The sequence below is a fragment of the Hyalella azteca genome, unplaced genomic scaffold (genome assembly GCF_000764305.2).
Source record: "Hyalella azteca isolate HAZT.00-mixed unplaced genomic scaffold, Hazt_2.0.2 contig104, whole genome shotgun sequence".
NCBI classification, from domain to species: Eukaryota; Metazoa; Arthropoda; class Malacostraca; order Amphipoda; family Hyalellidae; genus Hyalella; species Hyalella azteca.
In genome coordinates, this window is record NW_025930465.1 from 213782 (window position 1) to 266705 (window position 52924).

The 52924-nt window shown below is 38.7% G+C and overlaps 1 protein-coding gene across 5 annotated transcripts; it reads right to left on the bottom strand.

Annotated features, from left to right (window-relative positions):
- Window positions 1-7319: 7319 nt before the first annotated feature.
- Window positions 7320-49469, bottom strand: LOC108676526 (sodium-dependent phosphate transporter 1-B). 5 transcript variants are annotated; one of them, XM_018164611.2, is made up of 14 exons: window positions 49350-49469; window positions 36737-36820; window positions 28630-29535; window positions 27123-27221; window positions 22219-22362; window positions 15697-15879; window positions 15137-15256; window positions 14274-14324; window positions 12898-12933; window positions 10751-10957; window positions 10061-10135; window positions 9312-9523; window positions 8611-8849; window positions 7320-8263 (listed from the first exon to the last, which is right to left on the bottom strand). In XM_018164611.2, the coding sequence occupies exons 3-14, from the start codon at window positions 28820-28822 to the stop codon at window positions 8173-8175; spliced, it is 1650 nt and encodes a 549-aa protein (XP_018020100.1). In that variant the 5' UTR covers window positions 28823-29535; window positions 36737-36820; window positions 49350-49469; the 3' UTR covers window positions 7320-8172. The 5 variants fall into 5 exon arrangements, with proteins under 5 accessions (XP_018020100.1, XP_018020099.1, XP_047737770.1 ...); XM_018164610.2 differs by lacking the exon at window positions 49350-49469 and adding an exon at window positions 39965-40079; XM_047881814.1 differs by lacking the exon at window positions 49350-49469 and adding an exon at window positions 37045-37129.
- Between the last annotated feature and the right edge of the window lie 3455 nt (window positions 49470-52924).

The following is a 52924-nucleotide window of genomic DNA, read 5'->3' on the forward strand; positions in this document are numbered from 1 at the left end:
TGGCCTGTTGCCGATTCTTGAACTTTTCGTGACTTGATTCACAAGGGATCCGGCCTCTGGAACCCGATCTTTCTATAGCTGACGATTGATTGAGATAGCTGCTGGACTTATTGCCTGATCCGTAATTTGCTAGGCATTTTAAGACTGAACATATGCTCCTGCATAGCTTCGTCTAGTCTGTTTAGGTATCCCTTAACCACCTAAAAGTGATGTTTGAATCCTGAAAATTTTTCGACCGCGCCCCCGTTCGTTAGTTATGATGCTATACCGAAAAACGACCAACATTTCTGTGACCGATCCTCGAATTTGCAGTAAACCCAAAAAACCTCCTCAAAACTTATGACCACCACAGAACTCATTTATTTCCTCAGAACTTGCACCTCCTCAGAACTTACGACCTCCTCATAACCTACGCCTTCCTCATAGCCAAGTTACTCCAAAGAATTTACAACCTCCTCATAACTTACATCCTCCTCAGAACTTACGACCTTCTCAGAATTTACGACCTCCTCACAGTTTACTTCCTACACAGAACCTAAGTCCTCCTCAGAACTTATGACTTCCTCTTAATTTACGTCCTCCTCAGAACTCATGACCTCCTCATAACTTAAATCCCCCTCGGTACTTACGTCCTCCTCAGAACTTACGACTCCCACAGAACTTATGCCCTCCCATGAGTTTACGGCATTGACAGAACTTACGACCCCCACACAACTTATGAACTCCCCAAAACTTACGGCATTAACAGAACTTACGACTCTCACAGAATTTATGACCTTCCCAGAACTTAAGGCGTTCACAGAACTTACGACCCAACTTACACAACTTATGAACTCCCTAGAACTCACGGCTCCCACAGAACTTATGACCTACCCAGAATTTACAGCATTAACAGAACTTACGACTCCCACAGAATTTATGACCTTTTCAAAACTTACAGCGTTCACAAAACTTATGACCAGCACACAAATCAAAAACTTCCCGGAACTTGCGGCTTCCAAGGAACTTACGGCCTCCATAGAACTTATGAACTCCCAAGAACTTGCGGCTTCATAGGAACTCAGGCGACCCTGCTCCTACATAGATTCGTCTGGTCGCAGGAGCATATGTTCAGTCTTAAAATTCCTAGCACCTTACAGACCAGGCAAAAACTCCGGCAGCTATCTCAATCAATCGCCAGTCATGGAAAAATCGGGTTCCAAAGGCCGGATCCTTTGTCAATCAAGTCATGAAAAGTTCAAGAATCGGCAACAGGCCATGGGCCTATTTCTTCAGTGCCGACACTTCTATTCTATTTTAAAACTTATGACGCCCCAAGAGATCGCGACCTCCATGAGACAACGTTCAAGTCTGCTCTTACGAATTAGACTCACCACTCACCAGCAACGTATGTTTCAACAGTCAGAGTAGATCGGTAACGGAAAGCTTGTTGACTTTCTACGATGCCAAAGAGGACAGCGAGCGCCATGCGCTGGAACGGTACATCAGTGTGTGAGCTTATATGTATTTCTCAGCATTCAGTCGAGATCCAAGATCTTCCGTCTACACGAATGTCTGCTCAACATTTGTATAAATCTGATCTTCTGTGATGTTGGTCATTGAACATATGGTCTAAATATTATCATATTAGTAAATATTTCAGTCTCTTTTAATTTTATATTGAGAAACATAATTATACGTTTGGCTATTTAATTGTTGTCTTAAAATCTACATATATTAAAATACTGCCTTGTAATATTTATTATCATGATCATATGAAATTCCCATGTTCATATATTTTCTGAATGTAACGAGATTTGCTTTAACACATTTCTTTGGATTATTTGGTTTGTATTGTGAAATATTTTCACTATTCCCTTTAGCACGTTTTTCTGACCACCCGCAGAATCCTTGGCATATTAAAAGCGAGCGACGGCCCAAAGATTTGAGAGGAGTTTGTCGATGCTCTGCAAGTGTAACTGAAGTGTTTTTAAATGTTGTAAGTAAAATGCAAATGTACTGTAGTGTTTTTTAAATATTGCATAGGTCTGTTTTCCGTGTTGCAAATACGTGTTGTATCAATTGAGTGCTGATTTTATCGGTGAAGTGCGGTGTGGTCGGGCTCTTGGCGGCCGGAAATTTAACCCTTGTCAACACTCGTCACTCTCACGTCTTGCGGGCTGATCAACACGCGTCTCCGTGAACTGTGAAAACGGAAGAACTTCTGTCATGACTAGCAGCGAAATCCTCGGGCAACGGTGCTTAGCGGCCCTATTACATTTTGTTTGGCAGTCTAAGTAACTGGAGTTTAGTGAGCATTTTGGTCTTCTCTCAGAGTCTGTTACTAAAGAGTTGCCACAGCGGGATTTTGTTAGTCTAAGTTGCCTCTACTATGGCTCACACTATGCGCCATACAAAAATGATCTGAGGAGGTTTGAAAGCCATGCGGCTTTCCAACCTCCGCTGCCAGCCTGCCACCCACTCACAGGAAAGTCTTCAGGAGTAAACCTCAAGGAAAAATTTTCAGTCTCAGTCCCAAAGGCAGCTGGCTGTTAAATGAGAAGTGCTCAAAAATTGACGGATTGTATTACTAGTGGTTTTTTAAGTAGGAAGCTAAATAAAAATAAATCCTCCCGGCAACTCCTCAGGGTTGCAAAAAACCCAGGGTTTTTTAATTGCCCAACCCACCTGGGTTTTATTGAAAAAAATATAATTCAGTCAGTACTCACTGCAGTGAGTGACAGAGAGCGCATTTTCTCGTCGACGAAAACTTGAGGTCACGGACGGACGGACAGACGGACGGACAGACGGACATGGCGAGCACAATAGTGCATTTTTTCTGTAAATGAGAAAATGCGCTATAAACAGGATTTTATTGAAAAAACCGGGCAAGTTGACTAAAATGGGTTTTATAACTTTTTTCACTTCTAGCATTCATACTTATCTACAAATTCTTTATAATTTATGTTCAGCATTGGAAATTTCATTCTATATAGTATCAATTTCTATTATTACATTTTCCATAACTTTTAATCCAATAATTCTTAATTTTTTAAACAGTGATTCAATTTATGATGCTTAATTAAAACGATTTATCACTATAAGTAAAACATGACAAATCTCTGTCAGAGAGGGGAAAATTATATATACAAATCAATGTGAAAAATATATATTGAAACAATTAACCAAATTCTTTGATGTGTTCTAGTTTCTCAAAACTCAAATAGTGCAAGCTTCTAAAAAAACATTTCAGTTTCTTCCTCATAATTATTGAATAATTAGACTAATCACTTTGGAATTTGTACCAAACCTTTAGGCTTTTACTATTTTAAGTGCTACTCAACTTAATTAACAATTCGACTTTTAAATTGATACTTCAAGAAGAATTTATCGCTAAATAATATCAAAATTGCGTCAGCGTTATCTGATCATAACGGTCCTTGAAGCACACCTAATTGCCAATGACCTATAGGTCATCGGCTAATTTCTTAATGTCTTATTTCTTAAAGGCCTAATTTAAATTGCTAATTTCTTAAAGTGAATAGAGAATCCGTATTCATTCAAAGTCCGTCAGGGAACAGATTTGAAAAAATTGAAAATGATGAAAATCATAAGATATCCCAGTTACTTTTTTCTGTGCACTAATTCTACTCATTGTGCTAGTGTTAGAATTCACACAAGGCGTTTACCTAACATGAATAGCTTACGTAATAGCATTTTTAATTGGAGAAAATGCAGTGCAGACCCGGTTTTCAGAAGTCGACTAAATCGCCGTTCGACCAAGTAGCCCGAGAAAATTTTGCAGTGATATTTGATCATTTTTTTAGTGGTCGAATATCCATTATTTCTGCGAGGGCGTTCCTTAACGCCTGTATAAATCAAGATACGATGCACGCTCTACCGACTTCCCGATTTTGTACACCTAATTAAGTGCCGTTAATCACAAAAGTTCAAAATATACAGCAAATATTAACGAAAAATCTTATGAGCTTGACGTTACTGCTAATATGCGCACGGTGACAGCCAGTTTCAAATGAGGCAAGGACGGCAAGTTAATTTTGTCATCGTGTTTACCAGAGCTTTCTGTGACCGTGTGCGACCGTAGATTTGAATAATGCCTAGGTAATTCTGACTATTTTATACTATAATATTGAAAATAGCTTGTGTTGTGAAGTGCAGAAGGGACTGAGCTTGACAAGCATTTATAATTATGTGGGAGCGAGTTTGTGTTTAGTTTGGCATGACCGAGGGTATCGAAAGGGCTGACCCTTGCGCAACTCGAAACTGTCGCGGCGTCCCGTGGCAGGCTTAATTATGTGTGCGCGACGTCGGCCTATATAAGGACCCTAAAATTAGCGCCAAAAAGTTTTTCTACTGGGGCGACTGTCACGCCAGTACGGCTGGCAGCATATCTCTGCAGTCGTAGGTGACGGCCACGACTGTCGGCCAGCGGGGTCAGGAATAACGGCCGCGCGGAACTTCGAGACGTTCATATACCGCTAGTGCGCTACGACTTCGATATAATAACGTCAGAAATCTACGAGCAACGCCGTAATTTCGCTCGTTTGTAAGAACAGCGTTCATTGTTTCGGTTGTGCCTTAGCCGTGAGACTGCGCAAGAGACCAAAAGATTTACAACGATTATAACGCCGGTAATCATGAAGATTCACGTTTTGAGCACTGCGCAAGAATTATATTATCGGTACGGTCATCAGCACAGCACGGCACGGCCACAGTCCTCGTCAGTAGCGGTACGGTCCACGAACACCAACAGCAGAAGAATGAGCTCGGAGTAACATCATCGACTATGAAGACGAACACCACTATTCAGAAGCACGGTCGTTATTAAACAACGGCCACACTGACCGTGAGACATCTGTAACAGCGAGAAACGAAGGTTATGGAGGAACAACGACCGCGGGCAGCGGGGCAATTAATGGCTGCGGTATGGCCGCTGGAAATACGGCCGCAAACGTGTGCCTACATTACTGTCGTTTACGACAGTAGTACTGCTCAACGAAGTTGCAATGGATCAACGTTTTCTGGTAATTTGGAAGTTTGAGTGATGGCAACTGATAGGTTCTAAACTTTGACTGTGTTCGGACTTTCTTTTACGTTTCTATTTTCCGACCAACACGAAATTTATACGTTTTTCAGTCCGATGTTCATAAAATGACCAGCGCAAGGATAACAAAATGCCGATAACATTACTTTAGATTATATTATAAAGTTATCTCAGATTACGTTTTAAAAAATTCCGAGTTTTTCCGGGAAGCAAACGGACACTCTCAAGCAGCAGCTTGAAGACTTGTTTATCGCTTATCCAGTTCATTCATACACTAAATGCTACACTTATAATAAATAAAACTAACAATTTAAAAATATAATTATATGCTCTCATACAGGATTGACGTGTGAAAATTAAATAGGTTATGCGAGTTCAGCAACCTTGGGAGCTGGCAATTATTCGTAAAAAATCTCGAATGATTGAATTGCAACGAGGGAAAAATAGCGTTGTTTTAAACAATCTAGATACACAGCTAACTGAAGTTGAATATAAATACAGAGTCTAATAATAGCAGCCTGGCCAATGCTCAGCAAAAAATACAGGCAATCCGCTACCGTAGACAATTGTAACGCAGTAGCGAGGTAGTGAACTACCACGCTACTGCGAGGTAGTAGTTAGTTCACTACCCCGCAGTAGCGAGGTAGTGAACTATCCGCAGTAGCGAGGTAGTAAACTATCCGCAGTAGCGAGGTAGTGAACTACTCCGCAGTAGCGAGGTAGTGAACTATCTGCAGTAGCGAGGTAGTGAACTACTCCGCAGTAGCGAGGTAGTGAACTACTCCGCAGTAGCGAGGTAGTGAACTATCCAATTCAGGAGACATTCAATCGTGGCTCAATTTTGCCATTAAAGTTCTTCACTACATAAAAAAATTTTTGGAGCTCCATGAGAAATTCAGTTTCTCAGCGCCTGATGAATGTACTGTAGTCATACATGAGAGAAGTGTATACATTTTTAAATTTACTGGTTTTTGTGCAGGCATAACAGGAATAACATAAACTGGTTTTCCGGTCACATTTGCGACTGTATGTTGAAATTCAACCTTCATAAACGAAAGGTATTCGTCTCTATCGAGTGCTAAACCACTCATTCCTCTGGTCAAGAGAATTGGAGAACATTAACAAATAAGACCGCTGACACAACATGACTGAGTTCATACCAAGACATGACGACAAACATGATATCATCAAACCTCATTCATATTATTCTCTCGGTATTGATGCAAATGAAATCAAATCTTGGCAGCTAGAGATAAATAAATTAACCCAATAAATTTATTGACCGTATGAATATCCAATTATAGAATATTTCTAAATTAAAGCAATAACTTAGAGAGCACGGGTCCACAACAGAGAAAATCGCCAAGTCTGATTGATCAGAACTCCAAGCCGATTAGATTAAAGAAGCTTATTTAATTAAGAATGAGTGTCATGAAATCCTTCCTACAGAACCTGAAACTAGTTTCAGACACAAGGTTTCAAGATTAAGCAATTCGAGCTGAACTGACACGGGGTGTATCGGGATTTGGGATTAATTTAGCAGGCAACTATATAGTTCAACTGATATAATTTTACGCCTTATTTCAGCAGACAGTCTCGAGAAATGAAGCTCTTTCCATCCGTCTTCTCATGTACATTCACTGTACAAGAAAATGCAGCAATAACAACCATAAAATACAAACGTCAGAAAAGGAAGTTTCTCAAAACATAAAACTAAATTTTCACAATTGGCAGGTGAAATTAGCCTTGAGCTGATGTCCATTGAAGAGGAAAATATCTACAGGACTGAAATAACAGCGGTAGTGATGATATATAAATTAACAGGCATTTCATTTGCCCAAATGTTCATTGCGATCGCGACGAAGTGAAGCAACAGCTATCGAACTAAACATTGCCTAAAAATAATGACCATTTCGGTCTACCTTCTGATGCATCAACAGCTTTAGTGACTTTCTGACAGAGTCTCTCCAGAGTCCAAATATTACAGGGTTTAATAATACTAGGAAAATTGATAATTTCAGAATACCGGAGACGGTGGACTCATGCGGGTTTGGTCAACCAACTCGTTATTCACGTTGAATCTTAATAGAAGAATTATGATTTAATATGTTGAAGCAATAAATTTACAACTAAAATGCATTTGCCTGACACGTGTCAGATTAAGAAACTCGACTAACCGAACAGAGAACAACAGGACTTGTCTTATTCGGCCGATTATTGGATCAAGATCGCTGGTAGGTTTGGTTTTTTGGGGGGTCGGAAGTTGAGAATTTGATTCTTAATTTGTGAATATATTATAATAATTAACAGAAAATCGTCTAAGTGTGCCTTCCAAATGAGAAATAAGTCTTCTGGTAGTACTTGCAGAACCTCGCAGTCAAATGCCACGTTAAGAGGAACAACGACTTATTTATACAACGCGAATGGGAATAAGCTGCCGATTGAACATCAGATATAAATAAAATTTATAATTTTGAATCATTTATGAACTTAGCATGGAACCGAGTAGAGACATGACGCATTGTGAGGTAAATTTTTACCGTAACAATATTACTTGGAACTTTAGGACAATTTCGCAAGGAAACATCTAATGAAATATTCACAGTAAAAGGTCTTGGAGATAAATCCTCACATTTATAGAAAGGCATCGCCTTTGCTCGAATGTGCAAGAAACTAAACCTTCAGTTTCACAAAAATTACAGCACTCGCTTTACAAGATCACATGAAAAATATTGTTTTGACGTTATTGAAAATACTATTGACGAGTCACGTCGAGGGAAGCAAGCAGTGAAATGTGCACCAGCGAAAGAAGCCTGAGAGACGCCGTAAGCCCAGGTCAGTAGTCCATCCATATACATAATATTTTAGGAAAGGTCCATGAGAGAGAGGTGGCTCTCCATGGGAGAGCTGGGTTCTAAGGGGGAAATTTTCAATGCAAATGTCGGTGATCGTTGAGAAAACAATGGCGGTAGTTCGCAATGAGTGAGCAGTTCGAGCGAAGTTGAAATTCGCTCAAACAAGTTTGCGCTGGATGAGATGAGAAGTTTGAGTATAAAATATGTGAAATTTATAAATGTGTGAGATGAATGATGTAGGTTGCAGGGTCTTGATTGAAGCCATACGATGATCTATAAGAATATCGTCTGTAGCATGAGCATTAGGAGCGCCGATATGGCAGCCGTCAGGGGTACGGTCACGATCCAGGCGATCACGATGTTCCTGCGCGTACAAGACGATCATGTAATGACTGCAGCTAAAGGCTCCTGACATAAAACCATTGCTACATTCGTAAATTATCTTGTATTATCCCTTAATTTATGTCATACCTTAAATAACTTGCTGAGTACATGAAAGTTAAATGGAAACGTCAATGTTTTCAAACGAATTCGACTAATAAATAGTCTTTTCTATCCGTTGCTGTTTTATTCAATTTGTTATTTCACAGCAAATGAAGAAGTCAATTATATTTCGTCGAGCTACAATAATAAAATTAAAAAGTGCTTTTACTTTAGCTGAACTCAAGGAATGAACTTTCAACCAAAAAATTTATCGGGAAATCAAATCACCTGAAGAGCCCCCAGTCGACGCCTCTTTTGGTGGACTTGGTCCAGCCGACGAAGACGACAGAGCCGACCTTGCAGTGCGTAGTCGAGATCGGCAGGCCGATCTTCGAGGCGAGGAGGACAGTGAAGGCCGAGCCCACCTCGATCGAGAAACCTGACGACGGCGTCACTTTGGTCAGGTCTTCGCCGATCGTCTTGATCACGCGTCGGCCCCACACCCAGAGGCCCACCGAGATGCCCAACTGTCAACAAAAAGCAACCGTTACTCACTCGCTCCCGCAACATACCTAAGGAAAATAAGGTGCTTAACCAACGTCGGACTGAAAAAAAATGTACGACCTTAGTATAGTACCAACTGTATGTACAGTTGTACCTAGATGACGACCACTAATAATAATTTAAAAATAATTTAAAGTTTAATCAATTTAATCAATAATTTAAAAATATGAGACAACTTGGTTGGATTCGCAATGAAGCCATGATGAATTAAGAGAACGATACTTTAATTAACGTTGACCAAGATAAATATAGAATAACCTCAGTTACGCTTGGACAGTTTTTATGAGGGATAACAATGCCGTTTTTTTACAGGTTTTTGACTTGTAAATGCACTCGGGAAAGCTTCTAAAAATTCTACATATACTAAAAAAAATTAGATAAAACTATTAAAACACGTTATTAGATGACAAAGATTGGCAACATACGCCGCCGTAGAGCAAGATGTATATGGGAGGCTCGCTCTTCTGTGCGACGGAGCCCTCAGTGTAGATGGCCCAGAGCGCGATGAGCGGACCGATCGCGTTGCTCACGTCGTTGCCGCCGTGGGCGAACGATCCAAACGTCGCCGTCATGATCTGTAGGAACGAGAACAGCTTGCCCACCTCGGGGGACTCGCTCTCCTGGTCCTCCTTCGGGGCTGTGTGAATAGAGTAGGTAATTGTTACACGACTGAAGACAATATACAAAGCTTTGTTCGAAGCTGAACGTGGTTTAGAGATGTTGAGAAATTAAAGGCAGAATATGGCCCTGACTACAGGAACTAGAATGACAAATTAGAAGGAAGGAATAGCTAGGCAAGCTGAGTAAATACTGTATTCGGTATAAAATTGACTTGTGAACGTACTGAAGAAAGTTAAGACCAATTGCGGCTTACAACTATACATTTGTACGGTATAGTGCATCATAAGGTTTGGCGAGTTTATCAGGGAAGGCGCCAAGAATCTGCTAAGTCGAAGTGAGTGCCGACAAAGCAGTTACCATCAGGCGGCAGAGTTCCTACTGATGACGGTCTTGATAATGGTGATGGTGATTTTAATCGTCAATTGAAAAGTTGAGAAAACCTTGACTTCATTGTCCCAAGGAAACACGAGTTATAACACACGATAAGCAATTGGAGGTTTCTTTTTAGGTAGCCAAATTGTTTGTAAGTAAAAATTCACCCATTACTACTCACGTTGATCCAACTCCGACTCTTTGCTGCCGTTAGATCCTTCGACAAGAGGAAGCTGACTAGCGTTCGAAGCCAGCACTGGAAAATAAATGAGCATCAGTTTCAAATAATGATACGAATTTATTATTTATAGCCAAAAATACATAGATGACACCAGATTTGCATTTAGCAAAGAATACGCAGAAGAACACTATAAGCGAGTCAAATATTTACATTTGCAGTGCAACGCGGAGAGAATTAGCAACAGTTCTCATTTTTACAATTAAAATAACCAGATGTTATTCCGTTAAAATATGTATTTTTGAACCTCAGCAAACTGAAAATAATGCCAAACAAGATGTAAACAAAATATTCATTCCGACGGCAAAAATTATTTTTCTGCTCTCAGAAGCGACAGAATATTGGATCCGGTCCAGCAGGTGCGCTACGCTTTGAAGGCAGTGAATTTGATTAGCTGGAGATCAGCGAATGTATATATATTTCCAGCGAATGTTCGAAAACAAGCGCCGTCAAAGACAAAACAGTACGTCAGATCTCAACTAAAGCAAGTTTTATTCAACAACTTGATCAGTGCACGCACTTTGACAATATAGACCTCTCGATAGAATGGAATAGAAGTGTCGGCACTGAAGAAATAGGCCCATGGCCTGTTGCCGATATGAAACCTAAAAGAATCTAAAGTTAATTACTCACGCGCGGCAACAGATTGGTCGTTCTTGGAGGCCATGGGCTTGTCGGACAGCAACCCAGAACCTTCTTCGGACTGTTCCGAGTGCTCTGAAGGCGTGGCCAGCGATTCCTTGCTCTTCTTCTGCGAGTCGAAGGGGAAGCTGGTGGGTGTGATGATGCCGTTCTCAACGATCGCTAGCTCCTGAGGTGGAGTTCCTGACCGAGAATTGTCTGTGTGCGTACGCAAATAAAAAATCGTGAAAATGTTATTCTGTCGTAGCCGGAGGGTAAAAATGTGAAATTCAATCATAATAATACAGTCCTCAGAATTATTAGAAGCTTTCACGAGCAGAGATTAGCTTCATGAATACTTCATCTCCAAAGAACGTGCACAAAATTTTTGATTTACGTATTGGTTCATCTCAGTGTGCGCACGTTGAAAAGTAGCAGTTAAACTTTATCATCAATAACAAGTATACTCAATTAAAAAGTATGTATTATTCACAGAGCTGACTAACTATATTCTATCAGAGATTCAAAAGAAAGGTGTAGAAGCAAAACCGTTTCTCTAGTTTTTCTAATGAACGAAAAAAAAAAAAATCGGTAGAATGATGGAAGGAGGTGAACACGCAAAGAAAAATATCAACGGTAGCGGTAAAAATTTCTCGACGCGAGTAATAAATGGAAAGTTTTGATTGTCTGCCAATAGTACTTGGATCGCATAACAACAATGATGAGTAAACGCATTTGTGCAAATTGAATTGATTCATCTTCTTTATAAGGATATATCACCGATGTTAATGCCATTTGTATCTCAAGACCTCCATGGCAACGCGGGTTGTCCTCGGTAGACCAAGAGTGAGAGGATCGATACGGACAAGTTGAATAATTGGCCATGCGCCATCTATCTCATTTTCAAAAAGATAAGAGGAACTCCTCGGTGCGGTGATTCTTCGAGAATCGTTGATTGATTTCTAACGACACTATTGTCGAAACTAGTAACCATACAAAATTAAAACAATCAAATCGCTGCAAGGTCGGCCATCTCAACTAAGCACTATCTAATCGAGAAATACGAGTGATGTTCAATGATTGATGATGAGAAGTGCTTCGGAAAACGTCATGCTTTGGTATATAGTAAGTACCAAAATTTGTCAGAAATTAAGAAACGCCGCAATTTCACACAGTTAGTCTTGACAAACGAAAGAAATTATAACGTAAAATAGATATTTTTATTGGATGTAAATGGGCAAACAATCTTCCACAGCACCGATAGAAGCTTTTTTCAGGCAACATTTTCGAGAAAAATGCCAAAGCACAAAGGGATACTTTCATCCCAGAGCCGAATAGCCTGAAAAGCTTGCAGAAATCAGCAAAAAGAGCATTGACAAATTTCAAACTAACAGTATAAATAATAATAATTGCAGTTAAGGACATCTTTGAACGAAAAAACAAGTTGGACTGGAAAGTCGAAAATTTGCAAGAATTCTCATCCAAATAGATTATATTTCAATTGAGGAAAAGTCGTGTCAATGTTCGTCAGCAAACTGGTTTACACTGAGACAATTTCATTAATAAGAGAGGCTACAACGTAATTTACCGGCTTTAAAGTAGCTTCAGAAAAAATTTCGTGCTAGAAGATAAAAGTATCGTTTCAAAGGGTCCACAAAGATTGAACGTTGAAAGTATGACTTGCATTACAGTGGTAGTCACATATCATCTTCATCGAACGCCTCGAAGTTTTGTACAAATAATTCTAACAAATAAGATACCACGAAAGTATTCAGTACTCAAAGCAGCATGAAAGATATTACAATAGCGTCATGGCAAATGTTATTGGTACAAATATCTTTTTATAAAGCGACGTTGAAAGAGATTAAATTGAAGGAGGTGCGTTTGATAACCGTTTGTTACAAGCGTACAAGTGATATAATATAAATTAGCGCTATTCGGGAACGAAAAGCATAGTTCGAAATAATCATGAGAATGTTTAACAATCACGAGATAAGTAATGAGTTTGTGCATAAGGTACATTAAACATTGACGTGTTGATTCAACAATCGCATTTTATTAAATCAATAAAGCCATCAATCAAAAATTTAAAATTTTTATGTTTTTTTGTTATATTGTTAGTAGTGAGAGGAAAAACAAGAAAGAAAAAATAGATTCACCTTTTTGCTCTAGGAGCCCCATCATTTCTATGCTTTCTGAAACCAACAGGAAAGAATACACGAGTCAACCGCCACAAGTTGTCAGTAAAAACACACAGCAATGCTCAAGATTTAGAAAACCGTTCACACTAATATGATTTTGCTTTTCCTAATCCATGTAAGACGCGCCGATGCGAAGAAATTCACATTTTGAAATTAAGGTAAAAATCATCCTTTTTGACCTGCACTCGACACCACGAAATTATTTGGATACATTTCTTCAATTCTTATTTCTAACATTTCCATTTCCTATTTGGCATCCGGAAAGTCAAAACGTATGCATTTGTAGGACGATTTCTAAATTGATCATTTCCTAACTCTGGATATCCCAATAATACAACTAAAACTTTGATATGAGAATCTTTTTGTTGTAAGTAGCCAGAACGTTGGCAAAAGGCGCTGCAATACATAGAACACATGTCAGTTTAAGCAGAAAATTAAGGCAGGAACTATGGGCTTCACGATGTTAAAAGTTATACAAATAAATGCTGAAATTAATCACGAGAAACTCAAGAAATAAAAATAAAAAAAATTATATAAAAAATAATAATAAACATGAAACGAGTGACGAATTTACGAGTAATAATTCCTACCGCTACTATATATAAGATCGGCTCATACGAAGTAAAGCTTTCGCTGTGGGGCAGAAAAAAGGAGTTCGCACAACATCGTCTGCAGTCAAATTGCTTGAATGGAATGTTTTTAGAGACAATATGAGCCCCACCAATTATTGAGCTTCTGTGCGATTCCTCCCACAAGGCTCTGAGGGACCATACTTTCAAAACTTGCTAAGTGAACGTAAGTACTTACGCTCTATTTTCTTGTCTATGATTGGTGGATTTGGCTTGAAAGGCCGTCAATGATTGACTGATGAACTTACGATCTCTTAACTTTTTTTTGAAAGTATACGCCCTGGTCACTAGATCATTTGGACTTCTTTCGCTAAGCACACTTAAGTTCTTTCTTCTTCAACGCTCGAAGTTAACTGCAGTTTTGTAACCTTTATTCTAGACAATTAAACATATCTCGAATCAGTAGCGAAGAGGTTTTATTTCCGCTTTAGTAGCTAAGAAATGTTTGCGTATAGGCATCAATTATTAATACCAAAATAGATAACTTATACATTGTATTCACGTGACCAAAATTAATCTTGCCCATCACAGTCGTTAAAATCAAATCGTCATCACTGAAATTCATCTTCTCAACTTTATACTCCGTACTGTCAGGCAAAGCTCACGTATAGAAATAAAATTTGCAATGTACAATACTTTCATGTCTTCATGGCAACCAATGGAAGTAATAAAATAAAACATACAGATCAACTTTCATTTACTCACCCGTGGAATCAAACGTGAAGGAAGGCTTTCTGTTTCGCGCATCGATTATTTCTGCACAGAAGAATTGAACGATAAATCAAAATTTGCATGAATGGGTGAATAAAAAAGTAAATTACAGGTTCGTTCTCGATTTCGTGTAAACGATGGGATAGTGAGAGGTTTTTAAGACATCTTCTATCATAGATTTATAGGATACTTTCAAACAAGTCTTCTACAGCCTAATTAGTGGATTATATTTACTCTAAAAGGTAACCAAGTGAAAAATGTGCATAATTACGTTTGATTAGAACTTACAATACTTCCAGAAATACAATTGCTGAAATTAGGACACGACGTAACGTATTGACATCGGACCAAAATCTCCGAACCAATCAACTGTCGGTTAGTTGACTACCACCATACGTTATGCACTTATGCTATAATCTCACCGCACTACGAATTTATTTTTTATCGCTTTCACAAGCGTATTATTGGCATTATATGCAAGTTACTGAATTACTCGCACCGAAAATAACTTATATAATTTGGTAGGTGTAAAGCCTACCTCTACCTTCTCAGTGCCTCATGAGTACATGAGTGCTTCTGAGTCCTTCATGAGTACATGAGTGCCTCTGAGTCCTTCATGGGTACACGAGTGCCTCTGAGTCCTTCATGAGTAAATGAGTGCCTCTGAGTGCAACGAGTACATGAGTGCCTCTGAGTGCTTCACGAGTACATAAGTGCCTCTGAGTGCTTCATGAGTGCTTCTGAGTGCTTCACGAGTTCATGAGTGCCTCTGAGTGCTTCATGAGTGCCTCTGAGTGCTTCATTACAAGAGTGCCTGTGAGTGCCTCATGACCACTGACGACACAGCGTCTACCCACCTTGAATGGAGGCGCGTTGCCGCGGTACGACCAAGAACTGCACCAACAGTCCCACGATGGCACCCACGCTCAGCGAAACTATCAGAGCGCCCCACCACGGGATGCGGTCGAAAAGCAGCACTGCAACAGCGACGGGGACCATAGTTATGGCATCGAAACTTTTGATGAATATTAATATATCATCCCTTGGCCTACCGATTCTGTCATCGCCAATCCTATTGTTATCTAAAGTTATCTTCCTAGAGTTACATTAACTTGACAAAAAGTTATGGCTAGTGATTCAGGGCCCCTAAGGTACGCGGATATGGATGGTCAAACAAAGATATTTTTCTTGAATCTAGGAAACTCTAGAACGATTTGAGTGGCATGTATCGCATAATAAAAATAATCGGCCAGTGAAAGATAATGTGAACAATCGTATTCGGACATTATCCATGAATCCATCGAATTGACATAATCTCAAAGCGCATTTCTATTAACAATGCTAAGATCGAAGTAGAAACGCTGATCTTCATTATTGAGAAGGAGGTAGCAGTTAATGCAGCGTATTGGCTACGTACTCTGAGGACCATCGTGCACGACGGAGAAGACGTTAACCAGCACCGTGAAGCCGTAGAAGAAAGGCAAGGACTTGAGGCCCGGGGTGATGGGGTCTGCTTTGTTCAGGATGAACGTGCGCACGATCAGGAAAATGATGGCGGAGATGAAGCCTGACATGATCGGCGACACGAACCACGATGCAACTGTTGGAAAACAAATCTCAGAGTAACGTCATAAAAATATTATCATTAACGAGAAAAATCAAGCGAGTTATATGAATATGCCATAGACATATTACCTTTGCGTTGTCTAGTACTAGATAACGCTTTTGTCAAGAATCTAGGGGCTTCTGAAGAACCGTCTTGTGCACAGTGGGCGCTCGCCTAAACCTAGCCACGAGTTCGCGCCAAGAATACAACGAGCTCAGTGTGTCACGAGGACAAACGCGCATGCCGACGCCATCGGGCAGAATAGCATGAATTAGAACGCGCGCGTGGAACGTTGATGCAGTACAGCCTCTCACTCTGTCCCCCATCGATAAAAATGTAGAGCTGCCACCCAGCGTACTGATTAGTCTGAGCATATAAATCTTTAGTGGAGCGAAGCGGCAAAGCTTAGAAAATATAGATATTCTTCTCATGCTAGTTATGGCTTTAAAACAACATTAATACGACAAGAAGCCCCTTTTCATAGAAACCGGTTCCAAATTTTACTTACTACGTTCATTAGTGTAATTATGTTATATTGCACTAGTAATATTTGTAGCTAGGTGCCTATATAGTGCAAGGAAAGAATTAAAACTCATTCAATTTATGAAATTAAGTACAAAATAAAAGAAACTGGCGCTTTAAAACGCACGCATTTATGCATAAATGACTACTGCCGGGCTGCAATAAAGAACATCCATGTTGAGCATTCCTGGAAATGATTTTGTTGCGTTCGATAAAACGCCTTAAATTTATGGCAATATTAGTGGTAGCAAATTTACGAATAAACTTTCATCAATTGATTTTGTCTTTTCCAGGTAAATAATTGTTAATTATCAAGAAATAAATAGAAACATCGAAGTATAACTTGACTTCAAATAGGCACATTAAAGAAAATTGAATCAACACGGAATAATTGCAATTTTACCACAGTAAACATTCGCGGACGCAAGTCAATAACCGGTATCGGAAACAATGGATTAAAAAATACCCAAAACAAAAACATATGAAGAGAAAACGGAGTACGTATTTGTATGCAGAAGCTGCGTCTAGCTATGCAAGTTGAGCACGACATCAGTGCCGGCGCAGCAGCCAATAATAAAGGAGGATGACAGGTCACGTGCTGGTCAGTAGCCAATGAGACGCAAGCAACAGCGGGTCACGTGGGTATCACAGAAAGCGAGCGTGCGACCGACAGCGCCGGTAAAATATGCATTGCATTTAGCTGCAAGTCGCGGTGCTCGGCTAGACTCTTACTTTAAGTGACTTCAACATTAATTTTCATAATAAAATTTAAATTTGCTCTTGAGGGCAGGTATGAAAGGAGATTAAACAGCACGTGCTTCCAACTGTGTCGGAAAATCATCCCGCAGTTCAGCAACAACTGAAGGAGACAAGTTATGTTTGGCCTTGGAATTCACGGAGTGTAGTCTAAACTTTCCCTGCAGAGTGCAGCAGCGATGACACAACACGTGGAGCCGCGTCACGAAGAGACTAACAGCGATGCTTCACTCCAAAAACAATTCATGTAAATGCTACATTGCGCGTGTAAGCACGAATATAGTTTGAGAAAAAATTCATATTCATTGAACATCTACATGTAAATAAACTACATAATAATCAATGTGAGAAAAGTGTCTAATGCTATTTATGGTGCGACATAATAAAAAAAAAGTTCACACTTAAATGACGAGAAATTCTCAGATTTAATATTTCCGATGAATTAAAATTGTTTACAATATTTGTTTGACATTTCGAAACTTATGCACGATAATTAAGCGGTACGTGGAACCTGCTCGTCATGCCGGTTCCACGACGAGGTGATCAGGCTATCACGTGATCACCAACATGCTTGAACGTGCACAACTCCACATGGGCGGGGCCACCACACCCACGCAGGCAGCCTATCACGTAAGCGCTTTGCTTCGCGGTATACCAATCGAATGTGACGTATGGTTGCGTTTTGGTCGTAGTTTGTAACAGCGAGTCCAAAAAATCTCCAGTCAATTAGGGTTATACTGATTTTTTTTCACGATTCACTTAGGGCTTTACTTCGAAAAAACTACGACTTACAGGCTGTTAAGAAAGCATTGTTTTTTAGGACGAAAAAGCCATCCATTATGTTGGAAGTTGTTGTGCAGTGATGACCATGTTGCACAATGTAGTAAAAAGAAAACAAAATCGAATTCATGATATCCAATAAATTGTAACAAAAGCACGCTGAGAAATAGAACGAGGTTATCAAATTTTTACAACCGCACAAGTACACGTCGAATATAAAATGATGGTTAATTTTAATCAAGAAATGCGATCGTAGTTGGGCCAAGAGATTAGATTATTGATAATAAATGAAGCAATTACTACGTCATCTTGTCGCTAGTTAACAATTTCATAGAAAATGAAAACGAAGAGTCAAGCGTGAAATATCCTCTGCTGAACCGAGTCACTCCAAGGATTAACACGTGCCAGTAAAAACCTCTGAAGCACTAATGAGGTTAGGAGAGACCGCCGTACGCGCCACACCTGCTGCAGTTCTGGCGAGGCTCGTTCCTAACCTGCAGCTTTGCTTATCTCGAACTTGTCTCCACTGCATCGTTCCTAACCTGCATCTTTGCTTATCTCGAACTTGTCTCCACTGCATCGTTCCTAACCTGCAGCTTTGCTAATCTTGATCTTGTCTCCACTGCATCGTTCCTAACCTGCAGCTTTGCTAATCTCGAGCATGTCTCCACTGCATCGTTCCTAACCTGCAGCTTTGCTAATCTCGAGCATGTCTCCACTGCATGTTACCTTAATTCCGACCATTCAAACTTAGGAACATCTTCGGTCTCACAGCGATTTTGATCAAAGATAAAACAACACTTGCTCCCATTATGATGCAACTCTTCTCGGGAGGCGTGATATGATCCGAAAAGACATTTTACTGGTCCTAACGAGAATAATCATGGATGCAGGTGCGCTAGCTGGCATCACAAAATGGGAGGATACAAAAACCTTTTTAAAGCGCACGACAATGCATCGGTCCCGGTGCTACGGAAATCAAGTCTGCATACCATAAACATTTCATGACAGTTCCCAATGAATTATATCTATGACCGAACTATTTCCAATATCTATCGAAATATTCCAAGAATAATCAAAATCGACTGTCTATTTTGTAGATTTGCAGACTTTAATTATAATCTAACAATAAACGGATACTGGCATAGTAGCATGAAGTGCAGTCGCTTAAATTAGGCTCTCGTGAAATTAAAGTGGGTCAAAGAACACATAAAGAATCTCCTAAGACAAATATTTATACACAAGCACCAACGAAGCTCATGGAAATGCTTGAATGATTGCTCTAGATTTTAAGCACTGCTGAAAAATTGGTAGCTGTCACTATAGATTTGAACGAAGATCGTTCATACTCCATTGGAACATACTTATCGCTCTCATTTTGTGATGACGTAGTCTTAATAATAAAATACTGCAGTTTCCAACGATAAAACTTTTACCGGGAAATTTTCCGATTGAAAGCTTAGGCATTGTTAGCACGTACGTATACCAAACTCAAATGATGAACCAAATCCTGTCTTGTTTGTTCGATTGAGAGTTTGAGACTGAATCATTAGCTGAATGATATTTGAGAACAGATTCAAACGTTGTATGATGAAGCTAAAGACAAAACCCCAATCCATTTTTGTTCCTGACATGGCTACAAATCAAGAAAACGGAATCGCGAGTTGAATAATGATGCTGAATAGTTGAACAACACCCAGTGCACCTGATCTGGGCAAGAGCTGGTGTCCCATTGGTATTAATACTGATGACTTGATTCATATTGTGTAATTTTACTAATTTAGTTGTATGGCCTCAAGTGGAATGCGCACACAAGATCTCGCTTATATTATTGATAGCTGGGCAAAATTATCGAGGTCAGACATGATTAAGAGATATGCAAAATAAAATGTACTAAAATAAATAAATGAAAACAAGATCGAGCGTTAATTGACCAAAATGTAGTGTTGCTAAAAGTTTATCAGCGATGCATTAGAAATAAGCTTCTTGAACGTTTTTATTCGTCGGTTGTAACGCACTTTCTCCTTATAGCCAACTTATTTCACAGTATGAAACCCTGTGCTTACCTATCGCCCCCAGAGACTAATGTCGCTATCAGGAATTAATATGCAAATAACATTGACAACGGTTATTGTTACCGTAGCCTCGCTTTGAATCGGGGTTAACTAATCGTATAAATAAATCATACATAAATATTTGTAAGCAAAATAAGAGAATATGATGTCAATACTTGAACAACCGATCGCCAGGTATGGTTTATAGGTTAATGCTAAAAACATAAGCAGATCGTGGAAAAACAGAAGAATTTGCTTCAGCCAACAGTATTGTTCTGTTTTCTCTCATTTTCTTTATTCTTGGGCCAAGCTTGGCTCGATACCTTGGTTTGCCCCCTACCCTGTACCCTCCTAGACTGCGAGCTACAGCCAAGTCTAGTCTAGTCTGTGCGCCAACAGTCAGCCAAGTCTAGTCAAGCCTGTGAGCCAACAGCCAAGTCTAGCTTGTGCTGCGCAGCTGAGAAGTCGCACTCCGTACGAAAAACATTCCTGCAGCCAAGTATGAACACAACGCTGCCTTTGAAAACTACGCACGAGATGTTCAACACATATGCGTCAACGGCAATCAACTCGACATTTTCTATGCTCACTGTCGGTCTCCAAGGACACACAATACAAGCGCTCGTCCATTGATGGCTGCATGATAGCAAATTACAGTAAGCTCGGATCAAACTACACGGCTGAGTAGTAATGTACACGATATTATTATTCAAATGTCAATAAAAAAAATCTAACTGAAGAATCTTAAGAGGTTACCAAGGAACAAAGCTGTTAAATATGGGAAAATTGGCTGGACGATGAAATTTTAAATTTTTACGCGTCCCATTATCTTCATTTTCTAAGCATTTAACTCGCATGGAATTTAAGATCATGGTAATAATAGAACGATATTCTCTTAAAAAGTTCAAGGTTTAAAAGAAGTGAGTCGAACTTTTCTCAAATGGAAGGAAAATGTTCAGTGTTCAAAAATATATAAATGGTTTACTTTGTCATGTACGTATATTGTAGAAGAGTCAATTTAATTTACGAAAAACTTTTTGATGATCACGACATTCATTGTTGGTTAACAACTAAATAAAATATTTTAGCCGATATTCTGAATCTTAAGAGCACCGATGAGAATTTCACAACAGAGGGAGGATATTGATGCTTTCTATTCCTATACCAGGAAAACACTATATAAATTAGCCTAGGGTAATTGCAGGAAAAAGTAAGATATTATTTTTTAACTCTCACGATTTCATCGCAATTCAATAACAGATTGAACTTTGCGCAATACCTCTGCAGCATCGAGGCGACAGCTCTGGAATTCTTATCCGTGGCGTTTGTTGTAGCCACCTGTCTGTCCACTGGCACAATAATAAACAAATGGAAGCAAACCTAGCTGACATTCTAATGCAACAGTAAATGGCTGCATGATCGGCTAATGAGCAAGACACATTGGTCCGGATTACAATCTGCGCTGCTGAAGGGAGCGATCCAGAATAATCAAACGACAGAAAGAGTACCGGTATTATCTGGTTTTCTGCAGTCGAGAAAGGAAGTAAATTGTTATCCATGGGATGTAAAATCTTATTGTGAGTGAGCCACAATAATCAATACAGGAATTATCTGGTTCACGGGAGGGTAGTTATTAAAGAGCAGTTTTTTTTGCGAGCGAGGCAGGATTATGAACACGAGGAGTATATTTATCAAGAGCGATAGAGGTACTCATTGGGATGTAAGACGAGTAGGAACAATCCAGCGAGGGATTTTTTTTAATTCGAATAATTGAAATGGTAAATTTATTTTCAGAAATTAGATTTGAAGATGCATTAACCACGAGTAGCGCCATTCAACGGATTCAAAACCAATAAACAATTTTTACAAGGCGAAGAGATTAAAAAAAATCGCTGACACACAGATTCGGAATTCTCATTTTTTTATACACAGCGTGTATAATTTTTGTAAGAACTTATTATTATTCAAGCAAGTATAATAAAAAAATAATCGTGTTTCATATCCAACAACATGAAATCAGTGGGGACAAAGAATAATTCAAACAAGCTTGGCATCTAATTTTAACGTACGAGTTTTAAAATTCGTCCCATTTTTCATCTTTCAAATCAAAATTGTTCAATTTGTGTCATAGAAGTCGATTATTTTCAACAACCTTCCAAACCCAATGTCTCGCATATTACACAGATCTTGAATGTAATCAAAGTATTAGGTAAATACTCACCAATCTTGCCGAATGTAGCCCAGTTGACGCCATTGAGGCCCCTGGCACAGAGCGAGAAGCCCACGGTAGCGCCGACGATGGTGTGAGTGCCGGAGATCGGCAGTGAGAAGAACGTCGCTACCAAGTTCCATATGGACGAGCCGCCTGCACATATAGGGCGAGAAACGAACATCAGGAGCCGGAAATAGCAAAGATGTCATCAATTTGAAAAAAATATTACTCAGTACTCACAGCAGTGAGTGACAGAGAGCGCATTTTCTCGTTGATGAAAACTTGAGGTCACGGACGGACGGACATGACGAGCACATCAGTGCATTTTTTCCATAAATGAGAAAACGGACGGACATGACGAGCACATCAGTGCATTTTTTCCATAAATGAGAAAATGCGCTAAAAAGACACCAAAATATTCAGGTAAGAGATATGATCGATGTGAAGTTTTGAGATGGAAGGAAATTATTTAATGATTCAGAAGCCGAAAAAGTTAACATCGTCATTTACGACACAATGTAATCTTTGAATAGTGTATTATATTGATACTGTAGTACTACTAAGAGTGTAGTGACGAGGAAAGGGATTTAACTCAAATAAGACTACAAATTAAAATGAGAAATAGGTGTTGAACCAGCATTCGCGGCACGAAATGTTAAATATGTCGCAGACTTTCATAACTAAGATTAATTGCTAGCCTTCAATTCTAAGAATCTATATATAAAAAGAAAACACTTGAAATTCGCTTGAAAATTTATTGAAAATCTAATACCTTCGAACAAGTACTATAGTAATACTACCAATAATGCCTTTATTACTTGGCATAGGTAATGAGTAACGCGTCAAGAGTTATGACTGACTGGGCAATATTCAACCCGAGCCCCGGGGTTGTTTATATTCCGCTGGCCAAATCAAGCGAGGGTTTTGAGTGGATGAATTGACATGAGCATATAACGTTAAAAGAACGACTGCAACGAGCATCAAGCTTTCCATGGTAGCACTTTTTATATAAAATGTCGAAGGAGTTCAGTACAATAAAATTGCAAACCTTCGAATTGATTTAGGGCCTCAGAACATTCAGACACGTTATCTGGAGGCTCATTATCTCTCTGACACCATAATATATCAGTACATCAATACAGAAAAATTTATCGATACACTGGTATCTAGCATCAATCCTTGTCGTTTAAAAATTCTGATTGTTATTCATTTCTACATATTATGAAGTACAAGTTTGATGCCTATTTTAAAATTGATATTTCTTTATTTTTCGCAGGACTACGCCTATAACGTCTGTTTGGTAATGAACTTGTAGCCGTACCCAGTTTTCAAGGCTTTAACCTTGGATTGGAGTGTTTTTGTCCACTCGGAGTGTTCAAAACGAACCAGGCAATATTGCGTCGAAGCGTTGAATTGGGCAAAATATTAAAAACTCGGAGGGAAACCCCTGGCTAATTCAGCCCATTAAAAAATTTTCGGCTCATTTATAGAATAGAGTGTAATAAATAGCAAGCAATGAAAAAAAGACAAATTAACTGTATTTCATGATTCATTGAATTTCAAAGCAAAGATTTCAATTGCGCAGTTTCAAAGCGTTTACGAAGTTGACCTTCCTCGACTTTGCTGGACAAACAGCAGCGAATGACTTTCAGCCCTGCACCAAGTTTTATAGTCAACACCTGTGAATATGACTGCCCGGTCTATAACGCCTCAGAGGACCAATCCATGCAGAGCCCGCTTGCTGCGCGCCCTCGTCGTCAAGATTTTAAGATGAATGAAAAGCAACCAACTTCAGGCATCGGGTACAGACCATGCTAAACCTCGATGCTTTTAGTGTTGCTGGAATTTGTACTAAACGAGTGTACAACATAAATTAATTTCAGACGTTATCTCATGTACCGCCTCAAGAGTACAACGCATCTTACTGCTCACGAACCGCGCTTTTCCACTTGAAATCCGCAACGCAGCAAACTTCGTCTGCGTGTTCGTTAGATGTCCACAGAACGGAAATGTTGATTGTAGCAATCTTTGTTTGCTTCAGCAATTCGGAACAGAAATTTTGAAAACGTTTTGGTCTATACAAGACCAAAACTAAATGTATCAAAGACAGAGCATTAAATTCTTATGACGGGAAATGAACTGAACTGGAAACGGCTTGGGTTCGTAAGTATAGCCAGCGCTGGGCGGGCACGTGGAGCAATTGGGATGCAGGTTGAGTACTCCGGGGTTCCCCGCCAAGGTTGTTCACCAGCTTTGCTCCATATTCGGCCACCCTACTGCAGGTCTGCGCGGCCTGATCAGGCAAGCTAGACAGCCAGCGGCATCTTCATAAGATATGGTAAAGAGTTTAGACTAAATTAAAGTGTTTAGACTAAGTTTTAACCGGCAGATCGTGTTAGCGCCGTGCTCACTGAGGGGCCCCATGACATCGATTGCCAACTGTTAAATTACTTTTTAATCCTGTCGGTGATACCTAGATATCTATAAAAGGCTCTACACGTTTTCGTTATAAAAAAAAGAATTTAAGTCACCATCGTTCACCATTACCTTCCAAGTATAACTTTCGAGCATGCGTCATAAAAATGACGCATAAGAATTTATTTGTTCGATTCATTGTCAAGGACTTAGTTGTTAAATGAGCAAATAGACCCACTTCATACAGAGGATATAGAGAAGTCGCGTGTTATTCAGGCTATACAATTCGTGTATCACAGCACCTATGCCAACAAGATCGTGACTAAGCTATAAGGGCGTTTATTGCTTGTGAAACGAAAAGTTAGTAATATAAAAAAAAAACATACAGGTATATGATAACAATACCTTGCGGCCATCACTGTATAAAAATAAGATGCATGGCTTAATGCGAGAGGTAGTGCAAGCTATTGGAAGCTGTGCAGCTATTGGAAGCTGGAGTAAACGAAAGCTCGAGCAAAATTTACCAGTAGGCAGTGATCTGACTAGACAATATTGGCATTTACGGCCCTAGCATTAAATAATAGTTTCATAGACAATATTATTAACATAATAATACTAGCATAAAAAATATTAATAACATAATAATACTAACATAAACAATTTCATAATAATATTTTCGGCAGGTTGATTAATTGAACTTCTATAAGCAGGTTGAACTACTATAATCGAAGATCAATGCGATATAACGTTACCGATTTTAGAGGATGAGTCATGAAATGTAACGCAATAATACTTCTTCAGTTGAATGGTAGCACGTGTGAACGCCCATTTTTTATTTATATATTAGAGAACAGATCAAAGCAGAAATTAAGGTTTGCACAAGACATTCTTTAAAAGTCTTAATCGAAATAAATTTATTACAACTTGAGTACCGTACTTCAAATGAAGTAGAATAAAATAATTTTTTCATAAACCGTGATTCAACGCTGACCAGAGAACTTATATTCCGCTCAAGCGTGAAGCTGAAGTTTAGGGATAATCGAATTCGAAAAAAATAATAATCGATTATATATTTTTTCTTTTGAGTTGAATGAAAATTTGTTTGCGCAAACCGAAAATATTCCCGTCATAGGCAAAATACCCTCAGCAATTAAGAAGCGCAGTTAATCTTCAGCAAACATTAATTTTTTCAGATATTTCCGTACTAACTTCGGACATGGACAAGTCTGAAAAAATGGAAGTAAATGGGAAAAACGTGGTAAGTGATTACGTAAACCAGTAGATTAGATGACTAAAAATGCTGCCATAACATAATGAAATGTGAACGTAAGACAATTTCCACAATTTTTAGAAGTTAAGGGGACCTGCTACCCTAAATTGGAGGTGTCCTATAACTCCTAGTTATTATCCGATCATCATGAAACTTCACATACATACGTAAAATGTAAAAATAATAACATTTTACTTCTATGAATTTTTCTAAAAAATTGATAGAAAACGTGATATTCATAGAAAACGGACAAATAACGGGTACTATAGAAAATCTATCTCCCCCCACAAATATCGTCCGACAATATCGAGACACATATCATTAGATTCGTAAAGACCATACCTATCAACTCTACCATCACTTTTTTCATTTTCCCCATAGCTTTTTTTTATGCGCGCTTTTCTCATTTTTTCACTTTTTTTACCCCCTCCCCCCTTCTCCTCCATATATAAGACGAACCATGCACAAATTCAAAAAAGCGATGGCTAGGTCGATAGATATGGTCTTTACGAATCGAATGATATAACTCTCATTGCTGTAGCTTTAAAACTGTAGGAGGAGATAGGTTTTCCGTGACAATAAGTTGAACTTTTCAAACTTTTCAGGACGGCTCGACAAAGTCCCGTGCGCCTCGAAATAGGCACTCAATGTAGCATGGATACCAAACTACAGGCTTCTGTAGCTTAATCCACTCAAGGATGCTAGCAGCAACTTGTAGCGCACCTCTACGTACAATGTTAGGAGGGTAACTGAGCTCAGATGCCAGATACACCAAGATATGTAGTCTTGCCGCTGTAATTTTCTTAGGTCTATTTAGTTAAGGAACTCCACCCCCAGCCCCCCATTAAAGCCCGGCCATCTGCGTCAATATTGCCGTACATGGATCGCAGTAGTATCGTTGGAAAGCTCAGAATGTCAGCTTTAAGATGAGACTAAGCATGTGACTGCCGCACAACTCAAGTAGAAACTATATTCAAAGATTTCAGCATCTAATTACTTTATATCTAATTACTTAAAGAACTCTCCCACCCGCTTCCCTTTAAAGAGACGTCATGAACGTAAATATTGGCGAACAGCAATGGCAGTGGTACCATTGGAAAGAGCAGAATTCCAGCTTTCAGATGAGCACAAAAACCGAAAAACGCCACAATTGAAAATTTTAGGGTAGCAGGTCCCCTTAAGAATGAAACATTGACAGACACATTAGGATTAGATGGTCATGACTCACCAAGCGCAGCAAGAGACCCGAGCATGAGCTCCTTCTCTGTGTTGTTGTAGAGCTCCACGTCCAGTATGCCTTTCCTGACCGTGTCTGAGACTTTGTATCCTGTATACACGCAAAGAAATGAGTCAGTGTTGTGGCAAATGAAGAACAGTTTGTTCCTAGAACAAATTCTAATCTATACAAGACAATTGATAGCACACCTGAGGCTAAATAAAACAAGCAAGATTACCGGCAGTGAATCGCAGTTGCTGTGTGAAACCAGATACAAATGTATAAAGTGAGCTGAATTAGAGAATAGTTTACTATGAGCAAGAATAGCTGAAATTTATTCGGCTAGTTATGCAACCTGTCTAACGCTTATAAGATTCTGAAGGTCAATTGTTCAAAATTCAATGTTCATGTGAGTTTGACAATTAGGAGGCCAGCGTTCTGGGAGTTTACCAACCCTTCGAATATAAACTATGGAGTAGACAGCGCGTGCTGAAGAGCAGAGTTAAAATAAAGAATTACTTTATTTGTTGAACTGAAATCACTTATGAGCAACTCTCAGTGGGAGGAAATCTATTCTTTTGATCTGTCTTGAGCTCCAAGACTGAGAACCTAGGTTTTATTATCCGTTAGGGAAGTTTTGCCGAAGTACCAAAAGATTACTTGCTAACTTGAGTTCAAACAAGCTAATCAGAATTAACTGGAACCAACAGCCACCAGAAAGAGTCCGGGAAATGATCATGCAAAATGAGGCTTATTCATCCAGACATTTTTTGGGCTGCAAGTGAAAGTAGGATAACTATGGATCGTAATGGCTGATGATTAAAGAATGATTATGCGCGTTCTGTGACAGTTTTGTTCGAAGAGAAGTCCAAAAAAATTTAATCATTTTTAACGTAGTTCATGAACAGCATAAATGTGAGATAGAGTTACGGGAGTATTTAATTGGTAGGAATTAGTTTACATTTTTAACAAGGCATAATACATTCTGAATTTCGTCTCAATGTTTTATGGAAGAAACATTTTTATACTAATAGTGATTTTTTTAAAGATGTCGAAATAAAAATTTCAGAGTGTTTACCCAAATTTAAAGAATGTATTCCTGAAATTCAATTATTATTCCACTGAAATTTAAGTGATTTAAAAAATTATTGATGCATCTTGAAAGAATATTTTTTCCTAAATATTAACTTGGAAATGAAAGCGAGATTTAATTAAACAACTCTTAAAAAATATAGAATAATTACTAACAGGAAAGATTAAAATGTGGGGTGAGCTATTATGTATCCAGCATGTAGTTCTAAAAATAACTTACAACTCAACACAGCTTACCAGTAGATCTCCCGAAGGAGATACTAAAGGTTCAAGCACTTCCAATGTTGAATATGTCAGAAAACGTGGCTTGAAAACCTCACCGAGTTCTCGAAGACATCCACACCCGTGAGCAGATCTACTGTGCGTACCAAATGATACACTGTGATCGAACTAAAACGATACTACTAGGGCAAAAAACCAGACTCACCTATGAGGATAGCTCCTAAGGTCTCGAAAATAGTGCCCAAAATGCAAGCTGTTCTTAGCGTCAACACTCGAGCGCCGACAGAAGTGCCGAACGAGTTGGCAACATCGTTTGCCCCAACACCGAATGCCAGAAGGAAAGCAAGAGCGAAACCAGCGATGATGAAAGGTAAAAGTTCAGAAGAAAATGGATCCATTGTTGAACTTTACGTCCAAGCGAAAGTACAGTCGAAAAAAATGATGGTAACAGAAATGGTGATGTAAGCTGGTACGTTTAAGTTTGCTCGATGTACTTTTTGAGTTTTTGTCTAGAGGTGAAGTTAAGGCCGAGTTAATTATTTGAAAGAATAGGTGCTCTAAAAACGGATTGACAATAAATAAATAACCTTAGATCAATTGGAATGACGATAAACAAACTGTTAAGTTACCGCTTGTTAAGTTGCAGCTTATTTTATTTTTAGCGTAAGAATAAATATTGAACGCGGCTTAAATATAATTGAATATTGCAGTACAATACAAAAGACATTTGTAGCTTCTGTGACATAAGCAGTGGGACTCACTGGGAAGTAAATTCGATATATTTTCTGAACACAAACGATTACTGTTTACATCCGAAGCACAAGTCAAGTAAACCGACCAGCGGAAATAAAGAGAATCAATAAAGCGCCTACTGTGCAACAATTTTATTGATCTAGCAAATAAAACATAAAAGGTTCAAGTCGACCGATAGCGGTGTCCGAACACAGTTAATGAATGCATTCATGGTAGGCTGGAAGATGTGAATCGACTTTATTCATGAGAGGAACCAATCTTGGCGAAGAAAAGGAAAACTAAGAATGCTAAAAATAAGAAGATGCTATTGTCACAGGCGACTTCTGCGATTGTCGATTGCGACAGACACGCCGATATTCTGTAAGGGAGAGAACCAACCAGGATTAAAATAGGAATTAACTTCATAGAATTATTGTGGAGTAATAAGGTATGCTCGGTCAAACTATTTTACTGGTGACATGAAGCTGCTCGCGCACCTCCCAATATATTTCAACACGTTTCCAGCGACATGTGACTCGTGATGACAACAAAGTGATTGTCAGCGCCTCTGAAAATGTGATGAGTTGATTGCATGAAGAACAATTAAGGTGATACAGCAACACATGCAAGTAGCACACCGCGTTGGGTGAGCCTTGCAGGCAAATCGATGATTAAATTTTTATTTTCTCATTATAAATTTAATAAGAACAAAACGAGACGAGAATGACTAGCCAAAATTTTTACCACCACAGAATCAACTGATTTTTTATACTCCTATCACAACGGCATACTCGTATTTTCAACTAAAAGGTTTGATAAATTCCCAACTTCCCAAGTTTTTTAATTTAGTCAGTAATGAGTATTAGTGGGTAGTAGTCAATAAGTAGTTAAATAAAGCTAAAATTTTCACTTAAAACGTTTTCACTTCTCAATGGCTTAGTCATCATTGATCTATTCAACGACCAAATTATGTAATTTGGTTAGATATGCGAGTAATTTGTTTGCATTGCCCATGCTTTGAAAGAAGGCTAGAGCGTAGTTCTGTTTTATTCGTCCAACAGCCACGTGTGTAATTTAATGGCCTATACTTCGCTGCAAGGTGCGCTGTCCTCTACAACCTTCTCGAATATCACGTGCCGAATTTAAATCCTCCGTGCTTCGAAATCACAGTATTTCGGTGACCTACATCAATCTATTAGTTACGTGCGCAGGTCTACTGTAAACACTCGGATCAGTAAGGCTCAATACCCTCTGCCATTAATTCTCTCAGGAAGAAAGTTCAACAGCAGGTCAGCTTGAAGCGAGACCAGATCGTTGCCCTATATCGATTGATTAACAGTTGACATAAATTGGCCATGCATCGCAGCAGGTACTGTAGCCCCGTTCGGTTCAGAAACAATAAGGTAAATATCGTGCGGGCGACAAATAGATCGTAAACAAACACCGCGATGCGACACAAATAAGTTTTTAGAATATCGCAACTATTGCCGTCCTCGATGCTGAGGTAATAAGTTAAGTAATTGTTTGGAGGGTACACGCAGCCGCCGGAATGCTCTTCTCGCTGCTGTTGCTGTGCCAGCGGACTGCTCTGGTTTACTTGCACAAAATCTACCGTAGAACAGACAAATGGGAAAATGTGCCCATTGTGGCACATTTTGGAAATGGGAACAGACAAATGGGAAAATGTGCCCAATTTTCGGCTGCACCACGTAAAGCTCACTTGCGGTCATTAGTGAGGGCATTGCACAGGTACCTTAGATTAGGTTCAGCATCCCGTGCTTCTGCGGACAAACGACTCATGATGTCTAAAATTCACCGCACACAAAAAAACTCCGTTTAATTCGCGCTGAAACTTTTTCGTTGCTAGTTTTAAAGCGCATCATGTGAGTAGAAATGTTGAATTAGTGATTAAGCAGCCTATGGTGATAGTGTTATTGCAAAAAATTTCCACTACAACGTAGACCTCACCACGCTCACGCAGGAAAATAAAGAAAACGCATTTATATTAAGAAACAACGGCGAATTGTAAAGATTCATTGCCTATCTAATTCATAGATGACGGTATGGAAATAACTAGGGAAATTATCTTATAATAATTTGTATGTATCTGAAGGCGACCAGATTCAACTAGGCTAGAGCACCGAAAGTGGCTGTCAATGATGAACTACCGCCTCACTAACTTGATTTCAGAAACTCACCGTTCAGGTACCGTTCAAGGCACGCTGCCCCCATCACTGTGGGTATAAATCTTAAATAGCCAACTTACCATTCCAATAGTTGAAACATGCCTCGCCGTTACCGCAGCCACATCAATTTCCGTGCAGGTAAAAATTATGTTAGCCTGACCTGAAAAAGGTAGCGGTAACACCTCCCTTATGTGGCAGCACTATCAATTCAAGTGATAGCGGCGAATTATTCCCGGTTCTTAACTTAAGGACTCCTAATGAACGGACACCTCACCGAGAAGAACAGCTCCGGCAATTTCGGCGAAGGTGGCAATGATGCACGCCTGACGCAACGTTACGACTTTAGCGCCAACGCTGGTACCGAACACGTTGGCCACATCGTTGGCGCCAACGCCAAATGCCAGAGTAAATGCCAGGAAAAACCCTACGATGATGATCCAGAGTGTCTGCGAGTGCCATATGGAAAGCGAATGTTCCGTCGTGGTCGTGAATGGAGAAAACGTTGAGGTAGGTACCATTTCGGTGATGTCAAACGCAGGCACCACAGTAAATGACACGCCTAGCACCAGCATAAGAATACCGAGCTTTGCACCACCCATGGTGTCCTATGTGCTCTACACTTATTATTTAAGGTGCTAAAAGCAGAGCAGGTTTTTGGTAATTGAAGTCAGTACAATACGAAAATTTCACAGTATTTCTAAATAAAGTTCTCCGTGCAAATCTCGGGCACAATGTAACAAAAAGTCAGGAATGACACCATAAAATATTTTTCAAATTCTACTCGACACTTCTATTCGTTAACTGCATTGATGATACGGGTGAAGCTAAACAGAACTGTTTGTGATTGATTAATTTGAAGTTCAACTGCAGTCTACAGATCACTTAATTACAGAGAATGCATGCATACGTGCCAAGATCACAAGCAATATCTGGAAAGAAAGCAAGACCATCATTGAACTTTGCGGAAATATATAGGAGCTAGAATCGACCTTAACCACTAAGGTGATAATGTTAATGGCTCACTTAACTTGACTTTTATTTAAATATAATGAGTATGTTGAAATAAGGAAACGTGTGCGGAATTCGACACTTCCTGCCGGATATCGCCATAGCGCCACTTGTAACAGAGCAAGGCGGATATAACTGTAGTTGGATCACCGCACTAACACACGCTTAAAAGCACTTCCGTGGTCAGCCTCTATAACGCACCCAACGACTGCAAAAAGAAACTAGCGCATTTCAATCATGGGTAATATTTACTCATGTAGTCATGTTTCGCAGTATATACACTAGTCTCATACGTATATGCGGTATGAAATGTATTTGGAAAATTCAACAATTACCTAATTTATCACTGAAAGCTCAGTGAATTAATAACTTCACATAAAAAAATAGATTTGAAAATTATTAAACTTGAGTTTCTTCGTAATAATTCATTCTAAAAGAATTTTGTGACTTGAACTGAGGAGCTTGTGTGAGCAAAATACGAGGCAAAGAAGCCTGATCCACATAAATAACTTCAAACAGAGTACAGTTCCCGTAATTCTAACGCCTTTAAACTTTACATGTTGTCTCCAACCGTGAATGTAACAGTCATCTGAGTTTAGCTTACTAGATTTAACTTGGCAATCTCTGGGCATCTCGGCAGATTGTTATCAAATTGCTCCATAAAACGATAAGGTATAATATAAAAGCTTTCTACTGCCAGGAGTTAAGCGATCGGGATGTAGGAAAGATATTATGATTCAGTAATCGTTTCTTTCCTGCAAATATGAATAACCATTACCAGTTGCATGTAAATAAAATTTGATGTGACCACTATATCGGTCATCGCTATTATCTCGATATTTGTTTCATTAATATGATATATTTGTTGATTTTTTATTAAATTCACCATTTGTAATATTTGTTTTCATGGTGCCAATTTTATCATAGCATTAATACATCGGGTGAAAAGTCTCAAGTTCATTGGAGAGAAATACTTTTACGAGACTTTCTGATGTGTTAATGCGTCTTAGCAACAAGTTACGAACACAGCCCATAGCGCACACTGCCCAGAAGAGCACAGATCACCATCACAGACAACTTGATAGTCGCGGTCTCTTACCCCAACTGTGGTCTTTATAGCTTAGCTGCGAGAGCCCCCCCTCCACAGTTGGTCGCGAACGCTAGCTCCAATCATTGGTCCAAGCTACAGTAGACCCTGTTAGTTCGTACGCGCAAAAAAAATAATCTAAAATACTGCGACATCGATAGACGCTGTTAGCTTAAAATCTTAAAATTACGAGACAATAACATCGGTGCCCCAGTTGCGGACGATCTGCAGCAGAAGTTGAGGTAACAGCAGCAGGATAAGAGAGGTTGGTGGAAGTATTGATGCATTATTACGTATTGAAAATTAAGGCAAATAATTATTTCTATGAGATTTGTACACGTACAGAAAATCTGCATGTGAAATGTGAAGTCGTACTTTTTTTGCACGGAAGTCGTAAATTTTTGCACATGCATGGGTACAGGCGACGAGCAACGGTATTGGAGATGCGTGTGCAGGCGGAAGTACTGAGCATGCGCATTGAAGATGCGCATATTGCTGGGAGGGATGCAGGAGCGCGTTGCAGATGGGAGTGATGCGAGAGAGTGTAGAAGACGCGCAGGTTGATAAAAGTGATGGGAGAGTGTTATATACTTATAGATCCGCATATTAGGAGAAAAAGTGTTATAGATACGCCGGAAAAAATCGTAAGCATTGCGAATGTCATAAGCACATAATAAATGTGTGACGGTTTTAATTAATTTTTATCGTGACTTCTATTCAAGGGTAAATTCCATTGCATTGATTGCAACAGATATTGCATACACAAATACATGTTTTGCGGTAACCAGTCAGTGGATACGTTTATGCTTCAAGTCATTATTCACTTTTATATTTAATTTGAATTATGATAATTACTCGCCGCTTATCAAGGATTAAAACGAGGAAACTCGTTAAGAATTCGTGGAAGCTCGTAAAATATAAAGCTAAAGTTAATAAAAAGAGGCGTGTCGCGCAGTTATCGTCCATCAACTAGAAAGGTCAGAAGTCAAATGACACAAGAACTCCACATTGCTTGCTGAACATTTCCCCGGAAACGCATTTGAACGGTTTATTTCGCACTTTTTCAATTAAATGTTAATTGTAAAAACCTTCGAAATTAGATTAAGACGCAGGAAAATGTATTCATGCTCAAGCCGAGTACAGTGGTTAACATATTTCAAAACGGGCATCGTTGCTGACACCATGTGAAGTCAGTACAGAATACTCGGCAACAGGCGTCGTAAATGGGGCCGGTATGACGGAAAGATTTATGAAAGAGCCGCGAGAGATGACAGGTGTTAGAAGAAACAGCAGCGCAAGTTCACCGATAACGTAAGATAAAACAGAAGCAGCGGTTTGACGTCACACGCACGCGTTGCCCTTTCGCCTAATGGGAGAGGGCCATAAAAGGTGAATGCGGCGCTACTTCCGCTCTATAGATAGATGATGCGTTCGGTGATTGTTTAAATTTTGTTCAATAAACTAGTTAAAACTAGTGCAGGCATAGAAGTGATCGTTGAATTTTGTTATCGTAGTCAATTAAGACAAAAAAAGTATCGAAAATGAAATCATTGACGTCGTCAGTGCAGTTCATAAAATAGAACATTATATATGCTGACGGTTGTAAGATATTCTATCCGTTGAAGAGCACCACGCCATCTACTCCTACTGCTTAGATTAGGCGCAAGCTCACTGCCTTCACAACGAAGTGGCAGGCAAGAATTTATCTCTAAATTTCCCGCCAAAAAACGGCTAGCTCAGTAAGCGCACTAGTGTACAAGCGATGCCAAAAGCACAGGATTTGAATAGCTGTGGACCGAGCATACAGTTTCTGATGGTAGATTACATCAGGAACCATGATGCTTCAGTTAATTATATATGTGTAGCCTTAATTTAGCCGATTGCACTAAGCGGCGAATGTAGTGCCATGTTCTATTTTACAAGACCTCGAACTGTGCTTTGTGTCGAGTCTACAACGAAAAACATGTAGGGTTATCTCTCATCTAAATAGTCTTCATAATTTTAGAACTATGCCGAAGCTAATTTATTTTCTTTCAGATTCTTATAAAATGAAAGCAATTAGTAACGATTTTAATAAATTCGCGAAAATACCGGTATGTCCGCTGGCTCCATGAAAAATTCTTGTTTTGAAATAAAATCAGAGTTATAAATTTCAAATAGAACCTAATGAACTGATCCGTTTTAAGAACGGATGCATGTAAAGCGATCATGCAGAAGCTCATCAAAAGGCTTCGTTTCTCTAACAAAGGTGTCATCAGCGTGCATGAGCCCAAAGTAATAGAAAAAGTGTGAAGTCTGACGCACTTCCCCGGAAGTTCACAGTAGTGATCGAGTGCTCCTGAATGTAAACTCCTAGACGCCTTGCAGCACATCCCTACAAAACGCGCATAGGAAATACGGGCAGCGCCTGTAGCACGGCCTTATGACTTGAGATTCCCAGCTCTAGGTACAATATAACTAAACGATCATAGCTGCAAACGGGTCGTTGAAGGTCAAGAGAAATCCAGATGGAGTAACGGGTTAATGGAAACGGCTCAGAAGCAAATGTATATCTACAGATATATTTGTGATGTTTCCTAGTTAGATTGCCTGCCGAGGAATAATGTTGACGGCAACGAAAGTAATAACTGCGTTCTATTTTCAATGTTTTTTTCATATTAAATTTTTTAAAATATATTTCACTAGGCAATTCAGCGAAAACCCTTTTTCGTGAAAAGACTTTAAAACTCTAAATGACTGTTTAAGGTTTAAGGGAATAATCAAAGGTAAAAAATACTTTTATGTATCTCAGACAAGTATTTCAAGCTTCAAGGTTCGATTATTACTGCCTTAAAAAATTAGAGAAAATTAAGCGTTAAGAACTGGCTCCTTTATCCAAGGTCGTCCAATCAAGTAAAAAAATTACAGTGGGAACAATGTTGCTAGAAGAAAAAATGAACGGAAGTGCCATTAACATTTCCTCATAATGAGTGTAATGAAAACACAAGTCTGAATTACTTGAAGTGCTCGGACTTCATTGTCGCTATTGAGTACGGAACATAAGGAAATAAAGCCGAGTAATCACGATTGGATCAGATAAGGAAGATCGTTGATTTTGTGGTGGTAAAATTATGAAGGAGTACAGATGGACGAGATGAAAATAACATGAATTGATAATACAAACTAAGTTCCAACTGAATTTTGTCACGAAAAAATCATGTGTCGACAACAACAAAAAATGTAAATTTCAGCTCTAATTATAATATAGCACATTAAAATTTTCCCGTGGGTTATTAACCGTGACACTTCACTTTACTCACGTGTTTAGCAGCAAGAACTGAGGAACCCATTGCGGTTGCTCGATGTTTTTTTTTTATGGCTGAACTTCTGTGGAGTTATTCCAGCTGAAGAAAAAAAAAAATTTGCCGGTTAATTGATAATTTTCTCTTCAATCCATGAACAATTGCCACAGAAAATAATGGGTCTGAAAAATATTTCATAAATGACTAGAATAACGATATATATAAATACATTGAAGTACGGCTAGTGCATGAAATACTCTTAGGTAAAACAATGCGTTATCCTGGCTCCTATAGGTTCCCCCGAGTCATGATCGGAAAACTCTCACTTTTCAGGATGAATTTTTTTATTCGATGCGCAATTTAGAAGAAATCCTCATTCGCCTGAATGTCATTGCATGTTCTTGATGTCAACGCGCTAGCCTAGCTAATAGCTAGACGACAGCTCCGTCTCCTTTATACATTTGGTCTACTGAGATAAGGCTGATCGATAAGAGAAATACATACTTTCATTAATCAATGAAAGAGACTGGGAGATGAGTGCTTTAGACTCAGAGAACTTTTCTTACCGGTAATAACGACTCAGGTTTCTGAATATTGTATTTAATGTCATCTATAGCTATAAAAATAATATAGGAAGCTCTCTCTGTCAGCACAAATTGATACGCCAGAAGCCACTATATAAAGAACATACAAATGACTGTTTGATGGATTCAATGTATCAGTATACTAAAAATCCTTAGTAGTATAGTAAAATCATTATACTAAACGGCGGCCTAAGCACATCACCTATAAAATTACAAGTGAAAATAATGGAAGAATACAAGTGTCGGAATATTAAAGTCAATGTCAACATGGCTGGTCAGTAGATTCAACTAGATTGAAGAAACTTGCCGTGTCAAAAAGCACTGCGCCATGTGTGACGTGTTTGTCGATAGAAAATGTTCTTGATTGTTTTTCCTCTTCCGGTCGTTCATCGGAAAAATTGCAATTCAATCAAACATAACGTCTTAAATTAGATATTTACGCAAATATTGGCCGTTTAGTGGCGGTGATAACTTGGAATAAGGAATAAAATCGTATGAGGAATAAATCGTCATTGTTAGCGTTAATTAAACATCGCTCCATTCAGCATAACATAGCTGAAATTAAAACTCTCCATTCATTTGTTTTAGTGCAAAAAAATAAATATCTCTTGCAGAACAATCCGCTGAGTACGTTGGTCTCAAAATCCTCTGGTTGAAACGTTAATAGTAAATAGCCATAATAGTTAGTTTTATCGTGATAATCACATTAACTATGATAGTTGATAAATAATTTTATAATTTAATTCAGTTAATAAAGTTCATCGTTAGTTAAGTAGACACATCATGTGTAAGAAGTGCGTGCGGGGACAGTTCGTTCAATTAGTCTCAAGATGAGCTGATGTCGCAAGGCGGTATCTTCCGGCGAGTCAGGCACGTGCGGCTGATAACCTAGTTAGGACGTGCCTGATAAATTAACGCACAACGCACGCTTAACTCCGACTTTCATGGCGAGAATTGATAGTGAAAAGTAATAGCTCGAAAAAGGTTTTGAGACCGTTTGTATAACTTGGTGTATATATACATGTTCACTAGACAATCTGGGCCAGTATTTTTTATTCCTCAAGCGCAGCGCACAACCCTTCTTGAAGAAATTGTTTCACATCAGCTTGGTTGCTATTCTTCGAAAAGGTCATTTCAAAAACAAAATGTCATTTTCAAAACATTTAATCTTTCGTTACACTGCATGGGGCCTTTGAAAAGTTCAGCTGTGGTTGACCATTCATAACCGTGAAACAAATGAAGAGACAATATAATATATCGTAAATATTGAGAAGAAAATCATTTGGATGTTAGTAATTTGAATAGTTTGAATTTTCCAATTCATGAGTGACGAGTGCTATCAGGCGACAGGCGCAACAAGTTGAAGTCTTCCACCATCAAGTGGGACACGCCTGGGTAACCAAAATTTTAAAGGAATATTGAAGACAATAAGTTAGATGCGATTTAGAAATGAGATATTCTTATCGACTGCTTGCCAAGAAATGGTCGAGGCTGATTATACGAGAGCCGTTAGAAGACGAGAGCCTGGCGCTAGTTCTACAGAGCGAAGTTGGCAGCCTCCGCTTCGCTCTCCGGACGTGGGAAGGCAACGGCGTGTTCGCTCTCAAGAAGCTGCCGCCACAAAATCCACTTCATACCGGATTTTGAAACACTAGCAGGCAATCCTTACCAGTGGATAGGCTTAACAGTATCATTAATGAAATGTTAACGATATAAATTCTCACTAAAATATATTTCTAGCTAATTCAGAAACTGCAGGTCTTCCGTCACGCTATTAACATGGTGCGGACGTTGAATAAAAAATTAAGACGATAAGAGAATGAGATTTTTTCGTAAAATGACTAAGATACGACATATTTTTTCCCAGTGAAGGAAATTCAAATCGTCACGAAGATATTATGAACTAGAATATACCCTGGGCGGCTGGGCCTGACCGCCTGAGGATCCAACATATGAAAGTGTAATGAAGATCTGACTTCGTCTCTGCAAAGATTATTGCGTCCCAAATCCCGATCACACATCGCGGTGCTTTCTCCCAATGCTGCTAATTTCAACGACACAAAAGCTCGCGACACCATTCACCTCAAGTCTATAACGATGTTGAAGCCTTGAAGGAGCAGTTTGGTGTCACCACTCACTGTCACGTGTTAGTAATTTGCGGCGCACTCCCCGGAAAGATAAGATACGGTTCAAATTTACGAACCCATGTAAAAACAGTAGCCTTAGAAATTTAATGCTAATATAATCGGTAAATAAAAATACACTTTAGTGCACAATGCAGCTAGCGGGCAAGTTAGATAGATAATATCATGTATCTGATAAGATGATGAACGATCGGCAACGTTATACTAGCGAGTAGAGAGCCACCAATTCTCGACTAACAGTATGGAAACTAAAATCACCTTTCATTCACTCAACTGACTCAAGTGCTATAGTCGTTTCGTTCAATGCGCGCCTGACGGCTCTCGAATCAAGGCAAGACAGAACCTAGTTTGCTGGACATGAAGACGTTAATCGCAACATGTAGCGGATTCGTGAAAAGATAAACAAAATAAAAAACCGTAACTGCATTAAAACCTCACACTAAGACACCTAAATAAATGAAAAAATAACACTGCATGTGGTGTGCTGCTTGGCATGCACGTGCAACTGCCGAACTCACCGGCAAAAAGAGATTACGCGAGCGGAAACCGGCTGATATATGGAGTACGCGCGCCTGAGATATCGTCAGTTTACTGTACGGCCAACGCCAACCGACTGAAACACTTGCAGCAGCTGCCGTCGCTATAAGCCACGCCGGATAAAAAAAAGAAAGCGATGATTCGTCAAAGCAAGAGACACCTCTGCATGCAGCTCAACGCTACCCCCACCCTACCCCGAGAAGAACAGGGTGCATTTCGGGGCTGGGGATTGTCAGCAGGCAAGTTGACTATCAATTATCATATCATAGTGATGTCGGCCCCGAAGAATAGGCCTGATGTGGCCTGTCGCCGATTCTTGTACTTTTCGTGACTTGTCCACAGGAGATCTAAAAACAGGTCCTTTGACCTGATCTTTTAAAAACTGACGATAGTTTGAAATAGCTACTAAACTTCCATCAGGTTCGATATCATCTGCTGCAAGGAATTTTAAGACTGAACATATATTTCTCCATAGCATTTTCTAGTTTCTAGTCTGTTCTTGAACGCGTTCAAACTCGCAGCTTAGTACAAGGTTATTAGAATAAAGACATGACAACAATAAATTTTTATAATAATCATATTAAACCGAGAACAAAGCAAACTTTTCTTTATCAAACGAAAAAATGGTAGTCGATGGATTGGTTTGTAATTAATACGATTGCCAACATGGTGCTTGTGAATGTGATTCGAGTACAAATTAAACTTCCATTCAAACACGTGTTTAAAAAATATATTAATGATTTTTTTATATATGTTGTTCAGGAATGACAACCTCTAGAGCAGGGTTGAGATAGCGTTGCCTTCAGCAGCCCAATAATCGGATCAGCCACAGACATTGTGAGAACTGATAAGTTAATTAAGCTCGACTGCTCGAGGAATGCCGTATACTGAGACTATACTCGATATTGATTTTTTTTTTCAAGCTTTTCTGACATTTTGAACGAAGTCACGACATGAATGACAATCCTACGGAACACATGCAGCGTATACCGATTGCACATAACCATAGACGCAATTGATGAGAAAAAAATCGAAGAAAATGTCAAATATTGCCAATGGTAGCCAGCCAAGGTCACCACCATCTCGACAAAAGTTATGACTGCAAATCATTTAAGACTCGTGAAGCATTTGAAATTTTGCTATAAAATGTAAATTTTTTTTTAAGTCTGAAACTTTAAAAACTATTATGGCTATATCAGTGCAATTTTTCGAATTTCCAATTGACACGTAATATTATGATAAACACCCAATGATAGTGTATCGAACGTAACTATGCCATAAGATGAACTAATTGAGGAGCAGCAAACATAACTTTAGTTGCTCCGTCGAATAGATCATTGTTGCTTCCTGGGATATATAAGGAAGCGAATAATCAATAAATGTTGAATAAAACATCAAAAGGCTTTTATTTTCGTCGCAAAAATCACGAGTTGGCGAATGACAGCTCACGTGTCCTCGTCCGAGGACGACGTATTGCCAGTTTGAAAAGAAACCAAGGCAAACGAGCTCACCTGCTGGCGTGACGAATTGGCCCAGTGGAATTTAAATGCAATACAAAAAATTGGCAGAAGGCAATACAAGCAGCGACGTGGCTAAAACACAAATAATAGCAGTTTAAGCCATTTCTTTTCATCGTTCAGGAAAGATAATCAGGTATCCTCGAACATGAATGAGCTGCCACGCGAAATTACTGGAATCGTTCTAAAAAACATCAAAAGAAATAGGCAGTTCCGTAATTACATTTGTTAATATAATCAGTAAATCAGACGCTGAGAGTGCATCTATGTATTGACTTCGACCCTATAATAATGCGAGCTTAAAAATTTTGAGCAAAGGTATAAAAATCAGTTGAAAATTAATTTTCTGCGATTTTCTTTATCCCTCTCAGTGAACCATTGCGTATGTTAACAAGGTCACATTGTTATTACCACATGAGCTTAACGATGTAAACTTGAATAATCCCAAAGATATTTGTCTTAATTTGCGTGTGATTTTGAAGCATGACGCTGTAACAATATTAAGGTTGTTCGAGTGACTATCCATGATACTTTTCGAGATGGGATATTACCGTGTAATACATTGTTGTTTTTAGGGGTATAAATACAAGACATGGAAAGTATGATGGAGCTAGATTAAGAAAAATAAATATGATTACTTTTTCGGAGTTAATGTTATTTATAATAAAGAAACTATTTAGTTAGAGATTAAGAAGAAGTTAAACGGGAGTTCAGTTATAAAGGATGGATAGAAAGAGAATTTTGATTGATCTATATGTTCATTTTAACTGTATTCTGGTTAATATGATTTGTAATAACGCGATTCATAAATTTCAGGGATTCGGCAAAATGCCAAGCTAACCAGCTCGTCTCGCATAAAGAGAAAACAACACAGAATTTGCTACACAGCTCATCGGCACAAATAAAGAGAAAACAGCACAGAATTTGCTTCACAGCTTATCGGTACAAGAGTGGAATTATTACATTTAGCTTAGAGGGAACCCCACTGACCCACTTCAAGTAAGCCAAGTATTATGTAAGAACTCTGATGTAGAGGTTGCCTTCGGGCGGATAGGAGCCTGTCTGAGCCATGGTTGAATTATGTATTAATTCAACCATGGTCTAAGCTATCGCGCGTTTTTGCATTGTTCGCGAGTAGCCCAAGAACCCGAATTGGTGGAAGCCAAAGACGCTCCTCTATTATCCTAAATTACAAGGCGTTCCTTAGCGAGGCCAAAAGAGGTAGATTGCAGGGTAGAGCTGTGAGCTTGGCATATCCGCGGGAGAATTCCTAACTAACTGCCGTGAACAGAAGATTGTACGATTTGGACAAACAATAGGGAACGTCAAGTCGCGCGGCTTCATGGACCTAAAAATTAGTAACGGATGAAAAAATATATATTTTGAGATAGTCAAGTATTCGTATTCAACTTTAAGCTTCAACTGTGCCCAGTTAAATCCGGTTTTAATTTCAATAGGGATACTGAATGTGTTCTTTTCCAATCATTATATCCTTCAATAGCCATGAACTCCTCTAATTTTATTTAGTTATTCCGATTTCCTGGCCCAGCTTGTTGTTTGCTTGTAGTATGGAATCTCGGGTGTTAAAATAATTCAGTTTAATTCATTGGAATTTGAATTTAACGAATGCGCAAAAAAACCATAAGCTGGGAATGAACGAGTTTCATGACAGTTCAATTTTTTTTACGTCTACACTACACGATAACATCAGCTTTTCAGTGGAGGCTAATCGCGCACTTGTACGTCAACTGAGTACAGTGCCGTGATCTCAGTCATTTTATTCGAATCTGGATGAATAAAATACTGTCAGAGCCACATAATTTCTCCTAAGGAGGAAGAAATTTATTGACATTGCATGCACTGATGTAAATGGTAAAAGACTCGTCCGAATGAGCATTTTACCTTACACTTCTCTTTTACGCCTAACCGGAAGGACATGCATTGTTTCCGAATGGGTGTTTTTCGTTCACAAGGTTATGTGTCGAATCATTGATACAATGAAGCAACAAAGGTCATGAATCAAAGAATTGAATTATATGTTAACAGGAAGGAAAAAGACTAAGACAACAAGCAAGCGACAAGGAAGTGTTGGGTCCTCCTTGAACCCATGCATGGTCGTAAGTTTGTTCAGGGAGGGCCTGGATTGAGTGCGTTGTCTCTCTGTTGCTTCGAATGAGACAGCGAATTCTAAAAATTGTCACAGCCAGATTTGGCTTCTATTTGCTCAAGCACTCCTGCATGGGGTTTGATTCCCCAAATGCCACAAACATCACAAATCTGCATAAATTTTTCAAAAATAAGGTTAGCAGTTATCAACTTGTAGAAAAAGGTAAAGAAGTAAATAAATTTGTCCGCACTGCGGGACGTTTTTGCTATTTTACTGGAAGTGCAGCTTCAGGAGTGAGCAAATTTCATTTTGCGAGTTAGTATTGAATGATATGATAGAACTAATGAAGATGTAGCAGTTACGCGGTGAATTGTGACTCAACTGGAAGTCTATATATACCACAGTTCAGCCGAGCCCTATATTAGCTGCAACGATGCAAAGATATTATACCGCTTCCTCTCCTGTCTCAGTGGTTTTAGTTATTGAAAACAGGGTTCATTAATTATGTTGTTCTTAGTTTGTTTGGTATATTTAAGTTACTTCTAAGGCACATATGCAACCCGCGGTCGGCAGTGCTACGAAAAATTAAATAGCAATAAGCGTTTTAATAAACTTGAATAGTAACAATGCACTTAAGTCTTAGTGTGTTTGAAGTCGGAGGCTGTAAATGCGTAGGAGCTCTTCGTAAAGTAAGGCATTGCAACACTTGTAGGAAAGCGATGGTTTAAAAGTGAACATTAGACTTTTGAGTTGGCATAAATAAATTAAATTCGAAAAACTCATCATCAGTTATTTTTTTTTACATTTTAAAATAAGAGGTAAGTGAGAATTCTATCTCAACTGTTCGTTTGAACAGGTCTGTCGTAAATTACTCTACGTTTGATTGTATTCTTAGTAATAAAGTTCAGGGAAGCAGAATTATAAAATTGCGGAGATAATAGGCATCTAATTATCGATCCCAAGCAACGAGTACCGGGCGAACCTGCCATTTATACACCATTACAGCCAGGCGCCGTAAATATATAGCAGCTGTCCCGGCAGGTGTCTAAGACTTATACTTTTAGTGTCTAAATATCACCTTGTAACGGACTCCTGTGTAGCCCACAGTGATTTATTGTGCGTTAGATCCATGCACAGCCGAAATTTCACTGAAGTTTTACGTAGCTCTAAACTGGCATTGTTCGTTGTGACGTGGCACAGCTAGGTGAGAATTACTTCATATTCATTCACGAAGGTCCGGTCAGGGGACACATCATATCTTTCTTTAAAAAAAGTGCACTTTTATGCCAAAAAATTTCTTGGTACCACAAATAATTATTGTTTTCGTCAATGGGAAATCTACACTTCGGATCTTGATCGAGACTATTCTTCTTAACCCTATTTGGGATGAACTTGAACATGCATGCTTGGAACTTGAACATGCATGTTTGAATGCATGGGATGAACTTGCGTAACGAGATTTAAATAATTGACTTTCGAAGCTTTTTTCCCCAATACTGATACACAAATGATAAAAGGAATGAATTGTAAATAACACTAACACGAATAATAAAGTAAATTTAATCGCAAGAAATAAGAGCACAGGAGCAGCAGCATTGGAAATGGCTTTTAAAATATAAGCCTTTCTGCAAGGAACGAGATACTCTATGTGGTCCGATGCCACTGCTGAATTTCTTTTCAACACTTCTTCCAAATCTGACGGCAGTGGAATAGCAACACAGGAAATTCACACTTACAATAGTACATTGCAGTAGAACATTATCTGAACCGTACCTGCTCTGGTATGGTTCAGATACAATCAACAATACATACTACTATCAAGTTATTAGTGAACGACTATGGCATTCACAGAAAGCATTACAGCGAAGTTAATTCGCGGTCTCTTACCTATACGCCATCTGAGTAAAACTAAAATTCAAATTTGAAACGGCCCAAGTATATTCAATGAGAGTCGAAGTTGAAAAATTTCGTTGATCACTACAGTATAGTTCTGAGATACCGCAGCTTTACACTGCACGTACGTACGTATAGTTCTCCATGCAGTAACGTAGCGAAAATTTCTTTCGGGTTAACTTTATGGAAGACTAAGATGAAAGTTAATGTGATCGACACCTGCGGGGCTAAAAATTGCTTCCGCGCATTAGTTATTATTCTAGTGTTCAAAGCCAAAATGTTGTTGCGAAAATATTATGTCACCAATACAAAATAATTTCCGAGTGGCCATGTAACAGAAAGCGTCAAACTGTAAATAAAATATCGCGCATTATTTGACAGGCGACTGTTACTTGCACGCTTTCATTGAAAACGGGCATCTATATAACTTCAATTCTTTCTATGCGAAAATTTTCAAGCATATTGTTTATTAAAATCTGATACTTTGCGCAGCCTCTTGCGGAATTACTGTGGGGCGCAAATCATTAAGACCTAATGTAGATCACACACTGGAATAGCGACTAGCAAGCACGAGAGTCCAATTAGATATAAATAAAAAGCATTTCCAAGTTGTAGTAACAATCAATAGGAAAGAGAATGCATGTGCAACTAGACCAAGTTTAACCTAGCGTGCAATTACCTCTAGCAAAAGATAGGATCACAATTCAGCTATTATTTACTTTGAATTTGTTTTCAACACTCGTACAGATTCAAATAAAATGGCTCGTCTAAATGATAGGAAAGTCTTTTAAACGTCAAATATGTAAGCACGTATAAATGAGGGAAAAACAAAATAAAAATAACAAAATATATCAATCCGCTGTCATATTTAAACTTGTTCCAAGTTGAAATAACATTATTCCCTTATGAAATTAGAAGATAACGGCTTAATTGTAGATTCTCATCGATCGCACCAAATGTAAATAGCATTTCTCATCCATTCATGAAAATCAAAATACGTGACTTCAATAATTTGTTGAATTTCTTTATAAAACAATGATTTTCAATTTGTATGAACGATAAAATTTCGAATTGAGCTTCAATTTAAAATGAAGTTATTTTACAGTTATTTAGTCATCGCTCTGTACTCTCTGATAGTGCACCGCAGAGATGCATGGGTTTTCTCCATGGGTTGATTACGCAATCTTTTATCTTCGTATAATGGGCGATGGACATGCATTTCATCTGCAGCGTTCAAGAGGTTTTCTGGAAAGAATAGCTGATCATTCAACTTTAAACTCGTATTAATTCAATAACGCTGACGAGACGAGCAGTACCTCCATGTACCAACGCAGTAGCTACATTACCCTTAAATGGTGAATGTAGAATCACCAAGCGGAGCGACTACGAAAATTTATAAAGCAAAGAGCATAACGAACATGAACATCAAAATTATTACAAGAATTCGCGAAAGAGTCTGGTACAAACTGTAAACGTTTTCGCTCTCTCGCTGCTGGCTGGACCGACGTAACGCTATGTATTGATTCGCTGCATTTCTTGAATAAAATCGCTGAGCAAGGAGGTAGGCAACACGCTTTGCCGTGCTGACTCATTTAAATTGTCTGGTCAAAGTAAAAGTTTGAGGACATGGACGGTGGTTTGTACGAGGTATCTTGCCCTGTCTGACAACTACAGAACAACCTGCTTTATCTCCAGCATATCTCAGAAGCTACTGAACTCGTTCTGACAGGAAATATATATTTACCCGTTTATCGCTAAACGGCTTATGTGGGCGATTATTATTAATTGTACAACAATTTTACATGGTTTCATTATGAGGCGTTACGAAGGATCATGAAAAATCAAGAATCGAATAACCTAACCCAGCATGCAAAATGAAATACACAATGAAATTTCAACGCTACCGTGCCAAGTAGCGTCGATTTAAGTCATCAAAGCAGAGCATAGACAATTGTACACAGTGGAAACAATGCTCTAAAATATTGTAACTAGGAATTTGAAAAGGGTATTGTAAGTTACACACAACTATAAAGGAAGGCTTCATAAATTCAATAAAAAGGATGGAAATTTATAGAGAAGTATGTAACAGTAGAGCAATAGGCGTAAGGTAACCACTGCATTCTAAATGCCCAAGCCTCCTCAATGAAATTAAACAAATTTATAAAATAATAATTGCGGTAATTCGGAAAAAGTTTAACGCTAAACTTACGACCGCCGTTTTCCTGCTGCCAAAGATACGACAGTCCCAGAAATATCTTTTCGCACAAAGATGCGTTGAATGATTCGTTGTTTGATGTATTCTATGAATGCTACCGCTTGTGACTAGCGATTACGAGTTATGATAAGTATTGAAAAATAAATACAAAATTTACCATGCGAATTGAGCGAACCCGATTCATTTTCATGGAGGTTTTGGTTATCTTAAACAGCGAGAGTGTCTTGACAATAACAAAATATATAGCGTTTTCAGCGTTCATTAGGCCGTATACTTGTCGTCGATTCTTAACATGGCAGAACATTCACAGTATGTTGCGGTCTCGAACACGCAACTCAGTGCTCCAAAATTTCTTGCTTAACCGCCCGGCCTTCTCGCCGATTCGGACCAGAAATTGGCACAGAGCTGGGATCGAACCCTATACTTATCTACTACAATCCCTGTACGTTGAACTGTAACCACTGGACTACCTCAAATCTCTAAGTTTCTTTACCAAGTGATTATCGAGATTTCCATGTCGAACAATTTTAATAATGGACGCGAAAATACGGAAAGAAATTATGATGGGTAGATATGGTACGCTAATCTTTACCAAGTACCAAATCACCAAGTGATTATCGAGATTTACATGTAAATATCGAGATTTACCAAGTGATTATCGAGATTTACATATCGAATAATTGTAATTCTTACGCGAAAATACGGAAAGAAATCATGATGGCTTGATGGGTAGAAATGCTACGCTAATCTTGCATTAAATCAGCCTAGTCGTAAATGCGAGTCAGTGTTTCGAATGAGTGATAGTTACGACATACACAATTTGTTTAACCATTAAATAAAAATTGATTGCTAAATAGACTGTAGTGTGGAATCTTAGAAGTTTCGACTATTTCTATATTACAAAAGTTGAAAGCAGCCACACAAGTTACCGTAGTTACTGTATTTTTTAAAAGAAACCAAGCCATCGCTGGCTTCAATGAAAACTCTTGCAGCTCAGTTAGCTTAATTTTAATCGACAGATTAAAACGCATTCTTCATTACATTTATTGAACTTATAAATTTCCAAAGACTGTTAAAAATGCAACAGGTCGTAACAATTCAAGGTGGCAATGGCACTTGACCCAGTTATTAATGAACATAATATCAATGGTGGCGCGATGACAAAAGATTACTCTGCAGGTATTTTCGATACATTAAAAATATAACAATATTCAGATAGACTTGCTATATACAGAAATATCCCCACTATTCTTCAGATCGTAAATTTAGCACGAGTAGAAAAGTAGTTTCAGAGCATCACTAAGTGGATTTTGCTTTCATTGTAGACTCGTTGTTCATCTGGCAGCAGCAGCTTGCTGTTATAGATCGATGATGATACCCGTTTCGTGATGCATTTTACTCATCAGCAACCAAATCAATTTATAACAAAATTCAGCATGAACAGTTGGTCATCTTTGATGGTTGATGCAAACATTACCGACCAGTTTAGTGTTTGACGTACATCACAATCAAATTTATAGTATTTATTCCCAAAACCTCTCGCTACAAACAGGTGATTGAGGCCGTGGCATATAGCTTGAAATACGCACTAAATATCGTTATATATTTCAGCCAAAGAATAAAGACGGCATCACCTGTGTGTTAGCTGGCCACTTCAGATGTTGACGAGCTCACGAGATGGCACTTCATAATGAGAAGATTGGTTGTGCCGGCGTATGGCGCCTGAGGCAACTGACACGTGCTCACTGCGCGACGGTCCCACGGACTGGAAACTTCGGTGGCATTCTAGCGGCTTCGACAGTGTCGATCCATGTCCTAGTTAATGTACCTTGGATATTTCGTTGGCCGATGTTGGAAATGTGTCAATGTAAACTGAACCGAAAACTTTAATAAAGAAATGTGTTTTTTAAGTTCTCTGGCAATGAGCTCGCCATGGTTAAAAAATAAACTATTTGATACAAAATCGTTACAGTTTCTTTAATTTGCTAAGACAACGTGATATTAGTGTCTATTTAGTTATTGTTTATCAAAAGCCAAAGTTCATGTGCGATGCACTTGAAGCGTATGTAGATGTACATATAACTGATGTAAGGCGACGTCTCTTTGGAATTATTTGTTATTTGTTGTCTTTGAACGACAGCCGTCGTAGTCACAAATAGATTATTACTAGAATTATTATCAAACTTCAGACGGTATAGTACAATTTTTATTGAAACTGTTTGCCTACCCAAGTTTCAGTCAATGTCAAATATCATCATACTTATAAATGTACTGAAAGTTTAAAACGAGTTATCAAGTTGCGACAGTTAGCGATACTAGTTTCCCATATTGGATGCTATACATTTCAAATGGCTCGTGAGTATTTTAATTTACGGTGGCTCACGCATTGAGAGGCTTTGGTTTCTGCGAACAATCGTTGCAGTTGCATTATAAGTATTAGTTTAACCTTATAGGTAACAAGTAGATTAAAACGTTTCCGGAACAGAAAACGCTGGCGCTGACCGATTTCTAGGAGGGTCTGTAGTAAAGCACGAGGGTGGCTACCGTACTGGCGTTGAAGAAACTCTATGAAATATTTCAGTTAACAATTATTTATTTACATCAATCCACGACAAATCGAATATTTATCATCATTGTTTCATTGCGCAGGCAATAATTTAACAGATTTACATAGTTCAGGCCGTCAATCAAATGCTGTTCTCTAGCGACCCTATAACACAAAGTTCACGAGTTGTGTACACACGCCGCGTGAGGCGTCTGTCGGAGGTCACACAGCTCCGGACCCGCCTGTGACACTTTAGTTCATATTTATTTACGTGGGTAAGATCGCTGTCGAGCACAGCAGCCTATTAAATAAACTGCTTAAAGCCATTGCGCCAGATGTCAGCCTGCTAATTATTGCTAGGCATTCTGTAATAATGCTAATTACCGACTTGTAAGCATTTCCAAGCACTGACCGAAGGCCTACGGCGCTATTATTTTAAAGCAGTGTTCCGCTGGCCTGGATTGCGCTGCTTCAGCGTAGTCTATGACTTCTAGTTCTGTGACTGATTTAAGCTGTTGCATGCTGATAGCTGAGGCTTGGTGTTCGCTCCAGGGCTTAAGAGTTGAATTTGTGAGCTACGGCTGCGCCATCCGTCCCGTCACCTTATAAATTTTGCGACGAAAAGGCACGAGTCAAAAATACATTCTTAGTTCAATCCTGCGTTCTAGAGAGAAACAAATGATACAGTGAAGGGTGACATGGGAATAGGACCGTATCTTTTTCTTTCTTAGGTGTAGATTTCTTTAAAAAATGTGAACCCGTCTTTTCAGCAGCACACACAATTGAAACACGTCGCATCTAAGAAATATGTGAGGCGCACACTCGGTGCACGATCAGAATTTTAGTGCTCGAAACACGTTCAATAAATGTTTGAGAACAACATCGTCTACTCAGAAGAGCAAATATTCATATGAGAGATGCCGAGATATAATGATTCAACACTTAAATAATCAATATATACTGAGGAATAAATGATACAGGCAGTATTGTCGCTTTGCACGAGATCAGGCAAATACTACTTTTATTGATAATGCCCAGGACAGGCTGAAGACAACACATCGACTAAAATTCGTTTGAGCGCAATCCAAATTTCAATTAGAGTGAAAAGAGCATAATAACTAATTGAACGGGTCTCGTCTCCTTAACAAAGGCTAACGAAGGACATGCATTCCTCGCTGACACTTCCTTCAAAATTCACGATGCACTCGAGGGCAGTGTAAGTTCTGAGCTGTAAAATTGATGAAATTTTAAATCATGTGTGAGGATCGAATCAACTGCCGATCGTTAAATAACAATGAAGATGAGGCGTTGCTTTATGGATGTTACCGAGCTAACTGAAAGACTAATCTCGCTTAAATTATTTATAGACGAAGATTTACTGAACGCTAGTTCAGTGAATGAAACATATACACATACAAATTATTGCAGACATATTGCATAATACTCAGTAACTAATCTTAAAGCTAGCACGATAAAAATATCATCATATGATAGCTTTAGAAATATTTCATGAATTCATTACAGCCACGCACTTAAAATTTCAATACAATATATGTTATTACTGTATGTGACCGAGTTCAATTTAAATCAGAGTTCGTAGCTCATACTACCAAAGTAAAAGTTGAGTATATCAGCGCGATAATGCACTAAGTTACCCTAACTATATTAGCTTCGTCCAGACTAGAATTATTCAATAATATTCTAACAAATGATAAATGATTATTAAAGAAGACCTTAAGCGGGCTTAAAAGGTTAAGATAATGCAGAGACAAAACAATAGATCCTAATTCAAAAAGGATTACATATTTATCGTACTTATAAACAGAAAAAAATGTCCTCAAAACGAAACTATGATTTTTCATTATTCAACCATTTCGCTGGCATTTATTTTTTCCCAACAAAAGTTCCGCGTCAGAAAAGAAGGCCCGAAACGAACTTGTCAAATTATTTTATTAAAGTATTATAATTTTAGCTTAATTTTCGGATCCACGTAACATCGGATGAGAAAAACTTGACTAAATGTGAACGAAACTGCAACATTGTTCACCTAGTGGACGATTCCAGCAGGTGCTTTTAACTTGTCCCATTATGATTTGAATTAAAACTTTTATTTCTGGATACAATTCACGATTCGTCAATATCATTTATACCTGAAGGCCTTTTGTTAGATACGGTTAACATCAGTAGTTGAAGTAGTTAACATCAGTAGAAGTTCTATAATAGATAGTAACTTCATCGTTACATTAGCTAAGAACGTATCGCGAGTCAGATAAACGTCCCCCAACAAAGTGACAGTTCGTAACAATCACAAACCACATTTCACAAACCAAATGTATTCATCACCCAGAGGTAGCGGATGCTTTCGAATAACGTATTATGAAGAAGCAGTGATTTTATCTAATTGTAAATTGGAGAGGCGAACAACAAAAACGAGTAAAACCGGACAACAGTTCGCGGTGCGAAACAAGAGCAAATAGTCAAAACCAGATTACCGAACATAGCCCCAATCATTACTAATCTACGACGTACAACCAATAAACATATACATATACAATACATATACATATAAAATACATTAACAAACACACATCAATCAAATTTACTTTAAACAATACACAAACATACTAAATACGTGCCCGCGCACATCTCTCTCAACACTCGTCA

Excerpts from the sequence above, each read along its gene's own strand:
- LOC108676526 (XM_018164608.2), bottom strand. The coding sequence starts at position 31,941 with ATGGGTGGTGCAAAGCTCGGTATTCTTATGCTGGTGCTAGGCGTGTCA. Across the intron at positions 22,363-27,122 it reads CGGGTCTCTTGCTGCGCTTG|GCGGCTCGTCCATATGGAAC; the intron begins GTGAGTCATGAC and ends CTATATGTGCAG. Across the intron at positions 12,934-14,273 it reads CTTCACGTTTGATTCCACGG|AAAGCATAGAAATGATGGGG; the intron begins GTGAGTAAATGA and ends TGTTGGTTTCAG.